This window comes from Pinus tabuliformis, chromosome 3_1 (assembly GCF_031772625.1).
Source record: "Pinus tabuliformis cultivar Carrire ecotype Pingquan chromosome 3_1, CPIR1, whole genome shotgun sequence".
In the NCBI taxonomy this organism is placed as follows: Eukaryota; Viridiplantae; Streptophyta; class Pinopsida; order Pinales; family Pinaceae; genus Pinus; species Pinus tabuliformis.
This window is the reverse complement of record NC_142301.1, coordinates 590,602,115-590,674,203: the sequence shown is the minus strand read 5'-3', so window position 1 is coordinate 590,674,203 and position 72,089 is coordinate 590,602,115. Positions and strand designations below refer to the sequence as shown.

General features: G+C 36.4%; 2 protein-coding genes and 2 pseudogenes across 2 annotated transcripts; 1 reads left to right on the top strand and 3 right to left on the bottom strand.

The window, feature by feature from the left end:
- Positions 1 to 27,519: 27,519 nt before the first annotated feature.
- LOC149188387 (putative pentatricopeptide repeat-containing protein At3g23330 pseudogene) lies at positions 27,520 to 28,080 on the bottom strand (annotated as a pseudogene).
- A 33-nt stretch (positions 28,081 to 28,113) lies between these two features.
- Positions 28,114 to 28,719, bottom strand: LOC149188386 (putative pentatricopeptide repeat-containing protein At3g23330 pseudogene; annotated as a pseudogene).
- A 2,091-nt stretch (positions 28,720 to 30,810) lies between these two features.
- On the bottom strand, positions 30,811 to 33,754 carry LOC149188385 (uncharacterized). The gene is made up of 2 exons (XM_089411651.1): positions 33,267 to 33,754; positions 30,811 to 32,029 (listed from the first exon to the last, which is right to left on the bottom strand). Exon 2 carries the CDS (start codon positions 31,962 to 31,964, stop codon positions 30,846 to 30,848), a length of 1,119 nt encoding a protein of 372 aa, XP_089267777.1. The 5' UTR covers positions 31,965 to 32,029; positions 33,267 to 33,754; the 3' UTR covers positions 30,811 to 30,845.
- Positions 33,755 to 49,654: 15,900 nt separating this feature from the next.
- On the top strand, positions 49,655 to 55,776 carry LOC149188384 (disease resistance protein RUN1-like). The gene is made up of 3 exons (XM_089409940.1): positions 49,655 to 49,717; positions 54,878 to 54,982; positions 55,171 to 55,776. The coding sequence occupies exons 1-3, from the start codon at positions 49,655 to 49,657 to the stop codon at positions 55,774 to 55,776; spliced, it is 774 nt and encodes a 257-aa protein (XP_089266066.1).
- Positions 55,777 to 72,089: the final 16,313 nt, after the last annotated feature.

Here is a 72,089-nt window from a genome sequence, read left to right as displayed (position 1 = left end):
GAATTGGAACAACAACAATAAGACCATGAAAACCAAAAGCAATACGACACCGCAACAAAGTGGCATAGCTATGCACTATACATAATCCAAATCAAAAATCAAGTGCAACAATCGTAAAAGACCAAAAGCACAAGGCTAACAACAGACACCATGACTCAATCCCCATGGTTCCCAAGGAAAGCTCGACCTGAGCCTTCTCAAGATTTTATGTCAACCTCTCTTGCCATGCAACTCCCTACATCATGTTACCATTAACACATAACTGTTAGTGCATAAATAAACATAACAATACACTAGTTGCCTCATCTTGTTGTGCCAAGCACATTGCTTGCAACTGAACTGATTCACACCATCTCTCAAGGGACTCCATTCCTTTGACAAATCCACCTGTAACTAAAGACTAGTTAATATGCCTGTCAAGTACATGGTCATGAATATAACATGTATCCACATAATGTCAGACAAGATTAAGGTTAAGAAGGCTTCCTATAAGAAAATCACTCATGCGTTTGGAATTAGGGTTTCCAAACATAGCTAAAGGAATTCTTGCCCAATTCCTTTCTTTGACCTTTTCCTTTTTGTAATTGAGTGTTATTATGCAATGTCACATCACCTGACTATTAGTGATATAAACACATCAACTATTACCTTGTCAAGATAATACCATCATGCTTCCTGCAATTGCTCACACATGTCAACCACATGTTCCAAATATTAAGACAATGATATCTATCAATTTGAAATCAACATTTAGCAAGACTAATGATCATGTCATAATCCATGTTCAACTCATAGTCATTACACATAATGCTACAATTATCACCTACTTACACGCAAGTACATATCAATTGTTTCGACACATATGTACTTGTACAATCATCTTAAACAAGATCATTGGAACACATACTCATATTATAAAATTCATCAAACATTCAACCAACTTGAAAACATACTATCTTAAATAAATCAACTAGATGCCAAACACTCAAACACCAAATAGGTGTCATAACCAAACAATCAAGCATAAGGTAGATGACATAAACAAGTTCATACCTTAATGTATCTCAAGGGAGGCTATCTTGTTTGCACAATAAATCTAGTTAGCATGATACAACTTTACAATATATTAACCCAAACATAAATAAGATCATGATATCCAAATAGTCACTATTTAGCATGTTTACATCATAACTCATACATAATTATCATTCACTCATATACAAAGTCAATATAGATTAGTACAACACCATATCACAAATATGTCGTCTCATACCTAAATGTCGTAAATCTAACCATCCACATAGGTTGAACCAAGTTAACACAATACATATAACAACAAGATCTTCAATGCAATGAACATAACCATCATGCATATGACCAATCCGAATTACAACATCAAGATCTCAATGAAATAATCATAATCATCAAGTTAATAGCATATAAACAAAATAAGCTATATATCATGCTCATCAACAACATATAACCTAATCATCAAGTTACCTAACATAAAAAAAACAATAGCAATGCATACAACCACAAGTTACCATCATTCTTGACTATCTGAATCATGTGCATATGACTATGCTACTCAACTAACATCTATCATGAATGTAACCATAACATCAAAAGACATGTACATAAACCTAATGCATATAACAATCCTTGACTTACATGCCTGCATGCCAAACATACAATACCTGTATGACAACATGTTCTTGCCTCGAGGTCCAATGCTGCAACTTTACTTTAATGATCTACATCTCCTGCTTTACCTCGTTCAACACATTCACATCATAACATACCAATAGCACCATGATGACCTAAATTGTATACGATGACTTCACAAGGCATGTTTGAGCTACTATTCATGCATAAATATAACCAAGACCATACATGAATAACGACTACATATAGACATATAACACATGAGTACAAAACCATATACAAATCCTTCTAGCTAGAGTCCAGTCATCAATGCATGACCATATCAACTTCAAAAACGATGACCTCATGCATGACAAAAACCATTAATCCATTGTATACATTTCCACATGCAACCATCAACATGCATAAGCAATGTATAATCAACTACACATATGCATAACACATGTAGTCAAGCATACATGATCATATATTGTAATCAACCTTTAAGACTGATACATGTAATCACACATACAAGAATGCAATCTAACATACAATGATGTAATTAAGCGACATACAACAACATGTAAGTGACATATAACAATATGTAACCAGTCATATACTCATGATGATGCATTCCTCAAATCCTCAAGTCCCTCATGACAATCCTTTTATACAACCATGATCAATAAGATGCAAAGCAAAAAGCACATGGAATGCAAGTGTAAGAGACACATATGAAACTGAGATGCATGCATGACCAACACACACTACCCATCCAATCCGAGGGGTGAACCATGCTCTGAAACCACTCTGTAACACCCTTCTCCCACATCTACCCAAGTAACCATGCCAACCAAGGTAAACATGAGACGAGAGGATACCATGATCAGATTCTACCTCCTATGTGACCTTAAGGAAGTGGAATCGACAGAACATCACACACAATCATCCACCATCAACAACATAATCCTTAGGGGACAAGTTAGCCACTCAGACAACCTTTCCCTGGGTCCCACTATTGTTCTAGATCTATTAGGCCATAGTCACTCTCATGTTATGGGAAAGGGAGTGACCAACAACCTAAAGTCGCTCTCACAGACTTTCCTGCCAGCGACCAGAGACCAAAATTGCCAGTTCTGTGCTAGCGAACCTAGGATTTAAGCCACCTTTTCAGGCCCAGAGCCCAGGTCACTACCCAAAATGGAGTGATAGCTTGAAATCAATAAAAGTACAAGGAAACAATGGTGCAAAATCAATAAGATGAACAAGACCATAACAAGACCCCTACTAGCCATGACAGGAATTTCGTCAAATATATCATCAACATGTAACCTAAAGGTGTAAACAACATAGTTAAGTGTAGGGATCTCATACTTATCTGAGAATAACTATGAACCATTGTTCCCTCATGTCCGTTAAGAAATTTATCGAAAAACACAAATTAATTACGAAGAATTACTGAAAGAGACAAATATAAAAATAACCAGCAATAGCCATAAACACACATGTTTATCCAGGAAAACCCCAAATCCGAGGAAAAACCCAATCATAATGAAATTTCATTATCCTTGGCCAAAACCCTGGCCAATTCGGCCAAGTGAGCCTTCACCGCTCACCTCCAGGCCTTTTATAAGCTCCATTACATATAATACCACAGGCAGAATATTATGGGTGCACAATACCATGTGCCCCAAAACCATCACTATTTAACCTGGTCAACTTTGACTCTATCTTGAGTCAAGTTTACCTAACAATTCCCCCCTTAAACTTGACTTGGGGTTCCTTGACTAACTCCAGCCAAACTTGCTAAGTGAGACAATCCTGCTCACTCTAGCTCTTACCCACCTCAGAGTTTTTACCCGGGGTTTTGTTAACCTGACATCCCCCTATCACCTAGGTCTAACCTAGACTTTACCGGTGATCACCGAGGGGTACACATGCCTTACCAGGTCTTACAGTAGTATGCCCATTTACATGCAATAATTTTGACTTCATTATTTTTTTTTGTTTATTGCTGCTGCGATTCTAATCCATCCTCTCTCAATTTGATTTGCTCAAAAACTTCTATCAAACCGCTCCAACTGCGAGCCCGACGAGAACCTCGTAGATTCTAGCACCCGTGGCCTCACGTAGCAGAAAACAAACATTTTTCGAAGCCTCATGAATCCCGAACAATTCGTCAGCATGTTCCAAACCGGTAAATATCGCAAATGCATTGCGATCCCTGGCAGTTACGGCACTATCTTCCGCACATTCTCCTCGAGGTTCTTTCGCGTACCATTGTTCCACCATTATTTTCAGACCCAGATCTGTAAAAAGGCTACAATGATCTCATCAGGCACTATAAACCCCTGGCATTAAATAATCCCTTTGAAGCCAATATCTGGCTCTGATACCAATTGTTAAGAAATTTATCGAAAAACACAAATTACTTACAGAGAATTACTGAGAGAGGCAAATATAAAAATAACCAGCAACAACCATAAACACACATGTTTATCCGGGAAAACCCCAAATCTGGGGAAAAACCCAATCATAATGAAATTTCATTATCCTTGGCCAAAACCTTGGCCAATCCGGCCAAGAGAGCCTTCACCACTCACCTCCAGGCCTTTTATAAGCCCCATTACATATAATACCATGGGCAAAATACTATGGGTGCACAATACCATGTCCCCCAAAACCATCACTGTTTAACTTGGTCAACTTTGACTCTATCCTGAGTCAAGTTTACCTGACAATGTCATTTGATGCGCTATCATCTATAGGTCATAAACACATTATCCATTCATGTACAAGTAAAAACATGTTGAGAGCCATACATAGATGCTGCCATAAACTATAAATATAACCAACATAATGGGAAAAGGCATACCATAAACATATCAACCATCAAAATCCACATATACATCAATACATTTACACATGAAAATCAAGGGAATGAATTTTTCATTAATGAATGCAATGAACCAACCGGAGATGGGACTGCCACATTCCACCTGACCATAGATTGGTTGAGCCAAGTCTCTCTTCAGCTAATCACCCCCGTGCCATATTCAAAACATGAATGTGGGACTCATAGAAAACACCAAGAACACCAATCAAAATGGATTCCACCGGAGTTCTCCGCCTACACTATGAGGAATTTTAGTGCCTCCTAGTATCTCAGGCTTTACCGTGCATCCATAGTTTGATCCAGGGATTACTAGGCCCTACACCGAGACATACTCTCCAGGATTTACCGTGCATCCCACCCCAGGATCACTAGGCCCAACGGAGATAACATACACCTCTTGTCTTTACCATATATCCCTCCATTCACCGAAAATGATTCCTAGGTCCACCGAGGCACACAATCTGGCTTTACCGCAACCCACAATCCAGTTCAGGGGTTACTAGGCCAGTGGCTTTGTGATCCTTAGTGTAGTTCAAGGACCACTCGGACCATGTGTTTGTCAATTCGGAGATCCACCGCACTTAGCTTTGAATCCAATTCGGCCATCCCACATAAACCGAATGAGAGAACCCATCTCATCAAATCTATCAAGAAATGGCAAGACTAGGATGAAAATACTGTCACACCTAGAAAAACCCATGCATGGTAGAAAATAAAAACATGCAATCCCATGCATGCCAAATCTAGCAAGGAAAATACACATGCAATTTGATACCTACAATGAAGCCTGTTGTAGATTCTTGATCCTGCCTTTCCCTGCTTGATCTTTGCTTTCTCTTTCCTTCTTTGCCTTTCTTGCTCCAATGCCAAAATGCTCCGAGAAACTCTAAGTTTCTAAGAGCGAGAGAGAGAGAATAATGAGAGAGCTCCAAAGCTAAAATGACAAAATGTTACTCTGACCAAGCTTGCCAACTGATCCTTAGAAGCCTTTTTATCAAGGAGGCCTCTATTTTCTTCGTTTTCCATCATTTTCCTTCAATTTCCTCCTCACATGCAACCTGTGACCTTTCACCTTCATTTTCTCCTAGTTTCCATTATTTCCTTTGCCAATTTCCTTAGCCATAAACAAACAAATGAACACCCCTTCTAGGATGTCCTGCCGAACAATCAACTTGGAATACGTGTCCCATCATCTGTGATATTTATATATTTTTACATGGAATCTTCAACAGGGCTGTTACAATGTGAAATTAGGACTGGACTCACCTTCATCTTCACTCACAATAAACGATATAATGTTGGATTTTAGTATGAAAATGAACCAAAAAATTGAAGTAATGTATTACTTTATGACTACGTAAACTTATTTCACATGAGATGATTGTCATGAAAAATAGACCACTACACAGGCCCATCTACTACCCACCTGTTCACATAGGACCTTAATAATGGTCGATCAACATGCACATATGGACAAACACACCACCACATGGGCCTATCTACCAACCAATTGTCCAACCAACATACTATCCCCGTCTATGTTCATCAAGCTTGTTGACATCCCTGATACCTGTCCCTGTCATGCAAACTAATAAGCATATGCAACACCTTTAGGCCCATTTCACTTTAGTTCTGCTCGAGAGGGTTATAAACCTACTGTTCACTATTACTTGACATTTGATAGTATCTGAACAATGGGAAGGGGTTAGGTAAGTTCAACACACACTATTTTTTCTTTAATGATAGTTAAAGATGCAATTTAATGGACTATACTTTGTCATTATTACTCCCTGCCCCTTCAGGGATGCAGGGAATCTTGTAATTGTTTATCCTTGTGCATTAGTTTGCATAAAGAAACAAATTAGATTTACCTAATGTTTTCAAATTAATTTCTATAAGTGTCTTTTTCTCATCCTATGAGATTATTCCAACAATTATCTCAAACAATAAAGAATCTAGAGGTCTTATTTGGCCTCATATCAAGGCAAGATGTAAGCAAACTTAGGATAAATTCCAGCGTTTCAATTTCTATTAAGTAATGTTAGACTAATGAAAACATTAGTTTGTCAACATTTTATGTTTAAAAAATTAAGAATATAAAAGGGATGCTAGGCTACTGTCATGTGTAAACACATACATGGCTCATAATACACATAACTTATCAACGTATAAACACGTGCACGCCAATCCTACATATGTCTTCAATTGTCCTCACTTGTCTTCAACTTCCCTCACTTCACATGGTAATTTCGTTGCAGCTTGGGATGGTTGTTCTTCGATCATGAACTATTCACATCCAAACTCCATATCCTTAGCGCCCCAACTAGCTCCAACTCGTTAACACCCCAACTCCTCAACCAACAAGCTAGCTCCCCAACTAACAAGAAATAAATTGTAGTAACAAGCTAAGAAGGGTTATTAAACCAATCCACTTCATTTCATCTCCCAACGTGCTTGGATTTCCCGAACAAACAACAAGCAACCCATATGTGTTGCAATCAGGTCCAAAATGAGAAAACGACAACAATTCTTGGTGGGTGCCTGCTTAAGATCCATTAACAAATGTATGAAAATGTATAGCTTTCAAAGAGCCAATAACAAATGTCAATGTAGCTTATTGAATCACTTGGAGCACACAACATAACAAACACCTGGAGATCCAAAACATAAAAAAATAATTGCTTTTAGGTATGTATTCATTTTAATAGGGATATCATTTAAATGTTTAACCAAAAAATACCTGACTTCCAGTCCCCTAGAAGGACGGAGCCTCCCCCAGAATGGTATTGCACTGCCAGTTCTTCCCCCAGTTCCCCCTTAGAGACACTTACCTAGTATTCGAACCGTTCACCTTAATGTCTGCCAGCACGCCATCTCCATGGACGTTAACTCACGATAGGGAACACCACATGTAGTCAATATATACAATAAAGTCCCCTTCATTTCTTCCCTCAAAGAGCTCTGTGTGTCCAACCCTAGAAAATAACCTATTCTTTTCCATGTGTCGAGTGAGCCCTAGAAAAAACTGCTTCCTCTATGTACTCATGTGCTTCAACCCGAGCATCCAAAGCTCGAATGGAATATACTTTCCTCGAACTTCCTGGAAACAAAGCCACTAACACCTACCTCCTTTAAGTGAAGCATAAAAATAAAATACATGGAGAGAGAGGTTGCTTGGTTTACATTCCCATTGGTGCATAGATCGATACAACCAAGATCAACCCATAAACATATGGGCAGTCAGAAGTGGTATTTCACATCACAAGAAACCTACGTACCGGAGTAAAAACCATAAGTAGGAGTTTTCCCATTGAAATAAATCACATGTATACCTATAACAACAAAGATAGGACCATAGTGCAGTTAGGGAAGGCTCATACAAGCTTTGGAAGACAAAGTCATCATATAGTCAATTGTAAAAAGGCAACATAAAAACTATACAAGACATAGGCATACCATAAATCATGAGCACCAATGGCAAGCACACCTAGGATTAACACCCTGGTCACAACTCCATCCCCAATTATGCATAATTTATTGGGAATAACAATGCCCTATCAGTTTATTGGACCCAAAACGAATAGGAAATACAATTCTAGATATGGTCCTAATAATGTAGAGGATGCAACACATACACACTTTTATGTTCAATCATTAGCTTGCCCCATAGTCTTTCTCTTCCTAAAGACAAAAAAGGGTTGTCCAACAACAAGCCCAAATTCTAAAATAGGGGGGTTGGCCTTCTTAATCAATTCAAGCCTCTGACCTGAAAGATCTAACTTGGGGAGGGAGGGAGGTCATTGTTCTCTTGCCTATATTCATTCTTCGGTAGGTAAATCTATATATATTTATATCTATTTCAAGTCAAAATTTGATCTTTGCCCACTACATCGTGTGTGTGTGGGTGGATTCACTCAGAACAACAAACGCTATATAACTGGTCCTTTTTTCTTGCCCGAGATTTATTACTACTATACCTTGGGGAACTTACCTTAAAAGTATGACCACTATATGCTTGGCTTGGTTACTTGCTTGAGAAAAAAAAAATGCTTACTTCTTACTGGTTGTTGCACCCCTCTCTCTTCTTTCATGCCACCTCAGTTTGAGTAGTTTCATTTTTCTGTTAGTATCACAACCTCAAGAAAAATTTCTTCGCCTGCAACATTAACCCAAGTGTGACAACTAATGGAGCATTCAACAGACACATGAAATGCATGCAAGCTCCATGTGACAAGTCTTTTTCTTTTTCTTTTATTTTGATTTTACTTTATTTATTATTTATCTTACTTTGTATTAAATTTTTTAATTTTTATTATATGTGAAAATTTATTATTTATCTCAAGCTTGTATATAAGGTTTCCCTTCTCAATTTCCTTGGTCATTTGAAGATATTTTGCAGCACATTGGACAACAACCAAATTGAAGGAACCAATAGTGAGCCTAATGTGATAGCAAAACTTGGTGCAAAACTCAAATGCCTCTAAACCCCCGAATGACTTGTAGCTTGTTATAGATAAGTTACTATGGAACACATGTATACAAGTAATAGTAAGAAAAGGTCAATGGTTTCATTATGATTAATTGAAGATAAAACACCATCACTTCAATAGATGCGAAAGTGATATCACTAGCTTTGTTACAAGGGCTAAATCAAAACTAAGGCCAAATAAAAATAGGGTGCATGACGATCAAACGAATATGGAGATCCTCAGAGGAGGAGACGTTGCCTTCACATGATGACTTTAAACCTTTAGAAACTCAAGTTACTTAACTTCTTCTTGATTTTTTTTGTGGATTATTGAAGTCCTTTGAACAATTAATTTGGATCACATAGGTCAAGAGATTTGAACTCTTGACATGACTGTGAGAACATCAAGGTAATATATAGTTTTTTTAAAGAAACTTGTATCCATAAAATTCAAACCAATGCAACAAGTATTGCTTGCTTATGCTATGGTTTATTAGATAAAAGTATTACTTATATTCCCATTAAAAACAATTATTTTGTAAAGTGGAGATTGTTCAAGCATTTTAAAGGAACCATGCACTGCAAAACAGAGTGTGGCAGGTATGTCAAACTCTCTGGTATCTCACTGCTTTATTATAAATGTTTGTAATAACCCGTGTTCAACACCTTTGAAGACATGTTTTCCTGTCGAGGGAGTGAATTTGTTGGACTGTAATAGATCAAGGATGATCTAAAATAACATTCCCTATGCCAATTAAAATTCAACAACTCAAATATTTTGATGAATTAAATGCTTAACTTGCTTTCGTACTACTATACACTAAGGTTGTGTTTGACTATAACAAGGAAACACAAAATTCCCCTAATTCAAATGGATTGAAATCAAAGTACAACAAGAAGGAAACACACAATTCCCCTCACAAGAAGGAAAATACCTTCTAGTGGAGCTTTTTGTGGAAGCCCCTATAAAAATAGCCCAAAAATCTGTTTGTAGTGGAGGTGGGCAGGTGGATGTTTTTTTAGTAGTGCATCTAAAATATACAAACAAATCGGTGCTTTCCTACCCATACACGCAACGGTTCTACAAATAACATGGTGCACCATCAATAATTTATATTTTATAAAATAAAAAAACATGGTGCACTACATAACATCAAGCACTGGTGCTTGAATAGTCGATATCATCGTTACCCTTCACATAATGAAACGTTCTGGTGCATACCAGTAAGGAGCAATGATATAATTTTAAATTTTAGAGAAATTTGGTTCTATTTCCAATGAATCCCCAGTGCGGTACAATTAACACAATTCCCTGGGGCATCTTCTAAAGAGCATCGCTAGGCAGTGTTTAAATTCTAAAAAAATAGTGGTGCTATAATAAAAACAAAGCACTGATGCGGTACCTGTATAGAAATTCCCCAGGGAATCTCAAGAAAAGCAATGCGATATTTTTTTAATTAAAAAAAATGTGGTGCTTTTGGATATATCCCGCACCGGTGCGTTTACTGATGCGTTTGGTAAAATGCATCAGAGAAGGGTTAAATAAAAAAAATCTCCCGGCCGTAATTTTCATTTTTACAGTCTATAATGCAGGAGAGATCTGAAGCATCGATGCCACTCTTTCCACATGCAAATGCCCTAACATTGAATCTTCTCTTGCTCACCATCCTTTCGTACCGTGCTCACTTTTTGAGTTTTCAAAATTTTCAAACCATCCTAAAATTTGTTTTTCTCCATTACGTGTCCACAATGTCTCCTCGACGACAAAATGTTCAGGTATTTTGTATGTTTCTTTGTAATTTAAATTTTTAGCGGATTAGAATTGTAAATTAGGCTAAATTTTCCACTGATTTTCATTTTTTTTAGCGCATGGTGCATTTGATACGTTTGGTTCGCACCGATAGCGGTACACCTTGTAAATTTACATGGTGCACCGCAAGTTGGTGCATGAACATAACACATCGTCATTTTTGCGGTGCATTTTGTAAAATAAACGCACCGAGATTGATGCGATAGATTGAACATCGGTGCATCATGCCCGGTGCATTTATATTTACCAAGCACACCGCCAATTTAATATTTAAAAATATAGCCATATCTTGATGCATTGGATAACCTGAACATTTCGTACCGGTGTGAAAATGTTATCCTTGTGCACGAGTGCACAAGTTTTCTGCACTGCTATCAAAAGTTAAAATTGTGAACCAACAACGATGTGTTATACTTATGTGCGCACTGATATCGATGCGGTTGTAGTTGAAAGCTCACCATTGTTGGTGCATGACTATGTTTTGAGCGCACTCGGTCTTTTTTTTTTTTTAATTGAAAGTTATGTTTCCATATTTATAAATACATGTTTCATTTAATAAAAAAAAAATTATTTTATGTATGAGGATGATGTATTTTATAGGTCATTCATGTAGTAAATACATTAGGAGAGGGAGAACCAGTAGGAGCAGGAGTAGCAGGCAAACCCATAAAATATGGTCTCAACATGGTAGGCTAGAGAGAATGAGAGAGATTTATATCCTCGCCCTATTACTACAGTGGCCCGAGCGCTCTTGAGGAATGTAGGCCTCCTCAAGTACCATGAGGAGGCCAAATCCTTGAAGGCACACTCTTTCTTTTTGGCACATCTGATCCACCGATGGAATATCCAGGAGCAGGCTTTCCATGTTAGTCCTACGACGTGGTATATGCCCATTGAGGAGGACGTATACTTTATCACTGGCCTATCTAGGAGAGGGGAAGATTTTCCCCAGTTCCCTAATGTCCCCCATGGAGTTGCAGCTGGGAGTTAGCTTGTGTACACTCAGAGATATGTCAGGCCTCATGTAGTCCATCCATTAGATTTTCAGGTCCGTGGTGGATAACTAAAGGTATATTCTTTTGCTACAGAGGAGGTTAGGTGCCTCTCATTATTAGTCACCACAATTGCACACTCTAGTAGTGATGGGTAATGTATTAGTTGCCCTATTTTGTATTATGTTGATTCTTTGATTCAGGTGCCACGTTTCATTAGATGGCCTACCATTTTTTTGACGCAGTTTTTCATGACTTTAGATAGATGTCGTGGATTGAGACATGGGATGGAGACCTTCTCTTTTCCTTTCAAGATTTTTTGTTTATTTTTTGAGAGGTTTCTAGAGACGAGGTCTACACTTTCCTGTCACCCTCATAGGTCGATCACTAAGGTCTAGATACACATGTGAGCGCAGATGATGCCCAAGAGGGGCATGCCAGAGTATTCAGCCATGGTTTATCACAAGGCACTAGAAATATTGGCCAGTGAGGATGATATGAATTGGATCAGTTTAGTAATGCTGTGCTAATTCCTCATTCAAAAATAAACCCAAGATGCTTATCATTTTCTTTTTCAAGTGCTTAAGGATTCAAAATTTTTTGCTATTGACAGATTTCCATGAGAGTTTCTTATGTAAATGTTATAAATAATTTAACATAAAATTATATACTGAACAACAACAATATAACAACAGTGAACATCAATATACAACACACAACAAGCACATGATAAAGGAGTTCACCTGTCTTGGGCTACGTCTCCTTGGTCCAGCTTCCAATGGCTTGGGTCTCTCTATTATGCTCAAATTACATAAAAAGTGTGTATACAATGCTCATATTCTTAAGAAACCTGTCTCAATGAGTTCAAAATACAAAAAACTACTAGAATTGACTATTTTTGCATCAAATTTGGATAAGAACTGAAGGAGTTATGACTTCTCCTAGTTCTACCACTATTCGTTCCACATAATGCTCCAAAACCGGTAGAAAACTACAAATTAGTCCCAAAATCCGCTAATCGGGCAATAATTTTTCCGCACCACGGTCCACATCCTATTGGCCTTATCTCAAATCGCAATTAGCGGGTTTCGGTTGGCAGAATGTCTTGTTTACCCAACGAAATGCTACGATTGCGATATCACAGACCTGCAAGAGTTTTAAACTGTCTCTTATAACGTTATCACGTTCGGGGTCTATCGCTTACGAATCTTAACTTGCGCCAAGAACAATTATTGTTACTGCTTCTTTCCTGCGATTGTGATATGAGATCACATCACATTGCGACTCCAAACCTTGCTGGGGTTAGGGCCGATAAGATGTTTTGTTCTCCCCTTCACCAATTTTGATTGTGATTTGCGATTGCCTCATCACATCGCAACCCTAAACCTGTCGAGGCTGATTTGTAACACCTAAACAATTATTGTTGCGATATGCGATTTGAAAGGGTCAATGGTGAGTCGCCACTTGGCACCTCCTTATTCACTGAATACTTGCAACATCATCCCAATCCTGCCATGTAGGCAAGTCAAACTTGAACTTAGACATGCTTTAACTTTTGCATACGAATTCGGATTTGAGTTCCGTTTTCACCGTTGGATTCAGAATGACGAGCTCTTAAATATGAAGCTAAGTTTTAGAAGGTTATGACACTTTGAGTTTTTAAGCATAATTCTGAGCACTTGATCACTCCTCCCCACTGAAAGCCTTTTGGACCCCAAAAGGACCACTTTCAATTATTGAACAAATGAGGGTATTGTTCCCTCACCTTCCCCACTTCAATCCATTTGGCCTTTGATGGATGTGCAGCTTTGAGACCCATCTAAAGATAATCAATATTCACCCTTTTAGTTGTCCTTGCCTTCTGTCAAGTATAGTACCTCGCTGAAGCACATCAAGGTATTTTGGAAAAAAAATCTTCAATGGATGGAATTTGAACATTCTCTCCTTGATATTAAATCAAAGGAGGTTCATACAATCTCAAATTTTCAATATTAACAACGGAATATATTTGCATATATGAAGGAAAATCAAGCTTGAAAACATTATTACCGATCTTTTCCAGAATTTTAAATGGACTATAACAAATTGGTTTCAACCTTTTACCTTGACCTTGAAGCCTTTCCTTGCTAATGTAGAGTTAAACTTCATCGCCTACTTAAAATTGATGATCCACAAGATGCTTATCACACCTTTCCTTATACTTGCCTTGACTCTTTTCTAGTTGTTCTTGAACTGTTTGGTGAATCAACTGAATTTTCTTAATGAATTTCTTTGTTTTGTCGATGTCACTATGTCCATCTACAACTACATCTTTCTCAAACATGAAATCTAGAGGAAATTTAGGAAAATAACCAAGACATGCCTTAAAAGGTGAAATTAGAGTAGAAGAGTATTTTGCTCAATTGTAAGCATATTGAATATAATGCAATTGTTCATCCCACAACTTAGGATGTTAGCTGCAATATCCTCTTAGCAAATGAATGATTGTCCTGTTAACCACTTTAGTTTGGCCATCTGTTTGTGGATGGAAGGTTGTACTTTTCTTCAACTTGGTGTCCATCCAGTTCTATAAACTTGACCAAAACTTCCCAACAAATCGAGAATCACGATCACTTACAATAAAAGTAGGCAATCCAAAATGAACACATACATTTTGAAATAAAAGTTGAGTTGTTTGTTCAACGGTAATTTTCTTTTTACAAGGCATTAACATGCACATCTTGCTGAACCTATCCACAACTACATACAAATAATCATGACTTTTCCTTGACAAAGGAAGACCTCCTACAAAATCCATAGAAACACTTTCCCATTGTCTTGAAGGCATTGGAAGTGGTGTGTACAATCCCAGTTTCATATTACTAGGCTTACTAACTGCACATAATGAACAACCTCTTATAAAACGTGACACACTTTCAAGCATAAGAGGCAAATAAAAATACCTTTGAATATTTGCCACTGTTTTACTTACACAAAAATGTCCAGCAATAAGAGAAGTGTGCGCTACCTGTGTGACATTTACTCTCTCTCCCTCCGGAACACAAAGTTTTCCCAAATGATATAACAGATTGTCACGTACATGGTAGTCTAATTCCTCAATTTGGTGGCTTTGACTTAAGTTTAAATACACCTCTTGAAAGTCAACATCCTGTGTGTATTGTTCAACATAACTTTCAGGAAAAACATAATTATTCTTTAGTAAAATGGCTACATTTACAACCGATTTAGAAAGAATATCAACAACTCTATTATATATACCTTTCTTGTACTTGATTACTAAGGAGAATTGTTGTAAAAATCCCATCCAACAAAATTTCCTTAACTGTTGCATTTTGGTTTGAGCTTGCAGATATTGCAAAGGCTGATGATTGGTGTGAATAATGGTTTCTTTCCCCATCAAATAATGCTTCCATTTCTTTACACTCTGTACCAATGTGTAAATCTCTTTATCATATGTAGGATAATTAATAACAACACCATTAAAAATTTCAGAATGAAATGAAATGGGCTTACCATGCTGTAAAAGCACTGCACCCATGGCGTAGTCACTTGCATATGTTTGTATTTCAAATGGTTGTTTCAAATCCGGAATTGCCAAAACTAGGGCGGAACTGATCTTTTGTTTCAAAGCATGAAATTCTTTTTGCTATTTGCCTCCCCACTGGAAGACAACCTTCACGCCGGTCAACGCATGTAGTGGAGCTGCTATTGAGGAAAAAATGGCAATAAATTTCCTCTAGTACTGCGCTGCTCCTAAAAAATACTTACTTCTATGACTAATTTGGGTATTGGCCAATTCACAATGACCGAAACTTTAGAGGGATCAATCTTCAGCTCACCTACTCCAACTATGTGGACAAAATACACTAAGGAAGTTTTCCTGAATTCACATTTAGACATCTTTAGAAATAACTGTTCTTTTCTCATGATATCCAAAAATTTCCTAACATGCTTGACATGCTCTTCTCTTGATTTGTTGAATATCAAAATATCATCTAAATAGACAATTACAAATTCATCAAGAAATGATCTTAAAACATCATTCATAACTCTCATGAATGTAGCTGGAGCATTGCAAAGACAAAAAGGCATAACTAGCCACTCAATCAATCCCTGTTTGGTTTTAAAAACAGTGTTCCATATGTCCTCCTCAGCTATTCTTACTTGATGATATCCACTTATCAAGTCTAATTTAGTAAAATACTTTGCATTTTTCAACTAATCTAGAAAATCATATATTCTGGGCAATGGGTATCGATTCTTTATTGTGATCTTATTTAAAGCTTGATAATCTACACACACGTGCCAAATTCCATCTTTCTTGGGTACCAATACAATTGGTGAACCACATGACAAAGTAGAAGGACGAATTACTCCTTTATCTAACAATTCTTAGACTTGATTTTTAATTTCTATTCCAGAATTGACATTCAATATATACCAATGTTTGGGAGTGGACAGTCCTGCTGTAGCTAAATTTCATGCTGAATTCCTCTTTTTGGAGGTAGTCCTTTTGGTTCTTGAAACATGTCCCCAAATTGATTGACCACATCAATCAATTCAGCTTTCAGCTTTACATCAAAACCTGCAAAAGATTCCTGCTCCATGTCATTTTTTTGCTTGATCATGAGGAGCACGAGACTCTTGCTAGAATTAACCAGTTGTTTCATTTCACCTGCACTTGCCAAAGACATATTAAGTTTCCTGTGCTGGGCTCTCACAATGTACTCCACTCCTTTTTTGAACAAATGGTATTTTTTCTCAAATCTGTGGAAAACAACCTTCTTGTCATACAAATACAGTCTTCCCAGCGCAATGCCTACGATATCCAATAGCACAACGTCTAATTCAACTTCATCAATGAAATTAGCGGTGATTGCAAACCTAAAAATACATTTCCATGTGCCCTGTAAATTAGCATCCTTGGTTATCCATCCCAATAGATACGATTTGTGATGGGGCATGGTTTTCAGATTCATTTTCTTAACCAAATCTGCAGAAATTAAGTTGGCCAATAATCCACTATCAAACAACGTATCGATTTTCATATGTTTGGAAATGACTCGGATATGGAATAGCTCTATTCGGTTTTCCTCATTTGAAACGTTGTGGGTATTATTTGTTGTGCTGGTACTTTCTACGGCTGCCTCTTTGCTGACCTCTTTGCTTTATTTTACCACGACTTTTCCTTGGTGAGTGTGGCTGCGATTTTTGTTTCATCCCCTGAGTCTGAACCCAAGTCTTGTTGTGCAGCAGCATTGGTCTTTTGTTTCCTTTTATTGTTGAATTTCTTCAGTCGTAATTTTGGATGAAGCTTCCAACAATGCGCTTCGTCATGTCCTTCCTTGGACAATTCTTGCACACAGGTCTCTCCTCGTCTTTCTTAACAGAAGCATTTTTCTTCTGCTTTCCCTTAAAATTATTCCCTTTTTCAACACTCTGAAATGGATTCTTCTTACCTTCTTCATGTATATTTTTCCCTCTTGCTTCGAGGTGTGTAGCTTGAACACAAACCTCATCAAGATTCGTGGGACTGAACATAAGAATGGTATGTTGAATATAGCTATGCAACCATCCTATGTATCTCAACATGGTATCTTGTGACTGTAAGTCTACTCCTAGCATAAGAGATCTTTTCCTAAATCTTGAGTATACTCTTGCACATTTTGACCTTTCAACTGTCTGAAATTTTTCCGATTCATAATGGATTTTTGCATGAGCTAAAGGGTATTATTGTCTTTTTATAGCAGCAATGAAATTAGACCAAGTAATAGAGATCTTTCCATGTTTCTTGATCTCGCCTTGAGTCCTTGATTCCCACCATACAAGTGTCGCACCCTCCATTCTCAATGAAGCCAATTGAATCTTAATATCATCTTCTTGAAGGTTTTGAATGCTACAATACACCTCCAACTTGCGAATCCGGTTATCTGGCTTCTCTGCATTAACTTCTCCATTGTACATAGGCAACTCAAATTTAACATCAAGCTTCAGAAAAGGTGATTTACCAACCCCTTTTTAAGAATGATGATGAGTATGAGTAATGGTGGTATTGGTGGAAGAGTTTGAATATGCTTTCAAAGAAGAAGATGAAGAAGATGGTGGAGATGGTGGAGGCTTGTCTCCATTCCCATTATTTCCTTTTCCCTTATCTTCTTTTCCATTACCTCCTCATGAAGAGTCTTCTCCATTGGGAAGCTTGGAACTTTCTCCTTGTATTTTGTTGTTCCTCTCTTCATAGAGGACCTTCACCATCTCTGTTATATCAAAGAAATCCTTTCTAAAGGTCTTCTTATCTTTTGTCATGATAGGTTCTCTTTCATGAGACATGGTCTTTGAAGACTCAACTACAACTTGAGGCTGTACTGGTGTTGGAATCTCAACTACAACTTTTGCAACTTGAGAATGAACTGGTGTAGAAGACTTTGGAAACCTTTCTCTTCTTCCCTTTGACCCAATTTCAGGGATTTGAACCAACTTCCCTTCACCTCTTTTGAGCTTTAACCTTGTGATCATGACATAAACTTGCAAACATATAAATCCTTCTTTCACAAACAAAATCTAATAAGTAAAACCAGTGCTCTGATACCAACTTGATCTGAATTGGAGCAGATTAGTAATGCTGTACTAATTCTCCATTCAGAAATAAACCCACTATTCTTATCATTTGCTTTTTCAAGTGCTTAAGGATTCAAAAACTTTTGCAATTAACAGATTCCCATGAGACTTTCTTATGTAAATGTTATAAATAATTTAACATAAAAACATATGCTGAGAAACAACAATATAACAAGAATGAACATCAATATACATCACACAACAAGCATATAATAAATGATACAACACACAACAAGCACATAATAAAGGAGTTCACCCCTCTTGGGCTACATCTCCTTGGTCCAGCTTCCAATGGCTTGGGCCTCTCTATTATGCTCAAATTACATCAAAAGTGTGTTTACAATGCTCAGATGCCTCTGAAACCTATCTCAATGAGTTCAGAATACCAAAAAATTCTAGAATTGACTATTTTTGCATCAAATTTGGATAAGAACTGAAGGTGTTATGACTTCTCCTAGTTCTCCCACTATTCGTTCCACAAAATGCTCCGAAATCGGCAGAAAACTACAAATTAGCCCCAAAATCCGCTAACTGAGAAATAATTTCACCGCATTGCGAGCCATATCTTGTTGGCCTTATCGCAGATCGCAATTGGTGGGTTTTGGCGGGCGAAATGTCTTGTTTACCCGGTGAAAGGCTGCAATTGCGATATTGCGGACCCGACATAGTTTTAAACTGTGGCTTATAACATTATAGCGTCTAGGGTCTATCATTTATGGATCTTAACTTGCGCCAGGACGTATTCTTGTTATTGCTTATTTCCTGCGATTACGATATGCGATTGCATCGCATCGTGAATCCAAACCTTCCTGGGGTCGGGGCCGGGGCCGATAAGCTATTCTCTTCTCCCCTTTACCGATTGCGATTGCCTCATTACATCGCAACCCTGAACATACCAGGGGCTGATTTGTAACATCGAAACACTTACCGCGGTGATATGCGATTTGCAATGGCCAATGGCAGGCTGCCACTTGGCACCTCCTTATTCACTAAAGACTTGCCACATCATCCTTATCCTGCGATGTAGGCAAGTCAAACCTAAACTTTGACTTGCTCTAAGGTCTGCATACGAACTCGAATTTGAGTGCCGTTCACACCATTGGATTCAGAATGACGAGCTCTTCAATCCGAAGTTGAGTTTGAAAAGATTCTAACACTTTTATTTTTTGTGCATAATTCTGAGCACCTGATTAGAGGATGACCATGCATTTGTCATGTGGCGTTTCTATATGCAGGGATTGATTGAATAGGGTGTCCCAACATCTTCTTCACAATGGATGAACCTCTAGATGATAGAGGTAATATTAGTGTTTTCTTTAAATTAATCAACTAGTTTCATTTTCTTATTTTAATGAATTAGAATAAAATCTATTGTAGAACGTTATTTAACTTGTTTTATTAATTATTTAATGAAATTGTCTAATTATTTATATGTGCTATATATGTTTTCGATATTGACACATTCGATAGGGACGTGCCTCCTCCCCCACCAGATGTTAGAGGAGATGAGGAGATGGGTGAGGTCTAAGAGGGTGAGGCACATCCTCAGGGGGCAGTAGGCTTGGTTTACGAGTTCGAATGGACTACTACGACTGATTGGCCAGAGTTTTGATTCATGTGGGAGTACATCTTGTGAGGCCTTGAGATATCACCATGGGTCCTAATTTTGTGGGTTTGTATAGGGACTTTTCGCACGAGATGAGATCTCTTATGCGGCATATCATCAGAGCTAGTAGGGTACTAACAACGAGGATGAATGCATTCCAATATCATGCAGAGGCAGATACTTCAGATGAGGATGATGATGGTGATGATGATAAGGATGATGATGATGATCATGATGATGAGGGTGGCGATCGTGATGCTTCTAGTAGTACCATCCCTTTGGATCATGGCCATAGGGTGCGAGTGATCCATCTAGCAGTTCAACTCCTCAGTCACCTGATGACCAGATGCCAAAGCTAGAGGATGTGCCTCATGTTTCTCCTAACAAAGCAGACCAATCACCTTCTTCTCCACCTTACCTGAGTTTAACAGACATTGATCATATAGTATTGACCATCCATCATCTTCTATTGCAGACCAACATGTCACTACATTTGTTTTATCATATATTTGATTGCACTTATTTGATTTGCTTATATATATATATATATATATATATATCAGTTTTTTTGTTCATGTTTATGTACGTCTTAATTCATATGCTGGTGCTCATGTGTATATTGTTAGGTCATGTTAGATATGTTCATTTAATATGCTTGCAAATACATGTGTATGTGATAGCAGTTATTTGACATGAGATTTAGATTATTTTGAGGATGTGTGTGGTGATGATGTTAGATTATGATGTTTGTGTTTTATTAGATGTGATCACGATGACGATGTCCCGTTAAATTATTAGTTTGTGTGTTAACTAATGATGTCTACATGTATTAGAGGTGCATATAAATAAATGATGGTAGTGAATTTGAATATGTATCTTAAATGATGTGTGCACCACTTTATAAATTAGTTTGGCTTTATCATTAAATTATTCTCTATTTTCAAATTTAATAACAAATTAGTGATACAATTTTGAGTTTTTAGATTTTGAATAAAATTACTCTATAACAAAAATTTTAATTGATATTTGTCAATTTTATTTATCTGAATTTTAAAATAAATTCTAAATTACATAATTTAGATACCATAATTTACTTTTTAACAAATTATACGTATTCACAAACAACTTACACATATATAAATCGCCATTTAACAAATCTGACAGCGATATTGATTTTCTCCTCCACAGAAACCCGCCGATTCTCGAGCCTCTTACCATTCATAAGCCCTCTTTCCCTTCCATTAGCCCAAACTCTGCTAAAAACATCACTGTCAGGAAAAAGAAGAGAGGAGACTCCCGCCATTTTAGAGGCAGAACCACTGTTTCAGAACTCGGTGTTACCAACCTCTCCCTCGTCGATGTTCCTATCTCTGAGTCACCTGCGCCTCAGCCTCTTAGAGCATGCATGGCTGGACAACCTTCTAAATGACCTTCCTCACTTCAATGAATATCAGGGGTTTGGGTGCCGCCCCTAAATTTCTGGCACTCAAACAGATCTTCTTGTCCGCCCAATCTCATATCATCTTCATTCAAGAAACCATGCACTCCAGTCAATCCACCATTGCCTTCTTTCGAAGGATGTTTCCTTCCTGGTTTATCGTTGCCTCCGATGCCGAGGGACTGTCGGGAGGTTTGGCAGTTATGTGGGATCCATCTTGGGTCCAAGCGAAGGCATATAAATGCTGCGCCGGCATCCTTATCACAGCACTGGTCAGGGGTCATCCCAAGTCCTTAAATATCCTGAACATATACGCGCCTTACCGGAACAAATCATTTTTCTGGGAGCTGTTGTTTGCATCTGAGATCCTTGATATCGAATCTCTTTTGATTGCAGGAGATTTTAATATTGCATTGAACTCTAACGAATGCTGGGGCAGTGGCAGGAAGTCCGAACCCCTTGCTGACAGACTTCGTTCGGAATTCCTCAACAAGAACCTGATTGATGTGATTCCAAAAAAGATGGCTCCTACGTGGGATAACCGCAGGTCCGGTCCGGGATTCATTGCAAAACGCCTCGACAGGTTTATTATCAAGGCCAGTTTAATTGATCAATGGGGTATGCCGGAGGCAAGCACTGGAGATGATTACACGTCAGATCACCGCCCAATCTTCCTTAAATGGAGGATCTTGGGCCGCAAGCTGGGTTATGCATTCAAATTTAACAGAACCTTCCTAAAGGATGAATCGTTCAATTCTCTTATAAAACAAAAATGGGATGAATTAAAACAGGCCGAGAGGACAGCTTTCTCCACCTTTCGTGATAAAATGCACTCGCTCAGAAAGTCTACAAAGGACTGGATCATCAAAAAGAAGAAGTCAGATAAGAAGGCGCTTGAAGACATAATGAACGAGATTTCGATTATATCTGGCTCGGCTTCCTACGACTCCATGCCTTTCGACCTAAAAATTCATCTCAACTCCTTGGAAAAAATGAAACAAGCTCTGCTGCTTAATGAAGAATCAGCTTGGCGGCTCAAAAGCCGAGCCCTCTGGATCAAGGAGGGTGACCACAACACCAAATTTTTCCATAATTTCGCCAATGCTCGCAGGAACAGGAACTCGATTTGGAAGATCGAGGACGAATCCGGAGGGTTTGTTTATTCCCAGCACGACATTGAGAGGGAGGCTACAAAATTCTTTCAAAAGCAATACAGGAGACGGCCAAGTGAGATTAATGACGTCCTTTGGATGATCGACAGAACTCCTGTCATGTTCGATGATGCTGCCAACGAAGAATTTTTTAAAGCCATCACGGAAACGGAAATTCATGAAGTCATCAAAAAGTTCCAAAAGGACAAAAGTCCTGGGCCAGACGGATGGCCAATTGAATTCTTTCAGCACTTCTTCGACTTGTTCAAACATGATCTGCTAGGGATGGTAGATGCTACCCGTATGTCGGGACACATCAACAGCGCTCTCACAGCAACATTTATAGCGCTCATTCCTAAAAAGGATCAGTCTGATTCTTTTGCAGACTTCAGGCCAATTGCATTGTGCAATATCCTCTTCAAAGTTATCTCAAAGATTATTGCCGAGAGATTGAAGCCGATCCTCAACTCTTTCATCAACAGGGATCAATATGCATTCTTAAAACACAGAAACATTCTAGATGCCGTCGCCTTGGCCCAAGAATGCCTGTTCTCTGTTTCAACAAATAATACTGATGCAGCCGTTTTCAAGATTGATCTGGCGAAGGCGTTCGACTGTGTGGACTGGGGTTTCCTCCGCATTCTTCTAGCAAAAACTGGTTTGAAGTCTCAAGCTATCAACTGGGTGATGGCCTGCGTGGAGAACGTCCAATATTCCGTCATTATAAATGGATCCCCCTCTCCTCCCTTTCAAGCTGAAAGAGGACTCCGTCAAGGATGTCCTCTCTCCCCTCTTCTCTTCATTCTAGTTATGGACACCCTCAGTACGCAGATCAACCATGCCGTGGCCGAGCATCGATGTGTTCCGCTAAAAATCTGCAAGAATATCTTTCTTTCCCACAATCTGTTTGTCGATGACATTCTAATTTTTGCTATGCTTTGTAAATCCAGCTGGTTATGCATTTCAGGTATCTTCCAGAAGCTCCAGTCTGCGGTGGGCTTGGTCATTAATACCACCAAATCCACTCTATATCACAATGACACAAATGTCGAGTTGGCACAATGGATTGCCGATCTTTTCGGTGTCCAAATGGCATCAATCAAAGGCGGTTTCAAATACCTAGGCTTCTTCCTCAAGCCTAAAGCGTACAACATCCAGGATTGGGCCTGGCTGGTCGACAGGTTTTACCAAAAAATCTCAAGATGGGAGCTGCGCTTTTTATCCCTCGGTGGCAGACTCATCCTAGTCCAATCTGTCCTCTCCCAGCTTGCGGTCTACTGGGCGCACCTCTTCTTCCTGCCTGCTGCCATTGTTCGAAAATTGGTCTCTTTATCTGCAAATTTTTTATGGGGAGGGCGTTCTCATTTTTCAAAAATTCACTTGGCAAATATGGATTTAATCTCCAGACCGAAAAGATCGGGCGGTTGGGGTCTCTTGCACCAGCGGTCTTTTGGCAAAGCCCTTCTCTGTAACTCTCTTCACAGAGGTGTCTTCGGCATCAGTAAATGGAGTGATATTATTAATCAGAAATATTTGAAGGGTCGTTCCATCGTTTACTGGTTCAGGGATAAGTCTTTTGGCTCAAAAAGGGGGTCCGCTATTTGGCTTGGATTCAGGAAGATAAAGGACCTCTTTTTTGCCTTTCTCAGATGGCGCTTTTCCTCCGGCTCCAACATCCTCATCGGCATTGATCCTACTGTTCACGGCATGGAAAAATCGCTCTCCCCCGATCTGCTTGCTGTTTTTCACTCCCGGGGCCTGTTCACATGGGACAAACTGATTTTGTCATGGTCTTCTTCCTTGCCAATCTGGAAGGACGCCGATGCCCTTGGACTGCCTCATGCGCTGCGACAGTCTTGGGAACTGGCAATAAAGCACTTCAATGACATCGGAATCAAGAAGACAGGTTCTTATGATGAATTGTCATGGTCTAAGCAGAACTCATCTCTTCCTGTAAGAGTCAAGGATTTATATGAAGCCGCCTCATCAAATCTTCAGGTACAACCCTCTCCAATCTTCCCTTTTAATTTCTGGAAAGTATCTTGCCCGCTGAAGGCAATATTATTCTCCTGGCTGGTCTTCTTCAACCGGAACCTCACCTGGGAGGTCCTCCAAAGAAAGGGTTGGTCTGGACCGAGCAGATGTGTAATGTGTGGACATGCGTCTGAATCCAATGACCACATATTTTTCCAGTGTCCAGCATCAGCTCTCATCTGGCATGATCTATCTTCAGCTCACGGGTTTTCTCCACAGGTTTTCCCTACAGTTCAAGAGGCTTTTCGGTGGTGGGGCGCTCAACGCCCTCTATGGCGATCCTTATTTATTTCCACGTGTTGGTGCCTCTGGAAATGGAGGAATGCCTGTATTTTTCAGGATTCCAAGGTCCCTATCAGCTCCACTTTGATGCATATTTCAGCTATGCTCGAGCCCGCTTGTCAATGATGGCTCTTTTTCTAACTTTTTGCTTCTTTCCCCTCTCAGCCTCTTTCACTGAACTATGCTGATCTTTTTTACTGTCTCTCCTTTTCTTCACTGGATGTCTACCTGTTTTGTATTGATTTTGGGTCTACACATATGATTTTATTATGATCTCCATCGGCATTGTCCCAGTTTCAGCTTGAATCAGGCTCCAGCTATTTCTGGCCGCTGATATATTTTGGTTCACATGTAAATGCTCATTATATTTACTTAATATAATACTATGCTGATTTTTTCCTCTGAAAAAAAAAACCAAACTACATCTAACTTAAACTAACACATATATAAACCAAACTAAATCTAACTTAAACTAATAATAATAACATACATATAATTGAAAAATACATCCCTCTAAATACAACCTTTCTCCTAATTGAAAAGTCAAATTCCTTTAACTACACACTTTCCCTAGCATTTACACTATTAAAATATTTATATCACAAAAAATGAAATTCAATATTTCTCAAAATTAAATAACCATAAAATTAAGCTGCACTAATATTGATAAACAATGCACGATAATTTCAGGTAGAGTACTGTATGATATTCTCAACATTAAAACATATCATCCTTCACAACTATGAAAGCACACCCCAATTTTTTTCTCAACCTGGGTTTCGCAATCACTTATACGCTAAGTCCAATAGATTTTTCAAACCAATATTGAAAATAGTTGTGCATCAAGATAAGTTCTGAAACTCACTGGTAATAAATAGTTTTTTTTTTCAAGAAAATATATGGTTTCTTTATTGAGTTTGCCTACTAATGAGAAATGTTATCTTTTTTTCTTGCAGACCTGCTTAGATGCGATAAGAGCTACAGATTAAGGTGGATGAATTACCTACGGGCAGACCTGAAACAAGGGCTTTTATCTGAAAAAAGGGCTTATATTAGAATCTGAAAAGAAACTCCATATTGATCTCCGTTCCCAACCCGGTAACAAGTGATTTTGATTGTTGAGTTGTCCTTGTTTCTTGTTAATTGTGAATGCAAATTCCAGGGAATTGAGGAGTATTTCATGGGGGTTTTGGAGGTGGTCTAAGATTGTTGCACGCTTGCCTATTAAGTGAATTACTCGAACATTCATATCAAGAAAGAAAGCTAAAGCACACATGAATTGATCCTGTGACGCACTGTTCAATAATCGATAAGTTGAGAAAAACCGAGCAAGCGTGCATTGGAAGAAGGAATAGAAGAATCAGACTTCGACTCTACTAATAAGGAAATATTACAGGCTACGCCCAAGGTATCATGTCGATCAAATGATTTAGATGTAGTCAAGGAAGGAAAAAAGAGCGTTGATAGTGTCAAGGTCACGAAGCTTGAAGTTGCACCACTGGCAAGGTGGTGTTTTTGTTTTTTTTTTTCTTTTTCCAGAAAGAAAGAAAAAGCTAAATTATATTATATTGAGTCGATATAACAGATACAAAATAGTACATATCATGCTGATGAGACCGGATAATCTGGGGACATGGAACATAAAAACTCGAGGATAAGGTTACTTACGCAGATCCATGTAGATGAGACACATCGTGCAAGAACGGAGGGGAGGAGTCGGCAGAAAACATATATATGCCATACAGAAGCTTGGAAAGCAAAAAAAGGATGAGAAAACCAGATCAAATAATCAAAAGCCTGGGAGAGAGAAGTCCTGTATGGAAAATGCTTCCCCTCCAGACTTTACCTCCAAGGACCAGCAGCCTGGATCAAGATAAAGACCATTCTTTGACAGGCTGTCTGCAAGCTGGTTCTGTGCCCTGTATTTAATTTCTTTGTAAACAGTCTACAAAGACATGTGGTTACTTGGTTGTACATGTGAATTCATAATACTGGATACCCTGAATGGGACCAGATCTATGCCTTTGGCAAAGATGCACTTCAATCAGCACCCGCTATGGAGTTTTCTGTATGGGATGGAAGCAATTCAAGGGATGACTTCCTTGGGGGAGTCTGCGTTGATCTCTCAGTGGTTCCAACAAGAATTCCTCCAGACAACCCTTTGGCACCTTCATGGTTTAGGTTGGAAGGTGATGGTAGAGTGAAAGGTGATATTATGCTTGCAATTTGGATGGGAACATGGAGAGATGAAACATTCCCAGAAGCTTGGCAGTCTGATACGGGAAGTATGATGAATGCAAGATCAAAAGTATATTTGTCCCCAAAATTATGGTATTTGAGAGTCAATGTAATTGAAGCCCAAGACTTGCAGATTCCTGAAAAGATAAATTTTCCTAAGCTACCAGCAGTGGAATAGATGGTTGATAGTAGCACATAATTTCCAGGATTCTGGGGTTCTAACTCTAAAAGATGTCGTGCTGTTTGTTCTCCTATCTCTACACTCTGATGAATTCTACAGTCACCGAGCAAGGCTCCCCAAACACATGCATCTGGCTCTAAGGTCATCTTCTTAACAAAGCTTTATGCTTCATCCAAATGCCCAGCACGGCCAAGAAGGTCAACTATGCATGCACAGTGCTCAACACTTGGCATAATTTGATAGCAGTTCATCATCTGCTCGAAGTATTTCCAACCTTCATTCACTAGTCCTGCACGGCTGGATGTAGACAAAATTCCAATAAAGGTGATACTGTCAGGTTTCAAGCCTGCTTGGTGCATTTTAGAAAAGAGCAAGATGGCATCCTGGCCACACCCATGTAAACCATAACCTGCAATCATTGCATTCCATGAAATCGCATCTCTCTCAGATAATTTGTCAAATACTTGCCGTGCTGTCAATATAATTCCACATTTGGCATACATGTCAATTACGGAATTCACTGCGAGAACATTGGCATCAAGCGCAGTTCTGATCATATAATTATGGATCTCTTTCCCCTGTCGTAGAGCCGTTAAGCATACACAAGCAGGGATAGTGCTATAGATAGTATATGAATCTGGTTTCAAACCTGCCAATTGCATTTCCCTAAAGAGTTTCAAGGCTTCCTCGCTTTGCCCATTCTGCACATAACCTACAACCATTGAATTCAACGAAACTAGATCTCTCTGGAACATTTAGTCAAATACTTGGCGTGCATCACCAACACTTCCACATTTTGCATACATATCTACAAGGGCACTATTCACAAACACATTCAACTCAAATCCAGTTCCAATTATGTATCCGTGAATCTCTTTCCCCTCTTTGAGAACAGCTAAGTTTGCGCACATGGCAATGACACTCCCGAAGGTAAAGGAATCGGGCTTTACGCCCGCAAGATGCATTTCGCAGAACAGTTTCATTGCCTCTCTACGGCGATTACTCTGTGCATACCCTGCAAGCATTGCATTCCATGTCGCCTCAGTTCTCTGAGGCATTTGGTCAAACACTCGGTGTGCAAACTCCATACTGCTGCATTTTGTAAACAAGGCCACAAGGGCACTCCCCACAAAGAATTCATACTCAAATCTATTCCTAATCGTGGATCCATGGAGCTCCTTGCCCTGTTGCAGAGCTGTTAAGCCAGTGCATGCCTTGAGAAGGCTAGGATAGAGAAAACAGTCCGCCTTCACCCTACTCCTCTGCATTTCATTAAAGAGCTTGAGCGCTTCATTACAATTACTACACCTTGCATAAGCTGCAATCATGGCAGTCCATGATACCAAATTGCGGTCAGCCATTTTATCAAAAATTGGGCGCGCATCTTTTAGACTGCCACACTTGGTATATATTATGAAAAGATTGGTATCACCGTTAATGTTCCCCACAACCCCATTCCGAATGATGTGGGCATGGAATTGATTGCCTTGGAGTAGAGCTTTCATGGAAAGAAATCGAGTTTATAGAAATTCCTATCCATTGTTGGTTCTCCAGCGTTCTGGTGTGAAAAAAATGGGAGAAATTGAACTCGCAGTGTGGTTTTCCTACTCTTCTGTGCTTGATGTTGTTCAGATTTACTCTCAGCCATTGCTTCCTAAGATGCATTATTTGCATTCGTTGAGCCTAAGTTCGCAGGACATGTTAAGAAACACAACAATGAAGATTGTTGGATTGTGATTAGCTCGTGCTAAGCCACCTTTGAGGCAGGAAGTAGTGCAATACTTGTTGGATATAGAGTCTAATATGTGGAGCAAGAGGAGAAGTAAGGCTAACTGGTTGAGAATTATCACTGTTCTCTCTGGAGTTGCATCTGTTTCCAAATGGGTTGATGATATATGTCAGTGGAGGAATCCCATTACAACAGTTTTAGTGCACTTCCACTTCCTTGTTCTAGTTTGGTACCCAGAACTCATTATACCAACAATTTTCTTCTACAGTTTTCTCATTGGTAGATGGCACTATAGGTTTCGGCAAGATGCCACCGCACATGGATACACGAATTTCCAATGCAGATGCCGTTGATCAGGACGAACTTGATGAGGAATTTGATCCATTACAGAGCTCTGAGGCTTCAGATATTGTTAGAACGAGATATGGTCGATTAAGGTTTTTGGCTGCAAGGATACAGACTGTATTGGGTGATTTTGCTACACAGGGGAAGAGAATTCAAGCTCTTCTTACTTGAAGAGATCCTCGTTCTACTGGCATTTTCATTGCTATAAGTTTCATGATCTCATGTATGTTGTACACTGTTCATTTAACCATAGATTGTGACTAGTATGAGGAACATAGTGCCTTGTTATTGATACAACATGTTTCCGGTACACACTTTCCCGTAAGAAAAATCGTAATTTTATTAATGATAACAAAATTACATTTTGTAGATGCTGAAGCGCATATCCCATAGCTGGCCAAAAATCGCTGATCAAAGAAAAAATTAGACCGAAAAAAACAAGAAAATTAATGTACAATGGGGAGAAAATTATGTTTTTCTCCCTTTTTTCTTCTCAACCTTCCGCCACTCCCCCTGAGTCGGTAAGGATGAAAATAATACGAGTGAGGTGTCCTCCTCAGGGCGAGGATTATCCTTGTCTGAATCCGAGTGGTCTGAAGAATGTTGTCTTTTGGCACCACTGGTATCCGATGTGTCTGGTATCTTTGCCGGCAAAGAGTCCATCAGATCTGTTGTTACATGTTCCATAGTTTCTGGCTCCTTGTGGATCTGATTGTTCTCTTGGGGAATGGGGGTTCTTGTTCCGAATCTTCCTCCTTAACTAGGACATCTTCAGGGTCTGGTGGGGAGAATTGCCATCCCTTGGGCTGTTTTCCTACTTTCTTCTTCCTACGCATATCCTTTTTGGCTTCTGGGCATGTGTTTTGAAGATGCCCTGTTTGGCGACAAATTCTGCATCTGAATGCAGTATTTTCATAATCTAGTATTTGTGTCCAGTATTTCTGTTTATACTTGAGTTGTATTTGGTCTGGAAATCCTTTGCTGAGGTCTACTTCCACACATATGCGTGCAAATGTGTAGATTCCTTCCTCCGTTCTGTCTGTGTCCATTTTGATGAATCGCCCAATGGTGTTGCCTATAATAGACAGGACTTGAGGGCTCCAGAAGTGTAGAGGTAGGTTGTGAAGACGAACCCAGACCGACATCTGAGATACAACCATTGTATTTGGATCAAATTCTGGAAACCATGGAGTAATGAAGAGACCCGTGGATCCCATGAACCATGGTCCTTCCCTCATGATGATGTCCCTTTCCTCTACTGTCTGAAATTTTACAATGAAGAAACCTTTGGAACAGAGACGAATGTCGCATGTAGGTGTCCAGGTTCTGAAAACCCAAAGGAAAAGATCCATAGATTTGGGCCAGTAGTAGTTGAATCTGCAAATTAAAGCTTGTTTTTCGAATGAAGTACAGTCATTGTCTGTTTCTGGTATGTCCATGTTTATTTCTAGGGTGTAACTCAGCTGCTCTACTATGTATGGGGCTGGTGCTGTGCCAGCTTGTTTTGTTGTGGTTGTAGCTGGTTTGTTTCCTTCTAGGATGTCTTTGAATGATAACCTTGCACGTTGTTGCTTTTGTTGTGTTTCTGGGAATTTTGCAGCGCTGCCTTCCTATGCCGCTGCCTGAGGGATTTACTTTGTGATGGTCTGCCACACCACCTCTCAGCCGCAAGTTGAGTGTGATGGAAGACTCAGGTAGGATTTTGTATTCCATGAGGGTTTTGTTGTCTTGGAGTACTCTGCCTCCATAGATTAAAACCTGTGATCCTGTAGGATATCCAGTATTCTGGAAGATGCTGTTCTTCAATAGCAATACTGATTTGGTGATCTGTACCCACGCCAGATGTGTCCTCCCATTAGGGGTTTTTATAAAAACTTGAAAAATGAGAGGGTTTACCAGCGATTTAAGTTCTGGTTCTTCCGCGGACTCCTTTCTGCTGTCCACAAAGCTCTGAGGGTAAATGTTTGTATTGCTGTCCTTAATGGCGTAGTTGCCAAGATCCCTAGCCATAGAGCCCCTGTCGCTCTCCGGAATAGTCATAATAGTCTTCTTTCCACAGTAAATAAGCTGACCTGGGTTCAACTCTTCAGCCGCTATGGGGAGCTCCTTCTGTAGCTTGTAATGGAGTAGGTACCTGTATATAGTCTTGCAGAGAGGAGCGACGCGGCCTGGATCGTATTTGTCATCCATGGCATTTCCCCTGTTGTATCCAGTTCGTGCGCTATAGGTAAGGCAACTGAGATGTGCAGGTTTCCTCCAGCGATGGCTATGGGATTTGTAAACGGAATCTGTTTCCTTTCCCTGTGCACGGATAAATCGACCTAGCTCGGTTCCGTCCTCTGTGTCGGCGCCAGATATCGCCTCTGCTCCATCTGGGTTGTTCGATGACTGCTTCGGCACTTCGGTTTCGACAGTGTCAGCCTGCTCTGAATCAACCTTTTGCGCTGCCTGCCTCGACTGTGCATCTCCAGCGATCTCCGTCTTGTGAGTAGGGTTTGCTGCAACGACCTTCATTGCAGAGCGAGGAGCCATTTTTTCCTCACCAACTCTCTTTTCATGAATCAATGTTTCCGGTACACTCGATACCAAGTGTGTGCCTATAATCAGCAAATAAGTGGTTGAAAGTTACAATTTATATACTTGAACTATTTAATCAAGAGAATTCTGCAGGAACGATGTGACTGTTATTGAGGGTTTATATGACAACAGTTATGCGTCTCAGATCAATGGAAAGAACAACAGGGTAAAAACATAACTACCATGTGAATATAATTAAAAGAAAAAGGAAATATTTGTTTGTTTCTGTAGAAATGAAGATTTTCACGGTAGAAGATAGTGACGGTACTTTAGTTCCTATTCTTTCCAAAAACAAACAAAAGAGAACATAATTACTATGGGGGAAAGATTTATCCTCTGTGGCTGTGTAAAATTGTTATCCCGAGAAGAATTGATGGTACTTTAGTTTCTATTCTTTCCAAAAGAAAACAAAAGAGAACATAATTACTATGAGGGAAAGATTTATCTTTAGCGGCTGTGTAAAATTGTTATCCCGAGAAGAACTAAAACAATTGCTGCGATAATTCATTGCTTAGAATTAATTGTTGTATTATACAAAAGAACCTGTCTGTCTACACTTGAAGGGACAGTAGTTCAAACTGAAAACCCTATAATCTAAGTACTATCTTATTGAACAGGTCATGTTATTCAAGTAAAGTTTTACTAAAAAATAAGAAAATGCTTAACTCACAGATTGACATATGAAAGAAAAACAGAAAGTCTTATATCAAGTGTTCAACGTGATGAAAGACACACTCAGCAATTTAATTTAACCAGCGCTATGGGAAGGCCGTGGAGGTCACGAAGCCGGTTGGAGAAATCATACACCTTTGGATTTACCTCTCAAAATTACCAAAAGAAGTAACAGTGAGGCGGTTGCAGAAGGGTAGAGTTCAAAATATAACAAGGAAAATGAGTAAGCCAACACAACAATGTTATAACCATGAATGTACATGAAATTTAATTGGAACAGTAATCGTATCACTGGCGAGAACTGGAAATTATTCCGGAATCCATACTGGTAAATAAATACTAATATAGTTTTTGAACGGTAATAATAACAAAATAACCATCTGACACATTTTTTAACAATTTGAGAAAAAACAGTACGAGGGTTTAACTTCTGGAGCAGAGCACAACATATTGTCCATTAAAATGAAAACATAGATACATAAATCGTAATTCCAGAAAATCAAACACAAATGTCATATTAAAGTCTGCAATTATAATTAATCTATAGCATAATATAGTAGCAGAGTTTACAATAAGGGGAATTACCCAGTAAAGGAAATAAACCCCAGGGAAATCACCCAGTAAAGGAAATAAATCCTAGTTGCCTGCAAGCATGTGAAGCAGATAGGAAAATCCTGGGAAGCTGCCGCCTCTAACCATGGTAATGAAAACCTTGTTAACGCAGAAATTGTATCTGAGAACGAATGATGGAGTAGAGAATCAGTCGCTGAGTGTATGTGGCGTCAAGGCAGTCGCAAATAACCTGGAATCCCAAGAGGAAGAGGTCGTTGTCGTTGGAGCGGTGACGAGCTTACTGTTGATAGATGGAGTTGCAGAGTGAAACCCTCCCATCACAAACGCTGGTAATGAGAAACTGAAGCGAGGGTTAGGTCGAACGGTTTCGAAAGACACCACAAACAGCCAATGTGAGGCTCCCAAATGAGAGGAAGAGGCTCCTACCCAAAATATCTGTAGTATTTTTCAATGCCATGGCCGAGGTTGTTTGAATCTTCTAACATAAAAATAAAAATAAACGTCTCACAACACAACAATACATGTGGCATGGAAGGGCTTTCTTTTTCAGTGGGGAACATTTTACGGTGTCATTAAGTTTTAATTTTTTTAACCTCGATTTTGAGAATGATGAAATATTTTTTAGATGGGCAATGACAATTGGGGTGGTATTGTATTTATTTGATATAAGGTTAATTTAATGCAGTTTTTTTTGGTAACTATGGTATATATTATACATATTCCTAATACGTTATAATTAGGGGATATATATTATATTTATTTATAATATAACTAGCATTTGCATCGAAAGTTGTAAAGGAAACTAAGTCGATAGCACATTTAGAAAAAGAGAATAGCACATATAGAAAAAGAGAATAGATGAAGAAAGAAGTGATATGTTATGTAATCTAACTATAGCCCAATTTGAGTGAAAAATAATTGTTAATGCTAAATATAATAAAATAAAACAAAAGAGGCATATGCAAGTATCCCACCTTGTCTATTTTTTACAAGTCAAACAATTTAAATTATTTTAAATTTGAGGGAAAATATCTAAGATGACAACAACCATGATATTGGCGATCACAATAACAATGTTGATGATGATGACGATAACAATGTCAACCAGCGTGATACAATTACAATGATTATAATAATAACAACAATGATTATAATAATAACAATTTTCGGCATATTATTTTATATTTTAAGAAATATCAATCCCACAAAATATTGTATTACTTGACTTTGGGAAAAAAGAAAAAAAGACTACACCTTTTTAAAATTATCACAAGTTTAATAAATTAAAACCATAAAATTATATATTAAAAAATATAATGATGCAATGTGGCTATGGAGATTGTGAATGGTGTGTGAGATTTGGTTTGCTTTATCATGGGTTCTAGATAAATGTTGTCTTATAAATAGAATGATTGATTTAAATGTTATCATGGAGAGATGCTGCAACTCTAAAGTCTCTCGAGACATGACTGTTATACCACGTAGAAGATATTCTCACATGTCCAGGTGGGATTCTTAAAGTTGACTATCCTATAGAGAAAGTCCTACTGCAACTGTTATACCACATAGAAGATATTCTCACATGTCCAAGTGGGATTCTTAAAGTTGACTATTGTATAGAGAAAGTCCTGCTGCAACTGTTATACTAGGTAGAAAATATTCTCGCATGTCCAAGTGGGATTCTTACAGTTGACTATCTTGTAGAGAAAGTCTCTTACTACTTATATGATTAAGCAAATTGCTTGATTTGAAATTCCACTACTTTTAATCACATACTAACTATATTTAATCATTTAACAACTTAAATGATTAACAATGTATACAATCACTCTTTATTCAAAAAACTCTTTATTTAAAACTTCATGAATTTATTTTTAATGCTTTATCATAAATGTTAATTAAGCATCATTTATAAAATTACAATATTACTAGGTACAAAATTAATCTAGACCTTTCATACATAATGAGGGAAATGAATTTAATTTTTCTTTTATTTATTTTTTTGGGTGGTTGAAGTAGATAGGATTAATTATGGATTTTGGACCAATAAATGTCCTCAAAATGCACCAATCATCAGTTAGATAAAAGTTACTTAAATTTATTTTATTGCTGAATTCTAATCAATAATATTTAAAAAAAAAGAAATAATAAATGTTCATAAAATTATAATACTATTCAAAGCCTGTAGCTGTTGTGAGATGAAGCAAGAGTGGTTACTTTAGCTTTTTAGATACTTTTGAAGATTATCAGCTACATTGTATTTATATTCATTTATTATTGATCTTTAATATGCTCAATTTTTTAACAAATTTTCAAATATTATAAAAAATTTACACATTTAAAACATATTTTTAAATGCCATAAAATACATTAGAAATTGTAGAATAATCGTAATGGTAGAATAACAATACTATTGAAATTCCAATCCAACCATCAATATGTGTCATTATTTCAAATTCCTCAGCAATATCATTCATATTGGTATGGAAGAATATATGCATTTATCGAGCCTTTGCTTTTACTATTGAGTAACTTTGGGACTCAACCTAACCTTGCACTACTGAATAACTATGGGACTCAACCACTAGATCTGTAGAAAGCTATGGGTTTTAAGTAATAGGATTTGACTGGAATGGAAATAATAAATACTATTAAAGTATTTTAATAGAATGACAATATTACTAATAAACCTTTGAAGCTGTGAGTTGTGAAATGAGGAAAGAGTGGTTAGAGTAATTTCCAAGAATATCAAATATATTGTATTCTGAATCATTTATTATTAGTTTTAGAATGGATGATTTAAAAAAATATTATAAATTATTTATACATTTAAAAATATATTCTAAGCACTATAATTAAAATAAAATTACTGCTTCAATAATTTACAAAATAATTGTAATGGTTGAATAACAATACTGTATTCTTGGCACTATAATTAAAAAATTAAAATAAAATTACTGCTTCAATAATTTACAGAATAATAATAATGGTTGAGTAACAACACTGGGCACTATAATTAAAATAAAATTACTGCTTCAATAATTTACAAAATAATAGTAATGGTTGAATAACGATACTGTTAAATTTTTCAATCCAACCATCAATACTTGTGTATCATTACTTCAAATTCCTCCTCACTGATCATTCATATGGAGAAATTTATATATGGAAAGAAACGTGCAACCATGATTTTGGACTACATGAAAATAATACGTACCCCTAATAATAAGCAGGCTACCAATTAATGAAATGGGGACGTTTTTTCTGATAGTTCCTTCTCACCCCACTGTGCATCATAATAACAGGAAAGAAAATGAAAGTTTCAAGGAGCAACTACGTTAAACATGAGTTAAGTCATGAACGGAGAATTATTTTCATGTTGAGTCATGCATAGAGAAATATTTTCATTTAGGCCATACGAGTTACAATGTTTAGCACATATATGATTTGAGTTAGCCATTAACCTTCTGTATATAACACCTGTATATGATTTGACGTAGCCATTAACCTTCAGTGTATAACACCTATCAATGGAGGCTTCTAAGTTTGTTTCCACCCACAGACACTTGGCATTGTTCTCGGGATTGTCACTGCATCGACTGTCTGGAGCGACGATGCTCATCTGACGGTGGAAAACCTTCCCCCTCTTTTCAGGCTAAGAGCCTACCCTAACCCTCCGTCTCGAACACCATTCTCTCCAATTGTTCAGAGCATGTTGCTGCTCTCTGCCAAAGTCATGACAGAGGAACCACTGGTTCTTGCTCGGATTCAGATCGATGCTTTTCCCACCAGAACCCCAGAACTGACTTCCAGTTATGCGTGGTTCTCCTCTCGACCTTCTCTGCACAGGTGCTCTCATCTGTCACAGGAGGGCCGCACCATCGGATGGTTTCCTTTAGCAATACATGCACCCAGATAAAACGAGGGTTTGATGTAAGGGACGTTTCCGGCTCCTACAGCCTTGGTTTTTTTGAGCATTTTCTTGTCTGTTTGCCGGTAAAGTTACAACTCGCGGCACTATGGTGGTAAAATCACAGGGATACTCCTGTAGCATCTTACCCACTATTCGAGTGTTAGTTTTGTTCCTCTCTGTTAAAACTATTTTGACTATTGCTTTTTTGTAATAGGTACCTCTATTTCCCTTGGCTACAACAATGAGGAAAAGGGGTCTGGTTAAGGCTTTGTTTCTTAACAGGGTTTGCCTCTGCTTCCAGGTATTTACTCCGGCATCCTCAAGGAGTTAAACTACTTATTTATTCTTGGATTGTTCTATTAGTTTGAGAATGGATGATTTAAAAAAAATGATTATAAATTATTTATACATTTAATTACCCTGTATTTTAGAGTTAGTTTTGTTCCTCTGGCTACAACAATGAGGAAAAGGGGTCTGGTTAAGGCCCTGTTTCTTAACAGGGTTTGCCTCTGCTTCCAGGTATTTACTCCAGCACTATGGTTGTGCTTCCATGTATTTACTCCGGCACTATGGTGGTAAAATCACAAGTATACTCCTGTAGCAGCTTACCCTCTTTTCCAGTGTTAGTTTTGTTCCTCTGGTTACAACAATGAGGAAAGGGGGTCTGGTTAAGGCCCTGTTTCCTAACAGGGTTTGCCTCTACTTCCAGGTATTTACTCCGACATCCTCAAACAGTTGTTGAGCGACTACTTACTTATCCTTGGATTGTTCTTTGTGTAACAAGGGTTTCATAGTTTGGCTTCGACCTCACGATGTAGCTGTATTGTTATAGTTTTCTTGTATAATTGACTCTGTCCACAGACAAGAGAACAATTTATTTCCTATTTATGAGAACAAAGTCTGTTTAATTATCTATGAGACTAGATCTGCACTTTCAAGGTTAATGGTTATACGCTTTTATTGTTATGATAAAGTCCCTGTTATATCTGTACGGTCAAATGTGTTGCAGCATAGTGTTCCTTTCAAAGATTATTCATTTTTTGGTTATAAGTTATAATATGATCTTCATTGGGTTCTGTTAATAGGATTTGTAATTTAAATAATACAACCGATTCCTCTTGCATGAAACTGTTTAGTATCCAGTCTTATTTGTATGGAAATTAATACTAAGCTCCTTATATGTTGCATGCAGAGTGTTATTCTCTTGAAAATGGAAAACCTCGCATAACTAGGAAAGAACTAGGTTGGAAAAATCTCTTTTCATGCTCTCATTTTATTACTGCAAGGACATATTTATTAAAATTCTCTTTCATGCATCCATTTCATTTCCACATGAAAAAATTTATATAGAAAAAATTTCGTGCATACATTTTATTTTGGCAAGAACGGATTTAAAGAAAATTTTACGCTAATTTAGCTAAATAAAGTTCATAAATTCACCATTTTATGATCGTTCACTGATGCTGAGGGCTTAAAACAAATATTTTATTTTAGCAAGAACAAATTTAAAGAAAAAAATAGGCTAATTTAACTAAATAAAATTCTTAAATTCACCATTTCGTGATCGGTTATTGATGCTGAGAGCATAAAACAAAGATTTTATTTTAGCAATAACAGATCTAAAGAAAAATTTAGGCTAACTTAGCGACATAAAATTCATAAATTCACCATTTCGTGATCAGTGACTGATTCTGAGAGCTTACGATTTCTTTTACCTTTATGCCATTACCGTCATTCAACCGCATCGATGATTGTCCTGCAGGTCGATGATTGTCAAATGAATTGCAGGTCAATAATTACATAGCTCCAAGGATCTTGCCACAAAAAGGAAACTCGTTACAATGTAATCAAATATGGAATTGGGTGTTCTGTTTTGTATGCGAAAAGGGAAAATGGGGAACCGAGATGAGATGAGGGCATGAAAATGCCAGCGTAACTAATGGAATACCATGGTGGAGATGTCAAATGAGACATTCCCTGGACAGGAAATCCTCTTTGGCAGGGATACCCAGGAAACTTGCTAGACAGGGACGGAACAACAAGAGGTTTCATGGATGGATAAGATAGAGGAGGATGATATTCTGCGAGGCAAGCCATGGCCATCTACCTTCTCTCAATCATTCGCTACTCCAAGAGTGTTCGCCGCTCCAAGAAAAGGATCATTCGCTGCTCCAAGAGGGTTCGCCCCTCCAAGAAAAGGATCATTCGCTGCCCATTCGCTGCCCCAAGAAAAGGATGAATTTTCGACTGTTATTTTTAATTATAACAATATTTTTGATTAACGGTGGAAAACAGTTTAATCGTCTAACATAAGATCGGACGGATCATGGTAAGACACGTAAGACAAGAGGAGAGTCGATTTCAGAGGGAACGCCTTACGGCGTAATTAGGGGATATGTATTATACTTATTAATAATATGAATATGCATAATGTGAACATGTCTTAATAAAGCAACAAAATCAATAATAACACATTAAAGTAACAAAATCAATAAACATATCTATATATATATATATATATATATATATATATATATATATATTATAATAAAATTATTGATATAAATCACAGATCACATAACTTATTTTGATAAATTATTCAAAAACTTACCTAAATTAATAATGGTTAAAAAATTTAATTACTTTGAGAAATAATTTATTGGATATACCATACTATTTCTTATGTGCTATGACTATTGGATATACCATACTATTCTTAATGTAAACATGTATTAATTAGATAACGCAATGAATAACCTTCTAATATATTACGTAACATATTTAATTGCTTTGCTAAATTAATTATTCAAAACCTAATACATAAGTTAATAATTTCTAAAAACTTTATTTATGAGCGTATATTTCCATAGCCCAAATTCATGTTGATATAAGATACAACCATAAATAATAAATCCAACCAATAATCTATTGGAATAAGTATGAGTTCCTTAAAATTATCTTTTTAATAAATTTCATCTCCAATTTTATATATATATATATACCATTGCTCAATTTGTGTGCGTTATCCTTGCTTAAATGGCAAAATATTATATATTTTATAAAACTTTTGTTTATATTTTATAGAGCATTTACACCTCTTATTAATTACATCAATACTTAGTAAAATATATGCTTACCCATTGCTCAATTTGTGTGTCATCTTTGCTCACAAGGCAAAATATTATATATTTTATAAAACTTTTCAATCTTGTTTATATTTTATAGAGCATTTACACATTTTATTAATTACATTAATATTTAGTAAAGAACATGCTTAACTATTATGGTTAACTATTAATTAATGGTGAAACTACTTGCTTGGTGAATCACAAAGAGTTAATATCTTAGGTAAAAATTTCTTTGTGGTAAACTCATAAAATCACTCACTTAGATAGAGCTATGACTTATTAACCATTATATTATTTGTTTCTATCCAGTCATGTTAAATTACAATTAATTGTGTTCTTTTTACCTTTAACTATAATATTATTATCATTATTTAATTTTGTTTTTAAATTAAAAATACATTTTTCTAATTTAACTATATTTAAATTAAATTAAATTGTAGAAAATGATTATTATTTAATTTTGTTTTTAAATTAAAAATATATTTTTCTAATTTAACTATATTTAAATTAAATTAAGTTGTAGAAAATGATTACTCTATGCTCTATAACACTTTGTTTGAAAAGCTGAAAACTCAAGATTTCTAAAACTAAGTGATAATTTTCTAATATAAGAAAGGCAGGGTCGGGAATTCCAGTGCTTGCAACCTGATGTTCGATAAAATTATGTCACATGGCACTTTATTTACATAAAATATATCAGCAAAACTGGGCTTTTACAAGACTAATAAAACTATTAAAGTGAAATGATATGAGCTAGGTACTGTTATTATCAGTATACAATATTGATTTTGAAAAGATCAGTCATACAAGTCTATTAAGGCCTCTGAGGAAAAGGAAAAACTCTTCGCTCCAGTGTTCACCATAAAACCACCCTCCTCCTTTTCCTAGTGCTCTGGAAGAAAACTTTTCTTTTGCTGCTTGAGTCTCTTCGGTAGACATCCTGATTACTTTTATCACTGTTTTGCTGTCACTAGCATCTTCTGAATTTTCCACTAATGTTGAACAACCAAAAATTCTTATCTTTTGAAGTGTTTTCAACTTCAAATAAGTTTTTGGTAATAATTTCAACACTGGACATTCCATTATGGTAAATATTTGAAGTGAGGGCATTGCTCCCTCCTTTAATATTGGCAACTTCTCTAAACTACTTAATTCTACTAGTGAAAATAACTCCAGGGATAAAAATGCCCCAATTTCACCAAATTCTTGTGGTAACTTTTCTAATTTAGAACAACCACAGATATCTAATCTTCTGAGACTCCTGAGCTTTTGTAAATGTGGGAGCTCTTTTAACATGAAACAATTATACAATGAAAAACGATTAAGTTCAGTAAATTCACAAAACTTGCTGTCCAATCCAACCAGGTCACAGCACTCCAATACCAATCTTCTCAATTTTAACATGTTGCTTATATCACTGGGTAGACATTCCATTTTTGTGAATTTCAAGCTGAGAGTTTCCATTTCGATCATACTTCCCAGCGTTCCCTCCCTCACAGTTTTTCCATTATTTTGCAAGGCTAACCTTTTGAGATGGATCAAACTCCCTAAATTATTAATTGCAGCGATTTTCTTGCCTGTGATTCCCCAAAGATGTGTGGTCATGCTGCTGCATTCATTCATATATAAGAACTTCTCCTCATCCAGTTTATCCATATATAAGAACTGCAAAGATGTCTGATACAGGAATCATTTTACAAAACATATCCCATGGAAGAGCATGTTTATTTTGACAAGTTATTCCGATGGTGAGAATAATGACGAAGCGAGTCGTGGAATATGTGGGCTTGGGTTTGGCTTTGTGTAACACCTAATTTAGTGTTAAATTCAATTTTTTAAACAAATTTGTGTAAACTGTAAATGTTTTTGGGCCTGGAGTATGCCCTAAAACTGCTTCTGCTTGGCTAAGAGCTCGTCTTCCTCGGACGTAAGGAAACAGGTTAACGGCCCAAGACCCAGAGGCATCTGGCAGGAGTGAAAGTCTGCTCCCTTACGGACCACCAGCGGGTTATTTCAGGTGGCGTGGTTTTCCTTGATAACAGTGATGTGTTAAACTAACATTCACGGATAGCAGCCAGAGATGGCTGTCCTCACTGTTGGTTTGACAAACTGAGTTTGATAGGTTTTTCCACCTTTTGAAAAAAAAAAGAAAAAAAAAAAAAAAAAAAAAAAACTAAAACTAAAACTATAAATGTTTTTTGTTTTGTTTTTTAATTCGAGTTTAGTAAGTAAATTATTATTATTATTATTATTTGAATTTTTAAGTTATAAAATATATAAAATATTTAATTATAGCTATTAAAAAATATAAATAATTTAATAATAATTATTATTATTTTTAAATGTGTATTAAATGGTAAAAATTATAACAAAAATTCACATATATATTATATCATTGTATATAAACATAATTAAAAAAAAGATTTAGTCTAACTAATAGATAAGTTATGTTTTTAGTTAGAACTAAACAATACAATTTTTAGTAAGTTTTTGATTTCTTATTGTTTAAAATGTACTTGTGAAAATAAACGTACAAAACCTCACAACACTTAATCTCTGTAAATTAAACAGCTTATGATTTTTAAAAATATCTACCTGATTTTAAACAAAATTGACTGTAAAATTGTTTAGATAAAAACCATTTCTTACTTCAACTACATTTAAAAAATATTATAAACAATAAAATTAACTTATAAAATTCTTTATTTCTTAGTATTTTAACAAATTTAAATCTAATTATTTAATAAATAAACTTTTTAGACACAAATATAAACCTACATACCTCTAATAACCTTGATGTATATAATAACTATATACATAATACACTAATTACATAGCATAAATTCAATAATATATATTATAAAAAAAATTAACTTATAATTTTTTTTGTTTAAATATTTTAACAACTTTAAATTTAATTATTCAATAATTAAACTTTTTAGACATAAATTAGCGTGATTATTATATATATACATATACATATAATTTTTTTTAATGTACTATTTTTTTTCCCAGGGAAAAGTCGTAATTTCCATTAATATGTTGAAAATTATATTTTGTAGACGTCGTAGCATATACATATGTGAGGAGAGATAGCGTGTCAGTATATATATGAACAAAAATAAAAAGCATGTGTTCCATGCAGGGAGCACTGTTATATCAACCATAATATAAAAACTGTCTCTACGCAAAGAGAGCGATCATAGTACTATTTGTGTGAAAACCATAAAAAAACTTAAATATTTACATATAATAAAGAATTTCTACCGGGGCTCGTGAGCCCATTATATAGCATGTAAGTCTATGAACGGTATGTGGTAGTGCTAGTAGAAAGCACCATCCTTCTCCTCCTGTATTAACCAATTGTCATCCTGCCTGTGCGCTGCATCCTTTGATAGGAAGTCTGTCCCTGTGTTGCACTCCCTGAAAATGTGATGACATACAAAAGTTTTAAATAATGATATAAGCTTGTGAGCCTTAGCTAATATGTGCCTCAATGAGTATGCAATGCAATTTGATGTTTTATTGAACTAGTTGCACACAATTTTTGAGTCCCCAAAGAGTTGTAGATGTCTGCAGTGTTTTTCTAACGCGAATTGTATGAGATATTTGGTTGTGCAAAGTTTAGCAAAATTGTTTGTTCCCCTCCCCAAGCCCATTTGAATTTTAAAACAGTGAACATCAGATAAATGTAGAATAGCCCCTCCCCCACATCCCACATCCTGGGCTGATCCATCGAAATAGGCCCACGGGATGGATTTATTGATGACTTCAGGTTGTATGACTCTAGGGGTAGGGACAGAGTCTTCTTCAGGTAGCAGGTCATAATCAGCAATGATCCTAGGTAATATTGAGTTCCAGTGAGGGGCCTTATGATGAAAAATAGCCTGATTCCTAGCAATCCAGATAGCCCAGCACATGATTAAGGGCATGTTCCTTTCTTTCCCACTATGAGCAGTCCACCAAGAGCTCCAAGCCTCTGTGATATTCCTTCCCTGCCAAGATTTTAAAGAGGGATAGTATGATGTTATATGTCTCCATTGCTCTTTAGATATGAGACAATCCAGAAATAAATGTTCAGTGTCCTCAGAATTCTCTCTGCATAAATGACACCAAAACGGTCCATGGAAAGCTCGCTTCATCAGGTTTGAGCCTGTCGAAATCTTGTTGAAGAGGATTGTCCACATGAGAACACGAGTTCTGGGCGCAACTTTAAGTTTCCATAAAGCTTTCCACCAAGGCTCAATAAGTTGTGGCTTGACTGATTCCATCAAGATCAAGTACCCCTCCTTAGGTGTGTATCTGCCATGCTTGGCATGAGCCCAAATAATCTCGTCTTCTCCTTCTGTGATCCGAATATGAGACTCAGTCAATGCATCAGTATAAAGAAGCCAGTTCTGTTGCCATTGTGTAGGTATGTTGAGGTCAAGTATAGATTTCCAGGCTTGTTGAAATATGGAGGAGTGCACCTCATCCACTATGTGACTGATATGCGTAATTCCTTGGCCTGCAAGATAATGCTTCAAATCCTCTGGCAGTCTATGTGCATTGCCACATCCTATCCAGGGGTCAGCCCTAATACGAACAGAAGTTCCAGATTGTATTCTCCATGTAAGTCCATCTCGAATGAGGTTGATGGAATTTATGACAGCCTTCCATATGATCGATATATTAGTGCTGACTCTCTGTTCATGCTGAATCCAGTCCATGATATAGGAGGGGAAAATATATTTGGTAGTAGCAACTTTAGTCCATAGACTGTTTGCATTAATAAGCTGCCAACCCAGTTTTGCCGCCAGTGCTTTGGAGAAAATGTCCAGCCACTTAATTCCCCATCCTCCCCATCTTTTAGGTCTGGCGATGGTATCCCATTTAACCCAAGCAAATATTCTTCCTTGTTGGTTCCCTTTCCATAAAAAGCAGCAGCAAATGTTTTGCAACCTGGCTAGAATACCTCTGGGTATCCAAGCTAGCGTCATCCAATATATAGGTGTAGCTTCCAAGACTGCTTTGATGAGGACCAGTCTGCCAGCCCTTGAAAGGTACTTGTGATACCAGATGTTGAGGCGCTTTTCAATCTTGGTGATGAGCCATATCCAATCAACATTTTTGTATCCTTGTGGCTTTAGTCTATAACCAAGGTATCTCAACCCCTCTTCAATGGATAGAAGGGTAAAAGGAAAGCGTCTGAGTGCAAAATGAGTCTCATGTTGTGTACATCCCGTGGCTGTCAGAGTGGATTTGCTGACATTAATGGCCATACCAGTAGCTTGCTGAAAAAGTCCAAAGGCATTCTGTAGTGCTGTAATATCCCCAATGCTCCCATTCAAAAAGATAAGCACATCATCCACAAATAAGAGGTGTGTAAGTATGCATGTGTCAGTGATTTTAATGCCTTCTATCCTGCCCCTTCTATGCTCAGCTCCAATAATCCTGCTCAAACCTTCCATGATGAGAAGAAATAGTAGTGGGGAGAGTGGACAACCTTGTCTGAGCCCACGCTTAGCATGAAAAAAGGGGGTAGTTGCTCCATTGATTAGTACACTAAAAGATACATTGGTAATACAACACATTATCCATTTAATATAAGCATAGGGAAAGCCCAAATGAGTTAATAACATCCTGATATAAAGCCAATTGACTCTGCCAAAGGTTTTTGTAAATTAACTTTGAAAATCATGCCTATCAATTTTCTCAGATGGACAGAATGAAGTAATTCTTGAGCTGTTCCAACAGCTTCATGAATTTGTCAGTTTTGGAGGAAGGCAAATTGCTCAGGGGATATGTGGGAAGATAGGATGGGTTTGAGTCAGTTAGCAATGATCTTGGCGATAATCTTATAGATGCAATTACAGAGAGATATAGGATGGAAGTCATTGAAAGTGGTGGGGTTATCCGATTTGGGGATAAGAGAAATGAATGTAGAATTGATGGTCGTAGACATTTTGCCATTCCTACGGCAATCCTCAATAACCTTTAGTAGATCTGTGCCAAGAATGTAAAAAAAAGCAATGTAGAACTCAATAGACCAACCATCCGGGCCTGGGCTCTTATCTTTCTTGAACCATTTTAATGTGGCCTCAAGTTCTCCCATAGTGACCTCCCTTGTAAGTTCCAGTGCCTCGTCCTGGTCCACAAACCTAGGGAAAAGCTCAGCTGTGCACATAACTTCCACCAAGTTAGCAATATGAGGAGCCTTGTAAATGTCTTTAAAGTGTGAGGTGGCTAGGTTAGCCAGATCGCTGGATGATTGAACTGTGTGCCCCTGTTCATTCTGTAGTTCCCATATAGTATTAATGGCCTTCCTTCCATTAGCAAATTTGTGATAGAATCTGGTGTTATCATCACCCTCCTTTAGCCAAATCTCCCTGCTTCTAAGTCTCCAACTTTCTTCCCTATCCTTTAGTATTTGAGTCCTCTACTGGATAAGGGAGGTGATCATATCTTTGTGGTCTTGAGAGTAAAATGTGCCTTTAGTGTTTTCCTCATATGTGGAGATTTCTTGTTCAACATTCCGAAGCGTGAGATCATCCTGTATCCTTTTCTTGTGTGCCCAATCTTTGGATAAGCACTTCAACTCCTTAAGGTTGCGAACAAACCCATCAACAATATCCCCTCCTTCCCCAATCGGGTGATTAATCCAGTAATCTGATACAAGTTTCAAATATGTGGGGTCTCGTAACCAGGAAGAGTTAAACTTGAAGGGTGCCTTAATTCTGGGATCACCACCATCCAGTTCAAGAAAGATAGGTCTGTGATCAGATATGCCTCCTGATCCCACCCATTGTCTAATCCATGGGACTTCATTGAATAAGGCCTCCTTGATGAGAAATCGATCCAGTCTCCTGGCTAGACTGTGTTCCCCAATTCTATTGTTCCTCCAGGTGTATTGAATCTTTGCAGAGGGGATGTCAATCTAGTTGTGATCCTCCAAGAGGTTTGAAAAAAAATCAGACAACCCATCTACCTGAGCCTGTTGACCCCAAGATTCCATGAAACCAATAGAGAAATTTAGGTCCCCTCCCAGGATGATATTGTCTTTCTGGATAATTGAGGAGCTAAGTAATTTCCTCCAGAAATCAGCCCTATCATGACAAGGGCCATATACATTGATAATTCTGTATTCTGCCTCTAAGGTGGCAGAGTATATGTCAGCCCCCAAGTGTCCAATTCCCCCCCAAACCCTCTTCAATTCAATGGTGCGATTCTTAACTCCTAGAGCAATGCCTCCAGAATGACTTGAAATGTCCACTGTATAGAATGACCAACCAGACAACCATGATTCTAATAGATGGATAATAGTGCTGGACATGCCTAGGGTTTCTTGTAGAAATATGATGTCAACTGTAACCGATGAAAAAAGTCTTCTCAAAGCTAGTTTTTTACCAGGGCTAGCTAACCCTCGACAATTGAAGGATAGGATCTTCATGGGGGGGGGGGGTGACTAGGGTATTCCTTGCTCTAAGAACCCTGTCAATTGTCTACTGTTTACCTTGCGCCACCTCTTCACCCGCCAAGTGCTTGGCTTTGGAGAGGGATGATGGCTGTCCCCTGGGAGGTTTAAGAGGTATGGGGGTGACCTTTGGATCAAATCCCACACCATCCAGCTCTTGAAGTCAACCCTTTGAATGCAAAGGATATCAGGAGATGGAGGCTACCGAATGGGATGGTGGGGGATGGAAGGGTGTCGAAGTAATGGATGGTTGGGTAAATGTAAAGATTGGAGGGGGGGCTTGAAAGGTGCATGCCACATTGATGGGTTGAGTAACCTAATACCATGATTAATCAAATGACCCACAGAGGGGGAAATATAGTAAGATGTATGCGGATTAAGTGCAGATGAGATCAATGTGGGATTTGAAGTAATTGAACAATTTGTTACAGCTAAAGATGAGGTGGGAGAGAAAGAAGAAGTAGACATACCCGTGGAGAAGACATCTCCCTGAGCTGCCTGAGATCTCGTCAATGGAGGGGAGGGTGGCTGGTAAGGTGCCTTCCCACGCTTCTTCTTTGATCCTTTAGCAGTGTCCACCTCTGCAACTTCATTTTCTGTCTGCTGCTCCTCTGTATCCTCCACCTCGGTCGGCTGTTGTGGATGAGGTTCCGAATTTTCAAAGGCCTTGTTTTGTGCCTCTTTCTTATCCCTGTGATTCAACAGTCAATCCTTGAAAAGGTGTCAAACCTTATGACATCTCTGGCACTGATAAGGTACTCCTTCATAATCCAGTATCTGCTTTCGTGAGGAGGATCTCCATTGAATGGTGATGTGTTCCTGCAGTCCTCCTCTGGTGTCTAAGTGCACCAAAATCCTTGCATATGCCATCATACCCGTGGTCTGGAATGATTTATCATATTCCATGTATGTGCCCAGCGAGTTCCCAATCCTTCTGAATATATCTTCTGACCAAAATTGCAGTGGCAAGCTAGGTAGCCTGATCCAAATAGGTCCGACCCCAATCTGTTCTGTCTCCAGGTCAAATAAGGGCGTCCATCGCTTCAACAAAACAGGGGCATGCTTGAAATGCCAGTAGGAGGACAGTACCCAGTTCGTGTGGTCAGGTCTGGCAAACCTCAACGTGAACCAACCTCGCATGAATGTTTGAACAAAGGGGATGTCGACCAAGTGGTGCCCCCAAACCTTCGAGGCCCAAGTCTTCAAGCATGCCGCAGTGTAATTCCGACCCCTAATTCTGCTGACAAGAACCCTATCTGCAAAATCCATGGTGTCGCCCCACTGAATATCCTCCCCGAGCCTCAAAATTACGTCCTTTGCCTTGGTCTTAAAGCATTTATACTTCTTCAGGGGTCGTGGCTCACTTGCAGAAGGGTGATGTTCCAAACCTCTTTCAATATCCTCTGTTACTTCCACTGAGGGTTAGGGTTTGCGGGGATGGCATCCGAGAGTGGCGGAATGGTCGTGAAACAACCTGATGGGGGAGAGGAAGAGAAGGGGGGTTCAGGGGAGCCTGTTTAGTAGCGGCATTGGTAACAGCAAGTGAAGTGTGGGTAACCGAGGTCAGCGGAGGGTCATGAATAGGACCAGAGTCATCGGGGCTAGGGTTAAGGCAACCCAAGATAAACCCCAAGGTAGACGACGACGAAGGAGGTGAGGAGAGAGCCGTCTAGGGTTGCGGATCATCCGATAAGATAACCACAGGGTTAGAAGGACCAGAAAATTGTGGAAGCTCAGCAATGGTGCCAGTCAGAACGTCACTGTAAGTTAGCAAGCCCTCCGATGCTGAATGCGTGGACATCCAGATGGATCCCTCCTCCAGCGGGTCTTCCGAGTAGTCCACTAGGTCTAGGTCCATTGCGCCAGCTGCTAGGGGAGCAGGAAATTGAAACAAGCAACTTGACCGATGGTAAGAGCAATAACCGACAGTGTATCACGGGAACGACGGAGATGCAAAGCTGTCGAGGAGGTAATTCTCGTGCAGGAAGCGGGTAAACGGGGAGGAAGGTAGCCGAGAGTCCCGCAACGTTGAGCCAGTGAGGAAATCTTTTTAATGTACTATTACTACCATTCATTTATAATTCTTAAACTATGAGATCAATTGAAGGGTGTTTAAAATATTAAATCTTAGTATATTTTCTTGGTTAGAGATTGCTATATTTTTTTTAATAGCTTATAATTACTACCATACAATCAAATTATTCTTTACTAGTTTATATGATTATCATTATATAATCAAATTGTTTAAGCCTAACACTATAATTATAATTACATATAGTTTAATTTATAAACGAAATCACATTTTGTTGAGCATTTTTCTAGTCGATTTTAATCAAAATTAGGTAGAGCTTTTTTAAAGTTTGAGTTTAAGTTATTTAATCTATAGAATTCGAGTGCGCTAGGGGTTTTTCAAGGCGTTGAATCTATTTATGCATTCAAAGATATATTATAAACAACAAAAAATCACAATCTTGCTTGAGATTGTATTGCCAGATTAAGTGGAAAGGTCATTTCGTCTATAAGTTAGACTATATCTATATATATATATATATATATATATATATATATATATATATATATATATATATATATATATATATATATATATATATATATATATATATATATATATATATATGAGTTTAAGTTATTTGCGCCAAGGGTTTTTCAAGGTGTTGAATCCATTTATGCATTCAAAGATATATTTTAAACAACAAAAAATCACAATCTTACTTGAGATTGTATTGCCAAATTAAGTGAAAAGGTCATTTCGTCTATAAGTTAGACTACACACACACACATATATGTGTTTTATTCATTTTCTTCTATAAGATGTGATTACATTTTATAGTTAAGTATAAGCATTTTGAATTGATGAGATGTGCTTTATTAAAACCTTAGTACCTTGTTATAGTAAGGGTTAATAACGAGAAAAGAGCTCTTACTCCCTTGATATCTAATCTTTAAAGACTCCTATTTCCAATTTGTGTAAAATTGTGACACCTACTGAAACTTACTTTGTCAAAAAGTTTGAAGTGATTCTTAAAGACCCTTTTCCTCCCATATCTTATCATATGGCCATGAATATATCAAAAAAAGGTATCATAGAGCATTGTATTGGGTTATGGTTTCCTCCTCGAGTAATGATGGTACGTATCCAAAGAACTCAGAGCCTTTAATCAAAAGAATAATTTCCCATTTTTTAAATGACCAAGGGTTTTATTCCTTCTTATTCTAATATAAAGAGGATTTCAATATCATCTTTTGAAGTGGACATTATTCTTTGGGACCAAAGGAATGCACTTGAATCACCAGTCACTTGATTTCAATCTAGAAAATGACATACATAAATCTCTATTAGTTTGGGTCCATCTTCTTCACCTTCTATTGCATTTGTAGAATGAATTTATCTTGAGATCCATTGGAAATGTCCATAGAAAATACATAGATAGTCCCTCACCGAAAGATAAACTATTCAGTTATGCTTGTAATTGTGTAGAGGTGGAATGGGAAAAAGGGTTGCCTAAAGCCATTTATTTAGCCTTTGAGAAATGGAAACATATTCAATATGCATTCTTTGAGAAATTGAAACATATTCAATAGGAATCCTTTGATAAATGGACCACATATCCAAAAAAATTATCTCTACTTGTCCCAAAGGGGATTTCCTCAAAACTAGCTTATGACCTCTACAAGTTCATGTGGCAAGGGGAAAGAGAAATACAAAGAGATCCCATTTAGTCATTTCGGCCACTATTAGAGAAACAAAAACCAGTGGAGGTGTAGGAATTAAAGACCCCACCTTGATGAATACAACTCTATGAATTAAGGTCCTTTGGAGGATTATCACGAGAAGCTTCCACTATTGGAAAAATATATTGCATCAAAAATATTTGTTGGGGTTAGGGTAAAAAATTGTATGGACCTTTGATAGATTAGGAGAGATCTCGAATTTGGAAACTTATCAAAGTGACTTAACTTTACCTACTCTCCAATATTATTTAGATACTTGGAAATTATAAGGAAATTAAATATGGAAGGATAGTATAATGGGGTAATAAAATCTAATGCATAATTGAGACCTTCCTCTTCTTCAACAATGATTAGCTTAATAAAGGAATTCAAATTTATTTGATATCACATCCTGTTCAAACTCTGGGACATGGACATGGTGGTAATTTGGATAGTTACTAGCCCCTATCCACCATTCTCAAGGACTCCAAAGATACTAAATTAAAGGTTGTGCTCTACGAAAACTCTCGATTTTATATCAAAGTGGTTGGGAGAAATCTATCTACATAGAGAAAAAGGACTATCTCTATTAGCTGAGAAATGAAAACTTCCTTCCACAAGGGACCATATGGAGTAAATTTTTGCATTTAGATGGAATCCCCAAGGTCCATATGTTCTGCGTAACCTTGGCACATAGGAAAGTACTCATAGCTGAAAATATATGCAAACACAGAATCCAAGGACCCCCATGGTGTGCATTTTGTAAAAAAATGATGGAAACAACACATCACATGTTTCTAGAGTGAGAGTACATAGGGAATGTATGGAAAATGAAATAAAGGGAGTAGTTAAGTGTATTTGTATACTAACACCTGAGATATGTATTTTTAATAAATGATATAATTTGTATTGGAGGTCCTTTAAAAACAAGACATTTTATAGCACCTCTATATGGCCCTCCGAAAATATGCTTGTTGGAAGATATGAATTCCTAGAAATAAAGTTATTTTCCCATTAAATTTGATGGCCATGGAATAGTTATTAGTGTGATCTAACACATTGATAGATGAACATACACAATATAAAAGTATTCAAACATCATAGCATCAAGTTCTATAGAAATATGAAGAAGCTTGGTCGAAAAAATTCAATATGCTATAACTTTGTCAGGTTGGAGATTCAAATAAATCAGATTAGGTCAAGCTAACAAATTCATATAACTTCATAGGAATTCAAGGAATGGAAGGCTTCCCAAAATTTATTTACCCTATTCTTTAATAGATCCTCAAAAGGAAACCTTAGGGAGGTAGGTGCAAGAGGGGATACATACAACCACAAGGGGAAAATGGTATACACTTATTAATGGAATCTTGACACCATGATCAATAATAAAGATAATACCTATCTTTTCCTATAATGACTCAATCTATCCAATAAAATTCAAATAAAAAACTCATTGTATTAGGAGACTATCATCTAATCATCAAGCACATGGTCTTCAACACTATTCCTACGGACTCGCTCCTTTCTTTCATTTTGGAGAGAATAAGACAACAATATCATGATTTTGAAATGATGAATTGGTATTGTACACTTTGAGAACACAACATAACGACAAACTCTAAATACATTAAGGCATTAAGGAGAAAACATATGAAATTCTATCTCAATGATTCAACATATGTTCAATCCATACCTTGGCACATATCTCTCACCTCAAGTCATAGATTCATTAAGGAAAATGGTGTGACAAATGACAAATCACTCCCATTAGCTAGGAAAGGGGAATAAGATGTAGTAATCCCTACTACATAATTTTATTCCCATGATGTCTAATGAATGCTTTGATTTGGATATCAAGCATCAAGGTTGAGTAATGGTATCACCATTCAAGGAGAGTCCAACATCACTTCATGGTTTCAGGAAAGGGATTTAGTGTTTGGTTTTTTTTACCCATCCACATGCATGGGTAAACCTAGGAGAAATTTCTTCTCCCGTAATGCAACTTGGAAAATAACATCCCGTACCATAATCCATAGATAGTTGTCCTCATATGCCTTTTCCAATTCTTCAGTGAGTACATTGTCATTTCTCTATGATATTAATCTAATGAAAGTGGCTCATATATTGTGAGGTACATACCCATTTTTGCATACATGTTCTTGAAATTATAAAATGGATCATAGGTTGAAATTATATTATAGACCATGATGATTGAGTTTTATGTCTGTTCCCTTACTTCACCTTGGTGTTATCATTTGTTCCTAGTCTAGTGTGACCTTCCCTAGGGTCATCCTTTCACTATTTCGGAGGAGTATAAATATGAGGCTCTAATTATGGTAGCATTTGATGATATTCATACTTAATACATGTCACCGTTTCCCTTATTTCATTATCCTGTATTTTTATTGGTTGTTGTTAGTTGCTCATACTAGTTGCTTGAATGTTTCATCTTATAAGAAGAAGGAGTTGGAAATACTCAAGGTTGTATGGTTGTATATACACTTATAGTGATTCATGTTAATAATATTACTACATAATTATAATTATAATATAATAATAATTTATTATACTAACATTATTATTATTACTATTAGTAATTATCACGACTAGCTTCTAGTATTAACTAAGATTAATAACCTATTATTATTTAAGGTATTACACTAATATTAATCTTTATTTTCTAACCATAATATTGGGATCATATAAATTTTGCAACTAATTATGATATAAATCTATTATTAAAAACATCTCACATTAAAATTATTAAATATTTCCTTGGTTATAATAAATTATTATTATTATTATTATTATTGTTTCGTCGAAAATATTATACAATTGATTTAGCATTGAACACCTATTAGTTAAGTCAAATATGTGATTTTTTTTTTTAATTTATCAGAGTTTAACTTTATAAATTATTTATTATTTTTTATAATTTTTTTTTATTAATATTTATTTGTGTTGCTAGTGGTTGAGAGTTTGGTAATGTTATTGCACAATGCATCTTAATATGTGATGTGCAACATGAATTCTTCCTGGTTATGCTTCCTTTGTCATATCGTCATTATTATTGTAGCGTACAAGATTACCATTGTTTGTCGTCATTGTTGTTTTCGCTCGAAAATTTCGTTATGTTAAGAGCAAAAAAACTATATATTTATTACACTGTAAGATGTTCCCCTTTGAAAATAACTCCCCCAAATGCCACTTTGTACCACTCTTCATCCTCAGATCCATTGTTAGATGATTAGGAGTTCTACCACCATTAGATCCGACTAGATTAACTCCCAACAAAATATTGATTTGTGCAAGCATTCAACTTGATCATCTTTAAAATAAAAATAATGCAAGTCAAATACCTCAGTGTTCAGTGTTATCAATCTTATTGGAGCAGCAACAACATAGCACGGGGACGAAGGTTGTGGGGATTGTGGGTTCTAGTGGAGTAGGGAAGACGACCTTGGCAATGGAATACTTAAGTGCAACACATCAGTTTACGGTAAGTCATGTTTTTTGGAAGCTGTGAGAGGAACTCCCCTAATTGATTTGCAAGTTAAACTTATAAAGGAATTGACTTCATAGGATCTGAAAATAAGTAGCATCACTGATGGGAAATGAGAGCTTTCTAATTGTCTATCTTGTTTTCAAGCTCTAATAATTTTAGATGATGTCGATGACGACAAGCAGTTGGATGCATTATTTTCACCCGTGAAGGGCGTCCTTAGTTCTGATAGCTTAATCTTAGTTACATCTCACCATAAAGATGTTCTTTTAAGAAAGGGAGAGCTGCCTATCTACAAGCTGACAGGCCTCGACAACGAACATTCTGAAATGATTTTTTGCCTGCATGCCTTCCACAATCCTCAACCTGTTGTAGGATTTGAAGAATTAGTTGAAATTTTTTTGGATGTGTGTGATGGATTACCGTTATCTCTCAAAGTTCTTGGGGACTTACTTTATGGAAAAGATATGGAGTATTGGAAAGCCCAACTCCGCAAAATATCCAAGACACTTCCCCGGGATGTCCAAAGCAGGCTGAAAATAAGCTATGACAATCTTGATGATGAGGAAAAAGAGATATTCTTGGACATTGCTTGTTTCTTCATAAAAGAAGACAAAGATGTAGCTATAGGAGTATGGGAAGTGTCCGACTGCGAAGGGAAATTGAATCTTAAGAACCTAGAAAACAAATTTCTTGTGGAGATCCTGTATAACAATGCACGATCACCTCTGAAACATGGGCACAATTTTAGCAATGAAATAGCCTCTGCATTGTTTTTGGTGCTCGAATGAGAACCTTTCTGATAATGCATTCCAACCATCATTGGTAGGTGTTTGAAGCCCTGGGCATTATGTTTTGAATTTATGTTCAGAGATATATTTTTTACTTCTTTCATTCAAGCTAGCATTATGAAACTCTCCAAATATGTACTCATATTGTTTCTAACTGTGGAATTAACATGGTCCAACAAAGCTGTGGATAGTCTTCAAAGAACCCTGTGGAGCTTGGTACTTGTTTTGCTGGTATGAATGGGTTGCAACTGCCGAGGGCTGAAGGTGATTGTTTGGGAAGCATATCCAACCTGCTAAGATAGTCGAGTCTTCTATGGATCCACTGGGATAATTACCCGACTGAAAGCTATCTTTACTTGCTATGAAGAATTTAATATTTTTGAAAGTAGTTGGGGACAAATTGAAAACATTGTGGGAAAGTGAAAAAGAGGTACGTAGAAAATATTTTCTATAAAAAATTTTGTGTTTATTTTTTTTCTTGTTTAGTATCTGCATCCTTATGTCCATTGCAGCAGATTTCCTTAATGTTCAGGAATCTGACCGTTAAGAGAGATCAATTGTTAGATCATGCAAATTTCCTTAATGTTAAGGAATCTGAGTGTTTTTTTTAGCAGAAAAAAACACAAACTTTCATTAAATAAAACTTGTACAAAATATACATGGAAATATACATGGATTTTCAACTGCTTACATCCCTTTGATTGCTACCATACTATGTGAATAATGACTCTTAAATTGTTCTAACATATGTAAACATTCACATGACTCTGTCTTAACTGGTCCTTCTACACTTTCTAACTATTAGCAAAATAAAAGACACAAAGTTCGTTGTAACTCATTTCTCTACAAAAATAACCCATAGAGCCTTAATATACCATACAATTATCATTAATAGACCATTGTTAGCCTGCTCAAATCCTTTAAAATGAAATGAAACCCGAATCTTGGATGGATCTGTTGACAAGAACTGAAAATTTGATCCTACACCGATCAATACCAATCCCTCTTTTGATAAACCATCTGCCACTGAGTTCTATTCTCTGTGGATGTGAGTAAAGGAGATCCAAAGGCGATTCTTTTGAAATCCCTATTCAACAGTCTAATCCTCCTCATCCAGTTTTTCGTAAAATCAATTGTTTCATGTCTCTTTACCTTCTCATTTTGGGATATTTTTGGAATCTATAATCGACATAAGTTCATGAAATCAATATAGGTTGAACATCGTTTCAAAATAATAAAATGTAATTGTGCATTTGCAGACACCTGTGCAGTTTAGGGAGTTGCATATTGATGCAGCCAATTTACAGTTACCAAAGTCTATTGGGCGGTTGAAGCACCTGGAAAAGATTGTACTGAGATACACTATGGAAACATTTCCAAAATAATTATTTCATCTTCGCTCCTTAAAACACTTGAGGCTCCTGACAAGAATGACGTGGTTTCCAGATTACTTCGCAAACATGACAAAGTTGTAATATGTTGATTTGTCTGGCTGCATGAATTTGCAACATTTATTTTCATATTTTGTGCGATACAATTGTTAAATTGTAGGAGACATAGAATCCTCAAAAGCTCATGAGAGTTTAAAGATTTAGTAGAGGCAAATTATGGAACAACTTCTGGTCGGTGCTTAGTGAATCTGGCCTGAAAATATTTAAGAATTCAAGAATATGCTCAGGGGATGCAAATTTATATAGAATTCTTTTGTTCTTTATTGAATTACTTAAATCAACCCTTCAGAGGAAGCTTTTCGGTTGAATTTAGGTAAATTTGTTAAAAGTTAGACAATAATTTCTATATTTATAACACTATTTAAATCCAGAGGACAAAGTTTTTTTGACTTTTTCATAATGGGTGTAAGCAATGGGACAGTGGAACAGGTGATAAGGAACCTTCCATAAGCTTGCATAATGAATCTCAATTTTGACTTTTTCATAATGGGTGTAAGCAATGGGACAGTGGAACCGGTGATAAGGAACCTTCCATAAGCTTGCATAATGAATCTCAATTTCTACCATTCTTATAGTTATCAATTGGTTTTCTTATTTTGTCTTGTTGCCTATAGTTCTTCAAAAAAATTTGTGGAAGCCATGGGAGAAGAGAGTGATCATGTCCATATTATTGCATTATCAGATGCATTGGGGTGCCAATTCAAGTTGTATACCTTGACTGAAGTTCATGTGATGTTGGTAAGACAGATGTCAATCATCATGATTTCATACCTTCCAACTTCCTTTTAAAAGAACCAGGATCAGAAACACTTGAGCCTTATGTAGTTTTATTGTATTTCTCGTGCAGTTATGACATTCCTTATCCGATATCAGATATTCTTTATCCGAGGTCAAGGAGCGTTGTTTAAGTGAGACATCACCTTTATAATTTGGCTGGCTTAGGAAGTTATAGGCCCGATTTTATTGGATTTGCTTGAATATCACATATGTATAGGCCCGATTTTATTGGATTTTCTTGAATATCACATATGTATGGAATTAATGTTTTGGGATTTTAGTTGCAAGTGTAAATATGAAATTGGCAATGATTGGAAAATTATAATTCCATTCAGGTCCACTACTGACTTTCCAACTTTAATCAAGACTGTTGAAGGAAGGTTCCATTTATATTGTATGGAACCTGAGTCTATTAAGTTGTGGAAGGTTATATTTGAAATATTGATTTTATATGATAGACGAGTCATTGTTCACCTGATATAATGGTTCTAAATTACAATGAGCGTTGTTTTTAATGATGTGATCCTTTTGACTGAGGAATTTGAAATGACCATAATTTGTAGTTTTATGATTGATCAAATATTGTGAAAGGTTGTGTAAATAGGGCCAACCCTATGTCAAATTGGTACATATATACACCATTCAAATGAATTTGTGTCTTTGGATAAAACTTTGTTTTCTCTTTAAAATAATTATAAAGGGATTGATACATGCCTCTGCAAAGAATAAAATAAAATATATGTTATTTTGAAAAGAGAGTATAACTGTAGTGTAAACAAGGTTGGGTTAAAGGGATTGATTCATGCCTCTGCAAATAATAAAATAAAATATATGTTATTTTGAAAAGAGAGTATAATTGTAGTGTAAACAAGGTTGGGTCTAGAAAGATAGTGGTGGCTTTTAACATAAATGTAGAAGTGTTTTACAACTCAATTGTTATTAATATATAAATTTAATTGTTATTGTTATTAATATATAAATGTTATACCATTTCAGTCATATAAATTAAATAATTGATAACAATTGATAGGTATTAATTTGTAATAAGTTATTGGATTTATAATATATAATACATTACAAAATTTTAAAAATCATAAAAACTAATTAAATTACGATTTTATTTAAAACTATTATTATTATAAAATTTAATCTATAGTCAACCATATATACATTTAAAAAACCATAAAATATGTAACAAGATTCTTAATCATGGAAATTCAACCCTACTTTATCATGATGATTCTTGACTAGTAAATAGGATTTGTTACAATACCATGACTTATCAATAACACATGTCCAAAAAACCATAACTCATTTCATATGACACTTGTTCATATAACATTTTTTTTATTAACCAATTTAATTAAAAAGGTAAAATGAGTATAACTAGTTTTAAGATAAATATCAAATTTTAATCTATCTAGTACTAAGAAAAGAGCTATCACTAATCTATTTTATAAGACGAGTGGTCACTGTTACAAAGATGGAGTCAGTGAAAGAGGATTTGACTAGGACAGAGATGGAGTGAGTGAAACACAATTTGACCAGGTCCTGAATGTTGAATGACAAGATATATAAAAGGTTATGTTAACCTTTTATCCAAGTCCATTCAATTTGTAATGGGAAGTCACAAATTTCTCATATGGTTATTTATTTGTTTTAACATTCCTTAGTTTAAACTATAAACTATAGATGGTTATTTGATATACCAGTCATGCAATCACATAGAGGTCGGTTATAAGCCTAAAATCACATTGATTGTTGCACAGAAGAATCATCACACAAAGTTATTTTGAAGTGGTGGTTTGGGCAATGTGCAACCAGGCAAGTATTCTTTGTAAATTTTATCATTTGGATAAGTACAACTCTATTAGAATCAACCATCATATAGGTATCTAAACCATTAGTGTGAATCATTATTTAGTGGAAATCTTTCCTTTTGTGTTATGTGCGCAAATTATGTATATAACTTTTGTGTTCTATAGTTATTTAGTGGCAATCTTTCCTTTTGTGTTATGTGCACGGATTATGTATATAACTTTTGTGTTCTGTGTTAAGAGCCCTGTAGAGACCAAACATCCCTTGTAGAGAACTTCAACTTAACTTAACAGTGGCATCATGAGAAATTATTGAATAGGCATTTTTGTGTGCAAATTGAGCAAGGTATGGGGAATGGGGCAATTGGGAAGAAGTGTAGCAGATAGAAGTAGTCCATAACATTTAACAATTTGGTTCAAGATCATATACTTTTATTGCTTTTTCATGGGGGTAAGATTTAAAATGTGCATATGGATGAAATAAAATTCCACAAACTATTTAACAACATAATGGAATGGAACATGATGATCCCATTATCATGCAAGAGAATTCTAATTGAAGATTCATAAATATATTTGGATCCTCTGTAGTTTTGGTACATCCACAAGGGAATGTTTGACAAGAGAGGAACTAGAAGAAGGTATAAAAAGGGTAGCTACAGGGAAAGCAAAGGATATCAAATGCCTCCAAGCAGAACACCTCAAATCGGGGCAGGAATATATCAACCATGCTTATTAGCAAAACTCAATGAAATGATCTGGGAAGGCCTTTCAAGTTCCAGCATATTGGACAACAAGTCTTATTATATCAATCTTCAAAGGAAGGGAGAAGAAGAACCTAGGGAACTACATAACAATAATGATCAGCTTGGTGTTTGTGAAACTAATGGAAGGAATGATAGGAAGGAAATTTGGTAAATAGGTAAAAGATGAAGGGAAAAGGGCCTGAAGACAAGCCAACTTCTGGACCAAGCACTCTATTGTTGATCACTGCATCAACTTAAGACACATGATAGAGAAAATTTGAGACTTTGAAGATGAAGAATCTTAGTGCTACTTCACGAACATAGGATTCAACATATAACATGGGACATTAATAGGAGAGAAAGTGCTTGCCCACATATTACATGATAGGAAGATCATAGTTCTTGCCCCACATATGACTTGATAGGAAGATCATAGCGTTGTCAATCAAAGGAAACATGTTACTAATGGAAAAAGCACATAGAGAACCCTTCAGTTCCAGAGTCATTTAAGACAAACAAAATATGATGTACAAATATTGTCTATACACCAAGTCATTAGTGATAACCTGAGACCATTTTCTTAGGACATTGAAAATAAACAACATAAGAGAACTTATAAATTAACAAAAAAAACAGGTCATGGAAACATCAACATTCATACTATTCTTCATATGAAGAATTGCACCATGTCAACTCCATATCTCTTTCAATCACTGGGAACATAGAAATGTGAAGTAGAAGAAGAAAATGCTTCTATAATAATTTAAGGGTTGAGCACTGAGCACATGTAAATATTTGGGATATTGTATCAGACTTTAGAGAAAATGCACATCGATACAAACAAAATGGCCAGAACAACCACACTGTTTGATGGGATAAAACACACACTTATCAGGAATTGAACTCTGGTTGGGAGGATATCACCATCCCCACTTAAGCAACCAATCAAGCCCTTGGTGTGTTTTTAGTTAATATATATGACTAAAATTATTTCCATTAATGCACATTTAGAGTTGCAAGTTGCAACAACACCAGAAAAACCAAATTGAAGAATGAGACAAAATACCTTGACTCTCTCCTCATCTCTTCCCCCTTGTTTCAACAAATGGCATGAACACCCACAACTCACAAAAGATACCTAAAAAAAACCTTCTCTTATGAAATTGCCTTGAAAGGATTTTACATGAGACATAATACCCTGACTCTCTCCTCAACTCTTCCCCCTTGTTTCAACAAATGGCATGAACACCCATAACTCACAAAAGATACCTAACAAATGAACCTTCACTTATGAAATTTCCTTTAAAGGATTTGACATCAGACAAGATACATCAGTTAAACATTCGTTATGACATTTCAAATTATCATGTTAGTTTTCTCTGATAGAAAAAATACTCAGTGTCTCCTACCAAATGCACAATAAAAATAAAAAATAAAAAATGATGATACCAAGTTTGATTCATATTAAAAAAAGACAATTTTGATAAAAAATGAAAAACATTCAAAAGTGTCTTTACTTTTATTTCCTTTCTTCACTACTCAATATCATCATATTTTATTATTCTTTCCCTCTAACCTTTGAAGCTTCTTCAAGATCTTTTGAGTATCTCACCATTCATTAAATTTAAAAATAATGTACTCAATTTTTTGCTTCTCTCTTGATTTTCTTTTTCACATTGAATTTATACTCACTACCTTACTGCTTCTAGCTTTTTCACTACCATAGGTCACATGGTCAAATCCAGTCAAATCCCTCGAAGTTAATAGCCACTCTTGCAGCTCAAGGTTTACATAGACCTCAATCAAAATATTACAAGAAAAAGGGAGGGGATGCATTTTAAGTCTTTTCCTAGAGTGTGTGTAATAATTGTATAGAGGGCTATTGTTGGAGTGCTTCATTAATTATTTTGAAATTAAGAAATGCAGAACAATGATTGCAAACATTGAGAAAATTATAGTCATGTAAAACATGTCTTTGTATTTTTTGAAAGTATGTTAGTGTCTGTGTGTATTATGCATGGTTGCTAGCATTAATGGTCGAATTGTATGAGAGAATATGAGAGATGAAATTTAAAGGAAGGACAACCAATTATATGGGATCATAACTTTGAAATATATGTATAATACATGCCTAAAATATTCACCCCCATTGATAATGCCTTGACTCAAAGCTTTACTTAATGCACGTACCTTGCTCCTCATCTTGTAGATTTTGAGGCTTAGCATTCCTCTATTTGTAAATGTTTTACATTACCTTGTGATCCATTTGATGGTTAAATGTTAAAATTATGTTTATTTTTCTTTGTGAAGAGATACCCTCCTCAAAAATCCAAATTAATGAATTTAGTTGACCCAATGCAACGACACATAGAGGGGAAAAACTTCAAACAAAAGTAAGACAATGAAATGAGTTGTTTAAATCAGTATTTGCAAGAAGAAGTATACTAGATTTACTTACGTTGGAAAATGTGTTCATATTACATGATTTAAACTTGATAAGGCAATAAATAATCATGTACACAATTTATACTTCATAATTAACTTTACATGACTTGACAAAATTTCAATGTCTCAGGATAGTTCTTTCTTGCACCTAATTAATTGTGCCTATTATTCATTATGAATATCCTTATAGGGTTGACATGAACATATCTTGAGGACCTCCTCAACTAATGTCCTAAGGATGAACCACATTAGTTGGTTTGAACATGCCCTATTCCCTTTTGACTTATTATGATGAGATTTTATTTTCTTCCAGTGTTGAACAAGAAAAGCTCAAGATTCAAACATAACAAAGGACTGTTCTAAGTGCTTTTCATAAATATGATCAATGAATCAATTGTCAAGATAATCTAGGTGGAAGCGTTGCTTTGAAAATTCCACCCAAAGACCAAAAATCCTAGAGGCCTTGTTGGGTGATTTAATTGTAAGCTAAATCCTTGTCATTAATTGTCAATTGGGGGTTCATAGAACTGACGAGGTATACCTGTACTATATGTACTAGGTGGTTATTTATCATAATAGATTAATCTAATGCAATTAAAACTAACTACAAAGTTAATTAAATCAATCCAAACCAAACCAAATCAAACATAAAAAAATTAAAATCACACTTGCATAAAGGAAATCACACCACACTTGTATAATTGAAAATCACACCACACTTGCATAATTGAAATCACACTTGCAAAATTGAAATCACACCACACTTGCATAATTGAAATCACGCTTGCTGAATTGAAATCACACCACAATTTCATAAATGAAAATCACACCATACTTGCATAATTGAAATCACACTTGCTGGATTGAAATCACACTCACACCTGCTGAAATGAAATCACACTTGTAGAAAGGAAAAGCACACTTGCATAAAATGAAAACATACTTGCTGAATTGAAATGAAATAAAAAAACTACACTATATTACCAATATGTACAAATATGTGCAAACCGTGGTTGATGTGGGCCCTCCATTCCCCAGCAAGCACATCAAACAACTATCACATCTTGGAGATCAAAGTGGTCGTATGTATTTCATAAAATGAAGTTACAAGATATTATAAGAATTCTCTCTCCTCACTTTACAAATCACATCTTGGATGGAAATTGGAACCTCCAACTAGCAACTAACACTAACACTAACACTTAACCACTAGCTACTACTTACAATTAACAAATGACAACCCTTTGTATGAAGGGTGCACTCCTATTTATACAAGAAATTAAGGATAACTATGCAATAAATATAGATCCTTGGATATCTCCTTAATCGACATTTATCTCTTGTGGTTAAAACCAATCACCTAAAAATGTAAGATACAAACCCTCTCATCCATGACTCTTCTCCTTTGAATGTGCATAGTTAATGATCCACATCTTCTACAATTATTCCACAAATCTTCATGAGTTGGAATTTGAAATTCGAATTTGTGGTTGGGTGGCCAAGTAGGACCCTTATAGAATCTCTAAGTAGGCCTACAATATCACAAAACTCATAAGACTTTTAGATATATATGAAAACATGTTAATTTCCTAATATTTAATCACAAATTCACTTATAATACTTAAAATCAATGACTTGGAAAATAATAATGATAAACCCATGTGATTATGAAAATGGTTACTTAATGTAAGGTTATGGGGTTATAGAGTTATGGAATGAGGGTAAAATGATGGAAATGAAGGTGAAAATGGATGACATTTTGGAGGCCCAACATGGCCTTGATATCTAACCATTGATGTTCATTCTTTTCATCACAGATGCCATGCACCAGAGACCTTAAGTCCCTAGCCAATTTAGGAAGTTGCCTCAAATGAGAAAACTACCTCATATCAAGTTATTTTAAGCTAGATAATTGCCCCAATTGATCTGGGAACTGTTTTAGGCACCCACACAATGAAATATCAAGGGAATGCAGTTGTCTAAGTTTACAAATTGAATATGGTAGTTCTTCTAAACTTGGACATGCGTACAATTTGAGAATTTTCAGTGAGCTAAGATATTCTATATCATTGGATAACTTGTGAAGATCATGGCACTTTGTGACAAATAGGTATTGAAGGGAAGTCATATTATATACTTGAAGGCAATTCCTCCAAATTTCTAAAATGATCAATAATGAACTCAAGAAGACTGGGGAACTCCAAACACAACCCTCTATATAATCTGGTCATATTTCCACAACCCTCACATAGAATCAATGATAACTTCTATAATTTTTTCTAGGATTGAAAGTATTTTTGAAGGGGAGGAAGAATTACTCTCTCTAACTGAAATTTTTTTATCCGAGTTAATGAAGACAAGACTGATATTCCTTGGAGTGTAGCACACTTAAAATTGTGATTGACAATTATCAAAACCTTTAATTTATGCACTGATTGCATAAATGGTGGAAGAAAGTATTCACTTGCAGAAATGTTTAATATAAGATCCTTGGCATTTTGAAAGTTCATATGAAACCAATCCTTCATTGGACCTTGACATACAATAATGTAGAAATCAGCACATTTAGAAACAAATTATGTGTAGGTAGAATGTAAGAGATTGCTAGCTTTTTTTCAAGTGAGACAATTCAATATTGAAAAATGGTCACAAATGACTAGGAGAGGAGAAAGAAATATGCGCCAAACCTGTGTGGAAGCAAGCGATCTTACTTTTTATCTTTAATAATTTTTTATATGTCACCATTATTCTTAAATTTATGCCTTATGATGTCTCATTTGCAACATCTGGTGCAATTGCTCATTATTTTCTTACTATTTAAAATATAAATAAAAAATCCATTATTTTCGATCTAAATTTCCATTGGAGTTATTAGGAAAAGAGAAATATTATTTTCTTGCAATTTAAAAAAAAACAACTCTCCATTAATACGTGTCAAAATTTTTGTTTCATATTACAAATCCGTCCATTTATTGAAATTGATAATTTAATTTTTATGTGAGTACGCTAGCATATATATTTAAAATATCTTCTAGAAGTATAAAGTAAAATTTCATTATAGCACGTAATTTATTATTTTCATTTTTAAAATTAGTTTTTAAAATACACTTGTCATATATCTTCTTATTTGATTTTTTTTTCCAGAGATAAGAGTTGTATATTATCTAGAGAGAACAATTTGCATATATTTACAAATCTTGGTAGGTAGAAACTTCCTCTATAGAGGTGCTCATTAACAATAGTTTTACACAACCTAGTATAAGACTATGACACCTTACATGAATAAAAACCAAGCCATAAAAATTATCAGTTACATCTATCATTTGAAATGTTTGGCCTAGGAAGTCGTTACTCCCCTTAGGGTTGGAAGCATTTAATAGGGTCTTGTGACAACCCTCCCAGACACAAGTCTCATAACTTGTATATAAGCATAAGCTAGTGAGGAATTTGAAGGTTATACTTATGTAAAGTACTTTAATGGTTTTAAAACTAAACATGGTCCACATTGATGCTCTTACGATTCTTGTACTCATTATGTTTATCTCACTTTATTCCTGGAGTATGTGTTAGATAATTCTTCTAGGTGTTATCAAGATCACTTGAGGGATGATGTGTTGTTTCTCTAACACTTCATATAGGATATACATCCACCTTCCATGATGGACTAAAGCACCCGATGGAGGACATTGGGGTAGTATTGAAGAGTATTGACCTTGATGAAGATTTGGCATGGTGGATGACACCTTCCTATAGCCTTAGGAACTTGGATGTTAACCTTTGAGGTTAGGACATTAGCTTGGAGTAGGTGCACCCCTAAGATAATAAGATTCTCCTAGGAAATCATTGTACCTTCTTGATGGATGGTTCTCTTCTCATGAAAATGATTGTTGATGGTGACCATTAAGGACCCATTAGGAGGGGTAGGTACACCTTCTATCTTGATGACAATATGCCCTATCTTGATGACAATATGCCCTATCTTAATGACATCAACCTAGCATTGTAGTTGAGAATGAAATGGGATTTTAGAGGATGGATTAGGGTTTGAGAGGGTTATTTTCATGATGAGGAACCTCTTTTGAATGGAGAGACTTGAGTTATGGGATGAGATACCACTTGAGTTATTTATTGCACCATTTCTTATGATAGGGTCACCCATGGAGGAATTTTGGCTTACATGTGTGGGATATTTGAGGCTACTTTTCATATTATTTATTTTTAGAGGCTTTCTATGGAGGTTTTCTTCATGAACTTGTTGGAATTATGGATATTGTGTTTTCCTTGATGGCAACCTACTTGAAAAATATGTCCTTGATGATAATTTTATGATTGTGTCCAGAACTAATGCAGATATCAAGAATATTGGTAAAGATGTTATAGAGGATATGGACAGAGAATTGGCAGTTCAATTATAGATGGATGACAAATGTAAAGTTTGAAAAAGTATATGTGGTTCTTGTGAAGAAATATTGTGTACATAGGCATGTCTTGTGAGCAAAAGTTACGTACATAATACGAACCATGGAAGTATGGATACCAGGGGTCATTACCATGGTAATTGCCCATAGTAATTGAGGTGGCAACATTTATTTGATCTTGTCAATGAATACTAACGACATTACCAAGGGATTTACTTGAGGTATTGGCAAAGTCATAAACTATATAAGAAGATGGGGATTAAGGTGTTGCGTGTGAAAGTAATGGATTATTTATGTGTGATCTAATATGGAACAAGTGTGCACTAGGAAGCAAGGAGAAGAATTAGATCTGAAATATCTGAAGATATGTTGATATATATGCTTGTTAATTTACTTGTTGCAAAGTTATAATTAGCTAATAATGTTGGATCTATTATTATAGTAATGTTTTGATCAAAATGATTTTTCAGAAGTGTGTACTTTTGGCAGTGAATTTTGCAGAATGTAAGTTGTGTTTGCACCAAATATATGTTTCAGTAATTCAAGATCTGTACGTTGGTTTGCTTATGGATGTCGCGTACATACACAAATCTATTTTTGTTGAATCATGTATATATTATGATATTTGTTTTTCAGTATGTTGAGATATTTACTCAGGTGCTACACATTATAAGAGCTTATATACACAGGTCTAATGAATAACAATCACGTATATATTTTGAGTTAGATCTGGTTAGGGTTTACAATGTTGCTTGATGATGATAGTTGATGAGTTATGTTATATTTGTTGTTGTATGTATTGATCTGGATGGTTTATATCTACTATGGTTTGGTTGTGATTTGATTTGATCTCGCTGTAGTGGTTGATAAGGTATTTGGTGAGATGATGTTACAGTGATTCATTTGGTTCAGTGATTGTACTTCATATTCAATATTCAATTTGGTTTGGGCTTATTGTTGATGCTGGTCTAGTTTGAAAATTTGGTGAAAGGTAGCCTATAGGTTTTTATGTTTGTTTGGGACAGGTGAATCCAGTCTGAACCATTATGAAACATGGTCCACAAGGGGTGTTGAGGGTTGGAGCCTTCATTAAGGTAGTCAGAGCTTCCTTCTAGTGGTAGCTGGTAAATTTGTTCAAGGGTTAGGAGATCCCTTCAAGTAGGAGCCAGTAAATGAGATTAGTGGGTTGTAGCTCCCTTCTAGTGGGTGTTGGAGAACGAGCGGAGGTTGGAGCCTCCTACAGGTGGGTACCTCTGTGCTAATAAGAGTTGGTTCTAACAAAATATGTAATGGCGTTTTTCTTTATAATAAAAGAGGAAGACAAAGATGACGACAACAATGGTTTTCTCCCACATTGTGTTTCCACCTAAAATATTAGTGTTCTATGTGTGTTTCTTATGTGATGTGATTTATATGTTCTTTACTACATACTAGATGGTTTATGAATTAATAATGCAATGGTTAAGTTAAACCAATGATGGAAGTTATGAAAAATAAGTGTAGAATTTCCTATATATTCACAACTCATGCAATTTACTAAAGCACAAGACAAGAATCTACTCTACTCAATTGCAACGGAAACCAATAGATCAATGAAAACAATATGAACAAGATGAAGACAGATCAATGGTACATAACACAATAAGTTTCTATGGGGAAAGCCATTGCTCAAAACCTCGCCTATCTGTTTTGTATTAATTAGAAATATGAGTGAAGATACAAAGCTTGTTCTCACAAGGATAATTCGGCACAAGTATGCTCAACTCTCTACCTCACAAGCCTGCTCTTGGCCAACACTTAGCCAATTTCCACTGTCTTCCAAGTCCTTATTTCCTTGCTCAACTCCTAGGCTGAACAACCCATATTAATGGGAATCTAGTGCTTCCAAAACTGCACAATCCAATCTAGGTCGTCTTCCTAATTGCATGCATGATTTGTACACTTTGGTAAATCATACAACTGATAGTACACTATCCCTATACTCTAGTCTCAACTGGGTCTTTCTCCGAACTGACATGCATGAGTTTCTCATGAGGGAATATTCAGTTAAGTAGAGTGGCACCTGTGGATGCACTAGTGCACCAACTAACTACTAATCCTCTAATGTGTAAATTGATTTAGAGTGGGGACTTGGAAGGTGATAGTAAAAGATATGGAGTTAATGATTAAAGTGGAAATTAAGGTGGAATTGAAGTATTTTATATATGGCTTAGTTTTATTTTTTTATAGCTATTTCTTCTTTTAAATTTGTTAATATATGTATTATTTTATTGTGTCAAGAAAAGATATGGAATTAATGATTAAAGTGGAAATTAAGGTGGAATTGAAGTATTTTATATATGGATTAGTGTGATTTCCTTATATCTTTTTTTTATTATTATTTGTTAATGTATGTATTATTTTATTGTGTTCAAATTTAATGTTTATTGACAAAATCTCCTTTATAATGGGACCTAGAGCGCCTCTAGCTCAAAAATGATTTAGGTGGACATTAAAATGTGTTAATTATAATAAATATCAAAGCGAAGAGGATAACAAAGGGATGACTTAACATACAAAATAGTCAAATTACCAAATTCAAATGTAATTTTATGTTTATTAAGCACCCACTTTTTCATTCTCACTTGGAAGGTCTTAAGCACCCATTTTTTCATTCTCACTTGGAAGGAACTTATGCCAAACGAGATGCCTACATTCTACAGAGTTGTGAGCCTTAAAAATCACCAGGAACAGATGGAAACAAATATGCATAAACCTAAATGTCTTTCAATTATGTTCTATTTCAAGATGCAAGACATGACAACATTTATTTTAATAATATTGACTTTCAAAAAATATTCAAAGTCCATAACGAATAAAAACAAAAAAAAAGATATTGTTGAAAGCACAAACAAACACTTATTATTTGTTAGTTACCAACCAAAAACAATTCATTCAATGAAAACTAAAAAATCTTATCAAACACAAAATGTTAATGCAACACACATCACACATTTGGATGCTACCTCATATGGTAATAAACCACATTTAAGCCATGATTTCAATGTTAACTAAAAATGTTATAGGAAACTAGGTAAGTTCATTGTTTAAAAACAAAATGGGCCACTCTCATGGCTAATGATCCTCCATATTATATTCCACAATAAAATACAAGTGAAAAGTGGTTACTAATACCCATAGTCATAATCTTGATTTTCAAGAAATTGTTTAAATTTCTGTGCATGGTAGACATGGTCATTTATATGATAGCATCAACCAAGCATCCTATCTAAAGAAAAAGTATCAACATAGCTTAGGCAAGAAGCACTTGCATAGACATAAGTACATGTCCTGAAGGACTAAGACAAATTCCTTTTCAGTGATGAATACCCAATTCACAAATATGAAAAACACAACTATCTGCATCCATTTGAGATTAGCCAAATGAAGATGCATGCCACATATTCATTTGATTTTACTACACCCCATGGTCTACAAATAATGTAGTAAATATATATAAAATCAATAAATGATTTAATTAAATCTATAAAGAAAATATAACAAAACTAAAATTGAGCACTACCTTAGGTTGTTTGTACTTGTCCCTTATTGCAGCCAATGTGAAACCTTTTCTGTTCAATTGCAAGTCGTGTACACAAATACAATCTCTCATGTCTGATACTTTATAACCTGTGTAATGTTGCATAATATAATTCTGAAAAATGCACAAAATATAGGAGAGTTAAGCCTATGACCCATGCAATTTTCATGTTTGGGGAGTATTTTTAGGGAGCTTTGGGAATATGCTATTTCGAGGGCCAACTTTGTTCGTCGACCCAATAATGTTGATTTTTGGGTGTTTAGTGGGTTTGTCTGTGGGATTTTCTATATTGTGATGGCAAAAAATGCAAAATGTGGCGTGTGGTATCTTTGTCTATGTTTATAAGCCTTAGAAAGGATTTGCGTTTGAATCAATGCAAGGTTTTTGCAAGGAATTTGAATGCTAAGAAAAAATAAATTGGTCGAATGTGCAGGCGTTGAAGTTCAATAGAGTTTAGAATTCTGATTTTCGCTGAATTCTCACTGGCTTTTGATGCTTTTGTTTCCAAAGCCTAAGGTTAGAATCACTGTTGTGCTGCTACTATGATATTGAAAATACTTCTTCTAGTTATGATGAATACAGTGATAGCTCTTGTTAGACCCTAGATCGACCTTAGGCTGAAGGGAGGCAATCCTAGGATAACCACAAACCACGCTTAACCTGGTAACTAGCCCTACCAGGTCAGGAGAGGGCTCTCTCCTTGTCAATCTCATTAAAGATAACCGCAATTACAACTTGAGATGATTGAATTGAAATTAGATTTTAGGCTAGGTATAGTAGCTCAAGGGTTTTTGGTTGATTTTGATGGTTTTGTTGCTGGATCAAATGGAGCAGGCAACTTGGGTCCAGGAAATCAAGTCAGAATTGCAGACATGTTCTATGGGGCGAGATAGATAAGTGTTTATGCACTTGGAATTGAATGAGATGGTTGATTTAAGACTGCTGAGGGGCTGAGGAGGGCATGCAAAGACCATGAATCCTCTTCAGACTGCTGAAAACATTAAAAACTAAATGCATTCCCAAGGCAAAGCACTGTTATCAATGTATTTTGCCTATTTCTCTTGATTCATTTAGTTTAG

Excerpts from the sequence above, each read along its gene's own strand:
- LOC149188385 (XM_089411651.1), bottom strand. The coding sequence starts at position 31,964 with ATGGCTCCTCGCTCTGCAATGAAGGTCGTTGCAGCAAACCCTACTCAC.
- LOC149188384 (XM_089409940.1), top strand. The coding sequence starts at position 49,655 with ATGGTAAGAGCAATAACCGACAGTGTATCACGGGAACGACGGAGATGC. Across the intron at positions 49,718-54,877 it reads GATGCAAAGCTGTCGAGGAG|CAACAACATAGCACGGGGAC; the intron begins GTAATTCTCGTG and ends TTATTGGAGCAG. Across the intron at positions 54,983-55,170 it reads GTGCAACACATCAGTTTACG|TTGGATGCATTATTTTCACC; the intron begins GTAAGTCATGTT and ends GACGACAAGCAG.